We start from the raw sequence: 72,089 nt of genomic DNA, 5'->3' as shown, positions 1-72,089 counted from the left end.
GACTCTTGGAGAAAACTAATTTTTTTGCAATTGGATGTCAATTGGAGATAGCTTCTTGGTTCAGGACAGGAGATTGTGTCCACGTCCCCCTCTCAGCAGTGGGACCCTACCTGACTTGAACCTATGCTTGTCTCACGCATGCTGCCACAGTGCATACATGTGTCACATCTGAGTTCACATGTGTCAGCCCTGTTGTGTCTGGAAGACACTGTTTCCTTGATGTCCTCCATCCCCTTGCACTCTTGCAATCTTTCTGCCTCCTCTTCTGCACGGATTCCTTGAGGGGAGGGGTTTGATGAAGACATCCCATTTAGGACTGGGCGCCCCAAGGTCTCTCGCTCTCTGCATCCCATTTAGGACTGGGCGCCCCAAGGTCTCTCGCTCTCTGCACATCGTCCAGTTGTGAGTCTCTGTGTTAGTTTCCATCTGCTGCAGGAGGAGTTTTCTCTGAAGATGGCTGAGTGAGACAACAATCTATGGGTATAACAGAACGTTGTTAGAAATCATTTTATTGCTGTGTTACTTTAGCACAACAGCAGTATTCCTGTAACATCCAGGCATCCTGACTCCAAGTGTCTATGTGAGAGCAGGGCACTTGCCTGATTGCAAAGTTCCGAGATTAGTGCTGAGAGCCATCACCTATGAGGCCAGAGATGCTGATCTGGGGTCACGTGCATTCCAAGGCTAGGTCATTACTCACAGAGAATCGAATTGATGAAGTGGCCCAGGGTGACCCTGTTTTAATTGGACGGATAGATTAGTGTGCATCCCTGGGCACCCCACGAGTCATCCCTGTAGTCAGGCACAGCTTCTAAGCAGCGATACTGAGGACACCAGACTTCCTGAAACCATTTTAAGTGGAGAGTACATGGAGTTTCCTGTGAAGGGACTCCTTGCTGCTGCCCTTAGGGTTATTACAAGACTTGGAAAGAAAATGTCCCCATGGAGAAGTTAAATGTTTCATGAGCTCATGTTCTCTCTCTTTCCAAAGAGAGAGGGGGAAGGGTCAAATCTTGGAAATACTAAAATAGTTGTAGAGAGAGAAAGGCCAAATTAAGATAAATAGTGGAAAAATGAGTTCATAGGAGTTTCTTTCATTGAAGCTTTTGGAAGGAAACATCCAATAGTGTTGGGGGAGGGGAGTCTTCCTTCCCTGAACAAACGCTTAAGTTCCGCCATCTGCACCTCCACTGGGAGTGCATGTGCCCTTACCTGGAGATCTTTGTTCCCTGGACCATCTGAGAACACAAGGACATGATCCACGTGGCATTTAAATTCAGCCAGCAACTAACCCTGGGCTGTTCGGGTTCAGAACCTGCTGCATCTTCACTTAAGCCCACAGCGAACCATCTTTTCTTCTGTTGGCTCTGACCTGATTATCATGAATGCGGATGGCCTTGAAAATCCAAAGCAACAAATTTACAGAGCACTTTAACCAGAAGCGTTACAGTAATACGCCAAGGAGAACGTCCATGTTCTCCTGGGAGATGGTTCTGGTTTTATTATTACTGCTGAGTGAGTTTAGGACATTGTTCTGTTGTTCATTTACTGGAGACGGTTTTACAAGTAGATTAAATCCATGGTCTTAGGAGTTTGTTGGGCTGCCTGGATGACAATCCAGCCTTGTACTTACCAGCTACGTGAACCTGTGCCTCAGTTCTCCTATTTATATGTGGCAATATTAATGAATAAACCATGTCACAAATGGAAGGCATTATAAATGGGTAACACATCATGAGATTTATACAAGAATGGCCATAGAAGCATTCTTTCTTGTAATAGCACAATAGCTCAGAACGTACTTCAGGGATGTAGAGATGGATCAGCAGATAAGAGTGTTCACTGCTGTTGCAGAACCTGAATTGGGTCCCTAGCATCCATACTGGGTGGCTCATAACTAGCTACAATTTCAGATCCAGGGGGACCCAATTCCTCTGGCATCCATGGGTACCTGTACTCCCACACACCTACCTCCTCACACACGCATATGAATATATGTAATTAAAAATAAAGAAATTTTTAAATAATTTTAAAAAATGTATTTCAGCTTACTGTTATACTGTGGGATGGTCTGTATGTCAAATGTGTTGCTGATTGGTCAATAAATAAAACACTGATTGGCCAGTAGCCAGACAGGAAGTATAGGCGGGACTAACAGAGAGGAGAAAAGAAAGAACAGGAAGACAGAAGGAGTCACTGCCAGCCGCCTCCATGACAAGCCGCATGTGAAGATGACGGTAAGCCACAAGCCACATGGCAAGGTATAGATTTATGGAAATGGATCAATTTAAGCTATAAGAACAGTTAGCAAGAAGCCTGGCACAGCCATACAGTTTGTAAGCAATATAAGTCTCTATGTTTACTTGGTTGGGTCTGAGCGGCTGTGGGACTGGCAGGTGACAGAGATTTGTCCTGACTGTGGGCAAGGCAGGAAAACTCTAGCTCCACTGTTACACAGAACCTGCTAACACAAAGCCTATGTCATGAGAAAATGTTGAATATCCCACCCCATGTAATGTACTAGGTTCCAAAACTGCTGGCTACAGGGCTGGAGGGATGGCTCAGTGGTTAGGAACACTAGCTGCTCTTCCAGAGGACCTGGGTTCAATTCCCAGCATGGCAACTCATGCCTAACTATAACTCCAGTTCCAGGGCTTCTGATACCCTCACACAGACATACATGCAGACAAAACACCAACAAACATAAAGTAAAAATAAATTATGAAAAAAAGTTTTAATTAGACACTTTTTAAAAATAAACCGTTTTCTAAATGCTGGCTACATAGTGTGGAGTAGAGAACCAGCCATCTGTCCTCATCCTCACATGGCTGACTGGGGTGGTTCACTACCACTGTTCCAGATTGCCGAGGTATGCTGCTCTGTGTGTCCCTGTCACAGAAAAGGGTGGAGCACTGGCAACAGAGTTCTCCTGAACACACACCGCATCTCTCCATCACAAAGCCAAACCAAGGCTAGATAGCACCACTCCAGTAAGCCACATTGGCTTGGCCATCCCTGTCTCCTCCTCCTGGCTTCACTTTTGGCCAAGGCATTCACTCTGGTCTTCAAGGTTTATTTCCACACAGACAGAGTCTTTGTTGGTTTTCCCTGCTAACCTGCCTCTGATAGCGCTGGGTCACAATGCAGAAGCGCAGTAACTGGGTGTGATGCCATATGACTGACCGGACAGACCGTTGTTTGCAGTTAGGCTATCTCCTATCTACTCAAGTTTTAGCGTGGGATTTTGGACAAGGGGAGTTGTCTGCACCAGAGCTCAGCACAGGAAACAGCTCAGCTCCTGAGGGAGCTGTGTTTCCCAGACTCCTGTACCCCACACAGGGAATTTTTCTCAAGCTTTTCTCCACTTCTGTAAGCCCCTTGGCATTCCTTCTCTTCCTCTCAGGACAACATCTACCTTTCTCTGTCCCACACCCGGCAGACCCTTCCTTCCTCCCAGTGCCGACTCAACCAGAAACGTCTTTGTACAACTGGAAGCCGGCAGCTGCGCTTCTCCTGCTCGGAGCCTAAGTTTTGATTCATCACAATGCTTGCTCTACGGCACAACCCCATTTTTGGTTCGGCTATGCTTTTTTTTATCTTTTATCTAATAATTTTATGTCATTCTTTCAGCAGTGAGTACCCCACGCACATACCACGGAAGGCTGGCGGTTTCCAGCGTTTGCCTACAATGTCTCTGCTGTCTGTGCCCAGCTTCTGTCCACGGAAAGTAGCCACTCCCTCCCAGTGTGTTTTCTTCTTCTCTTTGCTTTTCAAAAAATACTGTTTTAGCATAGTACAACAATTTAAGAAAGTATATAGGGTAGTTTGAGTACCTATAGCTTTCTTCAAGAAGTATTGTAGTGTAATGTAATTTTGAGGATGTACCTTTTTACATGTGTATGTGTGTGTGGTATGCATGCATGTGAATGTGGTCACATGTGTGGGGGTGCATTTTTGTGCAGGTGCATGTGAAGGTCCAAGGTTGGCACCAGGTGTCTTCCTCTCTCTCTGTCTCTGTCTCTCTGTCTCTCTCTGCCTCTGTCTCTCTGTCTCTCTCTCTGCCTCTGTCTCTGTGTGTGTCTCTCTGTCTCTCTCTCTCTCTGTCTCTCTGTCTCTCTCTCTCTCCCCACCCCCTTATATTGAGTCAGAGTCTCCTGATGAACTGGAACTCACTGTTTGGGCTGGGCTGGTTTCTGGCTAGCATCGTGTTCTGATTTCTGGTATCACCTGTTGTACCTGGGGACAACCAATGGGCCACCACACCAACCTGGCATGTATGTGGGTTCTGGGGATCCAAACTCCAGTCCTCACATTTGCACAACATGTGCTTTATCCACTGAGCCATCTCCTCAACTCCCAGGGGCTTATTTTTCACAAAAAATTATACTCTTAATATTTAATTACGTTTGCTTATTATCCTTACAGTAAGACAATTCATTATATAACTCTACTGTAGTTTATTGGCTCTCTTGAAACTGGGCACTTGGATTTATTTTTTCAAAATTATTTCAAGTAAGAAAGAGTATCTTTATGAAAATTCATGTATATGACTCCTAACGTAAAGGTACATAAAGATCTAAAGATTGTAGTGGGTAGCCATTCCAGCTTGGATCTGGAAGTTCCAACCCCCATTGAGACTCTGGCAACTGTCACACCTATGAGGCGGGGCCAGGGGAGGCGCCTGGAGACCCGAGATCTGGATGGGCCAGCACTCTCTCTGTGCCGGGATGCTGAATGGTGGAGGTGGACTGTGCAAAGCTCCAGAGAACACCGCTGGACTGTGAAACACCTTTCCCAGACCCTGCGACCTACCTATCAGTTAATTTGTGAGTTACGCCATTAAATAAATATCCTTTTAACTACGTGGAGTGGCCAAAATAATTTCACCAATATCTGGCGCCCAATGAGAGAGCGCACAGAGAGAGCGCTGGCCCATCCAGATCTCGGGTCTCCAGGTGCCTCCCCTCGCCCCGCCTCGTAGGCGTGACAGTTGCCAGAGTCTCAATGGGGGTTGGAACTTCCAGATCCAAGCGGGAATGGCTACCCACTACAAAAGATTTTCTTTTTTCTTTCTGCCTTCTTTCTTTTTCCTCTCTCTCTCTCTCTCTCTCTCTCTCTCTCTCTCTCTCTCTCTCTCTCTCTCTCTCTCCCCTTCCTCTTCTCCCTCCCCTCCCCCCTCTCTCTCTATCATAGAATATACCTAAACATAGAATTATTTATCATAGAGTGAATCATTCAACTTCCAGCTTACAAGGCAATGCCAAATTGTTTTCAAAATGGTTGAATACTACCAGAAATATGTTAATCCATTAATATATAGCCTCTTTGATATTTTATGGTAATAGATGACTTTTTAATTTTTAGATGTATTTATTTTATGTGTATAAGTATTCTGCCTACATGTATGTCTGTGAACCATGTATGTGCATGGAGTCAATGGAGGTCAGAAGAGAGTGTTGGATCCCTTAGAACTGGAGTTATGGATGAATGTGAGCTGCCACGTGGGTGTTGAGAATTGAACCCCAGATCCACTGCAAGAGTGACAGGTGCTCTTAAGTGTTGAGCTGTCTCTCCAGCCACTGGACATTTGCAACTTGTAGTTGGGTTTGAAATAGGGTTCCACTGTGTCATCATTTCCCTATCCCTAGTGACATTAAATGTCTCTCTAAGTTTGCTGGCCATAGCTCTTCTGTGAAACAGCTATCCATGACTTTTGTCTGTGTCTTAATTTGTCTTTATAACCTTTTCTTATTAGTCTACAGCTGAACTTGCTCAATCTCACCTCCCTTCAGAAGCTAAGTCAGGCGGGGCCTGATTAGCACTTGGATGGGAGTGAGTTTTAGTTATAAATATAGAGTCACCTGCTGTCACACACGTTCGGAGGAACCTTAAAGCATAATTGCTGAGGGCAGTTCCTCAGGGTGGATGTCTGATATCCACTTCATGTGACAAAAGAAGGACCATGGCTGGAATATGAGCAGAGGTATGGACAGTAACAAACCCTTGACCAGCTGGGTAGAAACCACTTTCACTTCCAAGAGATGCCACATAGATGCTACTAGGTGTGTGGCCTGGATTTTACCAGTCTTATGTCCAAGAGCCTAGAAGTCGGAAACAAAGTAGGTGGCGGAGTTGGTTCTCACTGTAGCCTGAGGCAAATACATCTCAGGACTCGCCAGCACCTCTTGGGACTCCTGTCTTATGGGCTCATCTCTTTCTCTATCATCATGTCTCTTCTCAATGTATTTCTGGGTCCTCTCCTCTTCCCAGAGCACCAATCATTGAGTTTCAGTCCCTTCCTAAATGGATCTCTAGATACCGGACAATTGCATCTGCAAAGGTACTGTCTCCAAATATGACCACATTCTAAGGTTCTGGGACACAGTACCTGAGGTGAGAAAGAAACTGTTGGGGGTGGGGGGACAGCATATTGGAAATAAGTTAGTGGAGAATGAGCAGAGGCAGGAAGTTCTCCATCATATAGGTCAACACCAAACCCCAGGGGTGCCAAGCAACCAGCTAGACAAAGTGACCTGACAAGTGGACACCAGCCAGCCTCTGCCATCAGTGACTCACTGCTAGCATGTGGCCAAGGTGATAGAGTGGCCACTGGGGCAGGTAGAGGGGATGTATGCAACATGGGCTCCCACTCACCAAGGCCGAATTGATGATAACATGACCCTGTCAAATGCAACCTGTAGGTGAAAGGGATCAATATTGAATGCTCTGTACGTATATCACAGTGTCCTGTTCTTTTCCCCACTCGGCCTTAATCAAAAACCACTGGCAGTCACCTGGAGGGGCTCTCATCGATGTTTTTAGTGGGACAATTTTCCATCACCATAGCTCTTTTCACATTTCAACAAGCTTGTCATGGGAAGACGGGACGCAAGGACACGGGAGAGGACCCTGTCCCTACCTGCCCCTGTTTCCTCCTGCTCTGCTTCCACGTTACACATCAGAATTTAACACTCGGGGAAGAGCTGAATTAAGTTCAACTCTAGATATTGAGTGATAATTTTAGAAATCCATTCCTGGCTAGCAGCTAATAAGGCTACCTTTCTCTCCAATAAATTATAAAAGCAGAGACTCTCTCTGAAGAAGAAGTAGTTCGGAAGAGCTGAAGAAGCACTCCCAGGGTCGGGGGACAGTCAATAGCAGGAGTCCGACACCCGCATGAACAGGCTCAATCCAGTCAGGCCTCATCCCAGTGCATGCACGGGTCTCTCCTAGCCTTGAGCTTCTGTAGGACTTGTGGGGGCCAGTAGAAGCGCTAAGAGAGAACCTGTCTACCTTGCTCTCACCCCAGAACAGCAGCATCTGCTTCCGGATGTCCGTATTTGGCATCTGTTTCCTGTTGTCCCTCGAACAGTTAGCTGGAACACACTAGGGCAAGTGGTACTTGGCACTTCCTGAAAAAGACCACAGGCCAACACTGTAATTACTGAGAGGCCCTGCCTAGACACCACAGTGCCTCAAGCCTCAATCACCGGAAGAGGAGATGTCCTGTGCTCTGGTGAAGAGGCTGGATGTGAACAGTAAGGGGTTCATACTGATTATCTATGAATACAGATCCCATCAGAAAGGTGTTTGCAAAGGGAAACTGTCTACACAGGGTGATTGATGACCACCAAAAAATGTTCAGCAGTTCAGAATATCAGAAGAGGGTGAAGTTCTTGAGGAAGCAAGGAAGAGGTGCATTTGCCCACTGATCTGGAGCTGGGATGAACTAAGTAGTTTTATAGTTGACCTATTTTGTTTATCAGAGTCCTGGGTAAAATAATAATAATAATAATAATAATAATAATAATAATAATAATAAATACTTAGGCAGACATGTATGTAGCTCTATGTCCTGCATGGCCCAGCATGTACAAGGTCCTCAGCAGATAAAAGATTCCCTGATGCCTTAGTAAACTGCTCCTTCTCAATGACTAAAACAAACCAAAAAATTCCCTTCCACTGCTGTGGAACAAGCCATATGCTAGCATTTCATAACATAGCAATTTCATAACAAAGAAACTAATTTTTATATCACATATGTACTATGTGACTAAGCCAGTCATGGTCACAGACCACTGTAACCCCAGCACTCAGCAGGTGAGGCAAGAGGATCATGAATTTAAGGCCAACCTGGGCTACATACTAAGATTCTGCCTCTAAATAAGATAGATAGATAGATAGATAGATGATAAATTGAAAGACAGACAGATGTGATTTTTGAATTAAATAAGTAACTATCTATAATTACTTTCCTTGGAACTCTTCATCAAAATAAATAAGTCACTCACATTACATTGTGTAAATTTACCAGTGTCTTTATTCACCTTTTGAGAGAATTGCATTGTTATAGATAAAGCTACCAGAATATTTCTGTACAGTGTCTCTGTGAACACAAGTTTTCCTTTCTCCAGGACAAATGGTCCAAGTTTTCTTGCTGTGCTATCTGGCATTACACAGTTGACTTTTTTAGAAGACACTACCATACCCAGAAACACAGAACACACTTTTCCAGCATTTGTAATTCTCAGTATTTTCCTGCAATCATGAGCAGGATGACTCTCTTCCTTTATCTGTGTGCCCTGTGTAAGACTGAGCACTGTTTAAATATTCTAAAAGTGCTGACTAGGTCTACTCCTAGTTGAGTTGGGGAGGGGGCTTTGGTGCTGCCCCAGCTCCTTCCCCAGGAGACACAGAGTGCAGGAGCTTGGGTGGAGGCCGGGGGCTTGGGAGCATGCCTGGCCCCCACCTTCAGGTCCCCAGGGTGACAGATGCCACATTCCCCTTGCACTGCCTTCTGTGGTTTGAACTCAGGATTTGTTCCTAGTGCGCTACTTGATCATAACCTTATGAAGAATGATATTTACCAACAAATATTGTTAGAACAACGAAAGCTTTTTGATGACAAGCTTCAAAACCATGAAGATGATAAGAGAAAGGAAATTGAACCCCTCCAACAAATGGCATCTTAATTAAGTAGAATCAATTAAGTACTGCATTGCACAGCTGAAGATTGCTGAAGATGACAGTTAAGCAGAAAACATGCAAATGGAACTGCAAATTCTATTAATCCCATAGATGCAACTTTTCAGCTTGGTCCCTTGGAACCTGTGATCAGTGCAGTCTTCCCAGACTATCCTACCTCTAGAATACACTCAGCAGAGCAGGGACTGCCCTTCTCCACCCCACATTGACTACCTTGGGACATCACTAGACTCCAATATCAAACAGCTCAGACAGTAACACTCACCCCCGGTAGCATTCTCATTCTCTTAGCCATGTCTATGTGTCTCCAGGTACAGGCCAAGAATTCTCCTGTCTAGCAAGGGAGGCTTCTGTGATGCTGATGAATTCTATCCACATGTCTCAACCCCAAACTGCAAAATAAACTCTTCTGGATCTACCTAGTCTTGACAGACAGCAGCTTGGGAAGTAATCTAAGTCACTCACATATCACAGAATCATTGAATCATCTGTGTCCAATGAAGCAAGTGGGTCATGTGACAGCAGAGTCTGATGGAGAGGCGGGATTGGCGGAGGAAGACAAGCCCATCATCAGGCAAGTCTTGTCATGGGTTAGACATGAATTAACCCCACTAAGGTAGTTCTTCTAACACACATTCTTCACGGGCTCTGGTAGAAAGGTATGCAGACTTTTTTGCACACCTGGACTTGTTTCTGAGCATTGGTGACCAGAAACATCCTGGGAACCAAACAGTTTAGTTTGTAAAATGGTACCTCTCAGTCTGCCCTGCAGGAAGGAAAGGCTCAGTGGCCAAAAGACCATGAGCCCCATTTGGGGTGATACCCTTCAGTGTCACTGGACCTCACCAGATGATACAAAGAACACAGCAAGCCTCAGAAGGTTCAGGTCCCTGTGTTCCCACAAATACTAGCATTGTGGTTGAAAGGGTTTCCCACCGTCAGTCCTGTTTGCCGGGTGTTTTAACAAGATGCAATCCATGACTCCGATGTGGACTAAATCAAAATTCCTTGGGATGTCAACAGGGTGCATAGCATAGGATAGGGTTATGTCACAGTGACAAATACTGCATTCTTACATTCCCCAGTGGCTATGGAAAGTCCATCCTCATAGTGCCCTGGGTGGAATTAGGAGGAGAATACATTAATTGTTCAATACAGGCTACAGGGCAAACATTGTCTTCCACAATAAATCCTTCTATGAGTTCAAGATGCACAGAATTCCAGATGGGGCTTTTTTCTCCTCGTGAAGTATTTTCCTTGGCTAAAGGGAGACAGAATGGAGTGTTGCATGTATGCAAAATATGCAGCTGGGGGAAGGAGTCTTCGCAGACACCAAGAAGTTGCTCATATTCAAGAAGAAAGCTGCACATTGGGAGATCAGCAGAAGTACAGGACCTGCCACCCTTGGTAGGATGTAGCTTTTAAAGGCAGACACATTGGAGCAGCAACTGAGGCAAGATTTTAAGAGAGCTGAAGCCCCAGAAAGGAAGAAGGAAGTCCAGGGGGACACAAGGCTACTCTTGGATGATGGAGAACACTGGGTTTATGATGGACCATCATTGAAGCATCTTGATGCTGTGACTCCTTAGGCAGGGAAACTCAGGTGACCAACACGTGGTGACCAACAGGATAGGGACAACTAGGCAGTGACCAGTCTTCCTTCGGGAGAACCTATCTTTTCTTAGTAAGGAAATCCCTATCTGGGGACACTGACCTTCCAGGTGAAGGCACACAACCAAGGCAGGAAAATACCCTGTTTCCTCTATGACAGTTACATGTTGACTTCAATCCTGAGAAAACGTCAAACTTGGAAACAAAACGTCTTTTCTAAAATCCCATGCTTTAAATGGCATTTATAGGTCTAAGTCTCACACTCTGTTCTCTAGGTCTGGTGTTAGAAGACCTCTGTTTTTGAGTGGATACTGACTTGAGTTCTGCATACACAGATATGTGTACCCTTCCCCCTTTCTCTCTTTCTCTTTCACACATGCACACACACACACACACACACACACACACACACACAAACACATACACATACACACATAAACATACACATACACACAAACACACAAACACACACCATAGTAGATTTTTCATAAATACTCTATATTTATGGTCTCCTATAAATTATGGTCCCTTAGAACTTTAGAATTTAGTACAATATATTAATTGAGTTGAATGTTAGGAAATTACAAAAACTTATTTTTAAATTGAATTATTATCCTGTTGAAAATAAACTTGGATTACAATTATATGTTGGGTTCCTTTAAAAAGTCGTGCTAATTGGGCTGAGGGGCTGGCTCAGTCAGGGAAACACTTACCTTGCAAGTTTGAAGACCTAACCCCAAGCCCTAGAAGCCACACAAAAAGCCAGGTGTGGTGCCATGTGTTTGCAGTCCAAGTGCTGGGTGGGGAGGCAGAGACAGGAGAATTCTTGGGGCTCCCTGGCCAGCCCGCTAAGCCTAAATCATCAGTTCCAGGTCAACCAAAGATCCTATCTCAAAGTTCCTGAAGGTGTCATCCAAAGTTGTCCTTATGCCCATGTACATACACATGCTAACAGACTTGTACACACATGTGCTCCTAAACATATACATGAGCACATAAAGACATTAAAACCAGTACTTATAAAACATATCATTCTTTCGCAGAGAATTCACGTGAGTTCAGGGATAGTATATTTCAGACTGAATCTCCACCATGGATTATGCCGTGGTCAATGATCTGATCTCAGCTTTAGCAATTCAGAAACTATTTTATATATTGATCTAGAAACCAAAGGATGCATGGGCATTAGCCATGCCAAGCTCCCAAGAGACTGCTCTTTAAGCTAGAACATCGAGTATAACAATATGGGACAAAGCTGCCCACAGAAGGGGAACCCATTTCTTCTGGCTTCCTGGGTCTTCTCAGAAACCCAAACAGCAGGGTGAATGTTTACTGAAGAAAAGTGCAGGGTGTGTGGTTTTCTCGCTGGAATCTTTATGAAGCAAGCCTGGCCGGATGAGAACATCCCTTCTCTTTAGATAGCCCTTGGTGAGTCAAAGTCTTTGTCCAGAAGATTAAATTATTCTTGGGCTATGACTGTGCTGGGAAGAAAGACTCACCTTTAATTCCCTTCTTTTGGGACATAGAATTGCAACACAACTCTTCATCCATTACTTCTATTACCATCCTAACCCCCAAATGTGCTAGTATCCATTAACTGCGCTTTAAACCATCAAAGGGTGCTTTGGGCCCACTCTTATGGGGCTGGATATGATCTGATAACTTCTAAATAACTAACTACTACCATAGCCTCATAGCAAGCGGGAGGTGTGGGGGAGACAAAGACAGAGAGAGAGAGAGAGAGAGACCGGGAGAGAATTCCTGTTTAAAAAAAAAAAAAAAAAAGCAATACATGAGTTCCGAGCATGAAGCTTCTTGGTATAATTATATTACTAGCATTTAACACAGATATCTTTCACTCCAGATCTTTCAGAGTCTCTAATGCCTTGATGTCTACACCATCTCTCCATGAACTGAATATGTTTAAATTCTAAGGATTAGCTATGTAGATAATCACAGTGATACTTACTAGTGTTTCTAATCATGCAAGATGGTATCTAAGCACAAACCCAAAGGTGTTCTGGTAACTAATGTCATTACGTTATAGCTGCAAGTCACTTCTGACCGCTGGAGCCACCCTTCACTGTGGCAAAGAAGCAGAACCCTGGAAGGGCTCGGAATTCCTGGCTTGAAGTGGCTTCCTGATGCAAGAGATCTGCCGTGGAAAGTGGTGTTCCTCCCTGAAAATGCTTGTACTACACTCAGAACCTTTGAAGGTTTTTTTTTCCTTTTTTTTTTTGTGGCTGACTAAATTGACATTTTTTTAATTGAATTACTTTGCTCATGTATGTTATAGGTTAAGTGATTTCAAACTTCAGTGACTAATACAAAGTATAATTTTATTTTTCTCCTGAATAGGACATCCTGGGAACGATCATGCAAGGTTGACAGGGTGTCCCTGCCATCCATATCATGCCCCTTTCTTGTCTGGGGCTTAAATAGCGGTCCCAGCACCCTCCACCACATCCGTATCTCAGGCAGTGTGAAGTGAGGGAAAGAAGCGTGCATTTCCCACTTCTTTTAAGGATGTGGTGCGGACAGAGCTCATAAGGCTTCTGCTGACTATACAAGTGCAGCTTGCTGCAAGTAAGCCTGGAAAATAATCCCCAGGAGGAAAGCAGAGCCCAGCCACAAACCAGTAGGTTGATGGTTGAAGAAAGAAGAAGCAGGCATCACTGGCCATGATTTGGGTGGTTTTGATCTCCTCACACTGCCTAGTAGATGTATCCACAAGTAGCCATGGCTGCTGCATAGTAGCAACCGCAATTGGAGGTGAGTGTAACAGAACTTACCGTGTTACGTTCATTAATATGGCTATTGGGTTTTTTAAGCAGAAAATGCCAAGTTTTAAAGAGAATTTGAATTCTTGGGCATAGTCGGCGTGAGTGTGGAAAGGTACAGCCACAATGGGAAACACAATGGCAGCCACTCAAAAGGTTAAGATAGAATCACTGTATAGTGTATCTACTCCTTTTCTGGACAAATAACCAAAATAATGGGAGTGAGTTGTACATAGTGGCATTATTCCCAATAGTTAAAATTTGGTAACAATGCAAGTGTCGTCAACAGGTGAGCAGACAATTAAAACGTGGTGTACACATACAGTGGAATTGTTATTTAGCCTTAAAAGGGGAGGGAATTCTGAGAAGGGGAGGCCATGGCATGGATAAACCTTAGGGGCACTGTGCTGCGAGATAAGCCAACCCACACAGAAACAATCTGGCACTCTCAGCACGAGGTGTAGTCAGTGCCACAGGGGTTGGCATCGCCGCTGACTGCATCGCGGCTGACTGCATCGCCGCTGACTGCATCGCGGCTGACTGCGTGGAGAACTTCCGCTTCCAGAGTCCTGAGGATGGCTGTGAAGGGTTGTGCACTTGAATCTGTCCACTACCACCGACTGCACACTTAAAATTGTCCAGGTGGCACATTTTGTGCTATGGCTACTTTACCAGCATGAAAAGAAGAATGGGGCTGCCTTCTGTTGCTCACGGCTGGCACCCAGTCTCTCCTAAGCTTTAAGTCTAAACTCTTCCGCTGGAGACTCCTGATAATCCTAGGAGACAAGGCACTTGCCTCTTTCCAAACTAAGGAAGCTGAGCTATGAAAGCCTGCCTCAAAAAATAAGGAAAGTGAAGCGAAATGAAATTTCCTGCCCCAAGTGGTCCAGCAAGTAAGTCATAGGGTCAGACTTTGAGTGTACGCAGTCTCCCTGTGCCCACTGAAGAGGAAGCATCCTTACAACTCCTTCCCTTGCCATGTGTGCGAGTTTACTTTAGTCTACTCATAATAATCTCCTGGTACATTTACAGGTGGGAAAATGGATTTTCAACATTCAATAACTTTTCTGAAGTCACATGGCCAGTAGATGATAGAGAGCAGCTTTTCTCCCAGGCAGTCTTGGGCCTTGTCCCCAGCCCAAAGCAGAGCCAAGGCCCAGACCTACACACACACAGCACTGTGTACAGGGACAAAGAGTACAAGCCAGCCCGATTCTGTTTCATCTTCTAACAGTCTTCCTATTCTGCCTTCTAATTCAGCAAGAGTGCCTCACAATATAAAATTAAAACAGCTCAACCACCAGGAGCCGGGGGATGGAAGTGGATTTGTTTTGTAAGATGAGTCATCTTCGTCCTCTGTCTGGTAGAAACGTTGTTTTGTCTCCCCGAGGCCCTCGGTGGTATTTAAGGTTATATCTAGAGATACCTTGAGTTTGTCATCTTTGACTATAAAAATAAAGCCACATGGCATGCTGCAGGTCCTGCACTCGGGCTGAATGCATGCAGGTGGGAGGAACGAGAAGTCACATGAGTGGCAGGAAGTTTCCCAGCCAAACGACTGTGAAGCCTTCCAGTCTTCCTGCTGTGTCGGTGACATGTGCACCCTCCATCCCACTCGGAAAGAGCTCCCTGTGTCCAGCCATGCGTCCACACTCTGGACACTTGTCAGCAAGGCAAATCTTAGGAAAAATTGTAAACTCCATTCTGTCCTGAACACCACCACTGTGTCCCTTCAGAACCAGCTTGGTGGCATCTTCAAGCTTTCCTCTTCATAGTCTCAGCCTCGTGTCTCTGTCCCTGCTTAGGCTCATGCAGTATTAGTTTTTTGAGACATGAGTAACAAAACAGACAAAATCCCTCATCTTGAGAAGTATGCATTCTAGTGGGATCTGGCAGGAAGTAAACACAACACAGCATAAATGATCATGTCGTTTAATTTGTTAGAAGCTCATTAGTGCTGTATAGAGAGATGGGGTGGAGTTGGGCCCTGAATATAGAATGAAGGAGAAGAAGGGACAGGTGTGTCTTGCAGCATTAATAGCGTGATGATCAGAGGGAGTGGCATTGAGAAAATGTTGGGAAAGACTTGAGGCTAAGGAGAGCATAAGCCACGTGGATAAGAGGGAAGAGCATTTGAAACAGAGGGAAAAGATGGTAGAAAGGCCTTAGGTGAGGGGGTGTGAAGGGTTAGAAGATCCGAAAGGAAGGAGAATAATGGATCGAGAGAGTGAGTGGTGGAGAAGGGGGAAAATAGCAGAAGATGGAATCAGCAAGATCCTAGATCCTAGTGTTTTGTAGGCCAGTAGAAAGGGTGTGTGTGTGTGTGTGTGTGTGTGTGTGTGTGTGTGTGTGTGTATGCGCACGCAAAGCAAATACAGTTTAATCAATAACTTTATAGTGAGGGACAATGTTTACAACTTAATCTTCTTCATCTTACATGCTTTCACCACACAGAGTGCAAGAGTCTCCCCTAAAATGGCCTCCCTAGAGCTGAAGAGTCTATCCTAACTGCTCACCTCCCCTTATCGACTAGACATCTGTGTAGAAGTGCGTATAACCCCACCAAGAGATATAGCCAGAGTGAGACGTCGTCTGCCACACATGCTAATGAGAGTCCAGCCCTTTGGGCTCACCAACTGTATCTTCCATTTAGGTAGAAGCCATGTGTACACATGTGCCCATGCACACACAAACATGAGCACATGCATGTATCATACTCCTACACAAGTAAGTATATTGCCAAATATACCAAAAGGTAGCTGATAGGACATCAAATGCAATTAATTTTGGGGTAAAACAGGGGTTCCTTAAGAAGAAGAAAAGAATGCCGGGTGATCACTGGGAGCAAGACAGAGAGAAACACTGGCACACTCTGATAAAATGGCCAAGAGGAGAGCGAGGGCAGCGAGCACGCCACAGCAGATGCCTGCAGTCGTGTGTGTTTTCTATGACCCTCTCCGAGCTTGCTGAAGGACAGCTGATACACAGGTGCTCTGTCTGCCCCCAAACTGTCCGAGGGGAACTCAGCCTGGATGATGGTCTCTATCCACAGAGATGCTAGGAGAATCTCCCCAATCAAAACCACCAAAAACATCTCCAGACTTTGATCAATACCAAAGCATCCCTCTGAGACCCAGCAGGCACGGAATGACCCTGGTGTGTCATTCTTTACATAGTTCATTCTCAATCTCAAAATCTATCTTCTGGGCTGGAAAGCTGGCTCGATGGTTAAGAGCCCTCACTGCCCAAGAATGAGGACCTGCGTGGAGATGGCAGCACCCACAAAGCTGGCTCTGGCCCTGCATGCCTATAACTTCAGCACCGATGGGAGACAAAGACAGAAAGAGCGATGCGGCCTTCTGCCTGCCAGTCCAGCCAAAACCAGCAAGCTTCATGTTCAGCAAGATTCTGCCTCACAGTCATCAGCAGTGGGTGATGGGGGAGGACACTGGACACCTTCCTCTGGCCTCCCCATTCATGTACAGCCCTGTGCACCCACCCATGTATGTGTGTGTGTATGTGTGTGTGTATGTGTTTGTGTGTACATATACTACACACATACACCACAGTTATACATTCAGAGACACGAAATTAAATAAACGATCATTAATTTTTAAATACTAACTCTGCGGAGGATGATAAACCTGAGCCTTTGAAACTATAACTGGAGTGGAAATAGAATATAATAGAGAGAGATAAAAACTCGGTGTCAGAGTTCTGGTTAGGCACTCTCCTTCTTCAATGCTTTTGCCATGACTCTGGATGTTTTACGGAGGTGAGGAACCACTTAGTCGGGGCTTGTTAATGTGGTTAAGAGTTCTAATCCCTATGACACAATTTAATCAATGTGAGAAAGGACCTGGCAGCCTCCGCCGCCCTTGGACGAAAGGTTAGCTTATTCCTTCCTGTCTTGCGTGAAATAGAGACACAGTGTGGAAACACACCTGCCTCCTTGGCTCAATAATTAAGTCCTGTCTAGATGTAGTGTAAAAATAGGTATTCCTCTGTCTGAACATGAAAATAGCCCTTCCCCAACAAAAGCCAAAAGTTTCAGGGCTGGAAAGATGTTTACTTTTGTGAAAAAGTCCTTTCCTCTGGGGATAATTTTGGGACTATGTAGGAGTCCGGCAGGGGTAAGCAGGTATATAAGGCTCAGAGACCAAGCTGTGTGAGTGTGCTTCCTGCCGAGAGCGGGGTGAAGGCAGTCACACGTGAGGGCAGGCACACATGCTGCTGTCATGCACATCCTTCCCCTTTGAAAGCAGGGGCTGTGCTGAAATGACAGTGACCACAGTTCATGGAGCTCTTGATTCTCACTGGGTTTTTCCGTCCATCAGATACAGCCCGGCACTGCTGCTCCCTGTGATATCCCAATGAATAAACAAAAATCCCTGGCCTTGCAGAAATTTTTAATAAATTGAAATTAATCAGACATTTCAGTATGCTCCTGTCATCCCAACAACTAGGACATGGAGGCAGGAGGATCTGGAGTTCAAGGCCAGCCTCAGCTATGTAGTAAGCTTGAGGCCAGACTGGACTATATAAAACCCTGTCTCAAAAAATAAATAAAATATATAGATAAGAAGATGGATATTACTACAATTATACAAATATCTATAGTGTACAGTGTCATAAGTGAATAGATAATGGAATGGATAGTATTACAATTATACAAATATCTATAGTGTACAGTCTCATAAGTGAAAAAAACAAGCAAACAAACGAACAAAAAACCCAACAGAAAGACACTGAGAATTTACTATAAATGGAGAATGGGAAAATATTTTAGGCTTTTTGGACCAAATTGTCTTTCAACTCTACAGTCATACTCAAGCTCTGAAAATAGACGTGTGCCTTTGTTCCAGGAAACCTTTAATTGCAGGTACAGGTGGCTCTAAGTCATGATTTGCTAAACCCTGAGATAAGGTTTTAAAAAAGTGGGGGGAAAGATCCTGGTCTCAAGGAAATCTCAGATTTAAATGAGGTTATTGGGGTCTCATTGAAAAAAAGAATATTCTCCCCAAAACCAGAAAAAAGATGAAAAAAATTAGGTCTGTGTTCATACAGAGTCAGTGTTCAAGGGGAAGTCCTGCTGGAGACATGGCTGGTGTGTTTTCCACATTAGGGCAGACTCTGGCTGAGCCGGAATGAATGAGCAGCCCTGCCCATCACCATTCCCACCAGGTGTCTCCAATTCATCTCTGACTTTCTTCCTGTTTTCCCTTTTTTAGTAAAAAGAAACTGTGTTGCTCTAATGAGGAAGGGCTCCGAGACAGGCTCTTTCCTGCCCTAGGGAAGGTAAGAAGCATCAGTTCATTGTGATCTGTTTCCATTGTGGTCTGGGTTCAACTCAGGACCAAGAACAGAGATGGCAGATGAGGGTGAGACCACCGGACCCCAGGTACACCTTCCCACAGCCCCTTACCAACACAGACAACTCACAGCCAAAACCTTCATGACCCAGCGAGCAGATACAAAGTACTGCCTCGCTGGCCGCGTCCTGCTCGTTCCCGATGTGTTTTTTAAAGAAGCCGATGCCTTGAACCATTCTCAGGAGCAGAAAGCAGAGCTGTTTTTCTAAACACCAGTAGACCTGTGTGCTCAGACGTTCTCTGGATGCTGATGCTCTGAGGGAAGGATGACTGGAGGCCTCCATCAGAGCAAAGCCAGGCCACCTCAGGGGTCCATGGGCTCCCCAGAGCAGAACAATACACCTGCAACCATGAGTGAACCCATGGACCTGAGGGAGCCTTGGTGGTATGTGAAACGTGATTTCATTTAATTTCAGATGCAGTCTGCATGTGATGCAACTTGGAATTTAAAAAAAAAAAAAAAAAAAAAAAAAAGCTTCATTTATACCCTGCCTTGTTCCATGGGGGGCGGTGGGAGGGGGGGAGTTTCTGAATTGAAAAATGCCAAGTCATAGTTCAGAATGAAGAATTCTAAAGGTTCCAAAGACAGAAGATTTTCTTCAGGATTCTGACTTAATGTAATTGGAAAAATAACAGAGAAACTGTGGCAGGAACTACATGTCCTTCAAACTCTTTGTAAATAAATTTTCCAGTCAGGATTAGGCTTGGCTGTACGGTGAAGAAGTGAGGTCATATTCTCCGTGAGCACAGGGACCAGGCCCTGCTCATCCTTAGCTGGAGAGGGTGTGATTAGTCCAATGAATGACCTTTCTCCCTCCACTCAGGTGAAGGAATGACTCAGTAGTCCAGTTGTTTCTTAGGCAAGACAGAGGTTCATACTCCCCTCTTGTGGCCACTTGGAGACATACTGGCCCGTACATGGGAGGACGTGAGAAAGCAAGTATGTTTACAGAAGTCAGGAGGCAGGGGAATTACCCAGCCTTGGTCCTTGTATGATTTCAGACGCTTTTAAAAAATCTGCTGGTGTTGAACACATGAAAGCAAGGGCTATGACTTGTATTACATCTTCATTGGCCGACGTTTTAACTTATTTTAAAAGCTTATAATTGGGCCAAAATAGGTGGAAGTATTGAAACACATACACTACACAAGGAGCCTGGTTGATCTGAACGTAGCACTTGACTCTGTTACCCGCCCCCCATCCTGGTCCACTGCAGGTGACATGGCTGGACATTGGAGAGGAGTCAAATCCTGTAAGAGATGACCCCTGCTTGAAAACACTTAGTATGGAAGAGAGGCCGCCTGTACAGATGACTGTGTCACAGGTCAGGAAGTGGGGGCTCCCAGGGGAAAGAGCAATGACATCCTGCTGTGACACCTGACATGGCCTGGGTGGAGAGTGAAGATGAACAGCTTCTTCTGAGCCAACACACCAAGTGCAGGACAAATACCGATGCCATTTGTGTCCTACCCTGCACTGGGTATCCCACGCACTTTATCAGAAATAGCGTCTTGGCAGGACTGACGAGCTGTAGAGCCCTTACCTAAGACAGGGATTTGAACTCCCTCAGGACTGCTTTCAACCTGAGGGAATTCCATATGACCCAGTACATGAGTGGATAGAACAGGCGTGCGGAAGTGGGAGGTGGATCCGTCAGGAAGTACTAGCCAATTAAGCGTTAAGACCTGAATTTAACCCCCCCCCCAAAAAAGCCAGCCATGGCAGTGTGTGATTGCAGAGACAGGAAGACCCCAGGGGCTTGGTGGCCAGCCGACCTAGCCTCATTGGTGAGCCTAGGATTCTGTGAGAGGCCTTGTCTCAAAACACATAGTAGCTCACTCCTGAGGTTGACTACTGGGACTCTGCACACAGCTGCACACTCATACACTTACAAACACACACACACATACACACACACACACACAAAATAAGCAAAAAATGAAATAGCTATAGTAGTCAAACATTTAATAATAATTAAATTAAAATAATTAAATCATAAATTTAAAATAATTTTGATATACATATTTTACCATGTATTAAAGATGAGAGAATTGATACAGTAATGAAATGGTTGTGCTTGTTTATTTTACGTATTAAGAATTAAATCTCAGCTGAATATTTGATACTGCAGGATACAGAGTACCTTCAAAGTTTTTCAGAGATTATTCTCATTTTGATTTCACAATCACCTATACTAAGAATACTACTTCACATGAATACATACTACAAAATGGCAAAAGTATGTTTAGGACCTCTTTAGAAATTGTTGGAATACAGGCAACTAAGGATGGCTGAGAGAAGAAAAATTAGTCTTCCCCAAGGATGAGCCCTCTAATTATTTATTCCAAAACCAGCAGGTTGATTTGTATATTTATGCAAAGAAAAAAGACCATGAGCCTAAGAGGGAAGGCAGGGATGGGGTAGGGAGAACTGGGAAGGGTTTGAGGAAAAAGAGAAAGAGAAGATGATGTGATTATGTTTTACTTTCTAAAAAATAAAAATTAATTTTTTTAAAACGGGAAAATTTTGGAAGTTCTGCCTTAATTCCAACCCAAAATTCATTTAAGGATTTTTTTTTTTTTTTATGAAACTCAAGTCAACAGCTCCAACAGTAATGATACCCTAAGACACAGCACTTACATGCTAAGGAACACAGTAGGAAAAACTTTGTTTTCTGTATCTAAGCCCGAGCAGGAAGCCTTGCACCAAAGCAGAAGCGCTGCCATTGGTAACACTCCTCAGCCTCGGGTCTGCGCTGAAGCGCTTCGTTCACGGCTGCTGCCTGGTGTGAGGGCGTGTGGAGCGAATTCACTGTCTGTGTCTCCCAGAACCAGGGCTACGATGGAGCTAGCTGCGTGCTGGAACTCCTCAGCTTCATTACATGTTTCATTCTAAACTAATGTTTCAGTCCTTCTTGCACATTCAAAAACTTTTTATTGCTGCAAAAATTTTTAAAGACCCTCCTGTTGTTCAAATCTTTGATGGTCTTTTTTTTTTTTTTTTTTTTTATTTATTATGTGTACAGCATGTTTGTCTGCAGGCCAGAAGGTGCCAGAGGGCACCAGATCTCATTACAGATGGTTGTGAGCCACCATGTGGTTGCTGGGAATTGAACTCAGGACCTCTGGAAGAGCAGTCAGTGCTCTTAACCTCTGAGCCATCTCTCCAGCCCCTGATGGTCTTTTAATAAAAAACCCAGAGCCAGATATCAGGATGAAAGCTGAAAGATATAGAAGCTGAACAGCCAGCCACTAGTTCTTACCTCTAAGAAATTCTCATCCTAAAGAGAATGAGTTCCTGTTTCCTCATGTTTTATATACCTTTCTTTGTCCAAAGATCACTTCCTGGGATTAAAGGTATATATGCTTCCCAATACTGGCTCTGTTTCCAGGGTGGCCTTGAACTCACAGAGATCCAAATGGATCTCTGCCTCCAGAGTGATAGGATTAAGGGTGTGTGCCACCACTGCCTGACCTCTATGCCTAATCTTGCGGCTGGCTCTGTCCTCTGATTCTCAGGCAAGTTTATTAGGGTACATAATATATCAACACACACACACACACACACACACACACACACATTCAATTTAAAGAGCTGTGCCTTAGCATGTGTGAGGCACAGGGTTCGATTCCTAACCCTGCCTCACACTCCCTCTGGCATGGCCTCCCCACCATGACAGTCTGCATCCAATCATTAGCCAAAATAAACCCTCCTTTCCCTTCTTCTTCAAGTTGTCACACAAATGAGGACAGTAGATTATACAGACAGGTTAGATCTGGAGTGGGGAAGAGCACCTGGAACTGTGGCCAAAATGAGTATTCAGTGGCCCTCCTCAGCTCTTAACCTGTCTTCTCTGGCTGGAAGAGGACCCGTCAATAACTGAACAGCTGAACATCTTAGTTAGGGTTTTCATTGCTGTGAAGAGACACCATGACCACGGCAACTCTTATAAAGGAAACATTTAACTGGGGCTCGCTCACAGTTTCAGAGGTTCAGACCATTATCGTGATGGTGGAGCATGGCGGCATGCAGGCAGATATGGTGCTGCAGCTGCGAAGCTACATCTTACAGGAAGTCGACTGTCTGACTTCGCGGTGTCCTGAGCATAGGAAACCTCAAAGCCTGCCCCCAGAGTGACACACTTCCTCCAACAAGGCCACACCTCCTAATAGTGCCACTCCCTTTGGGGACCATTTTCTTCCAAACCCCCACACTGAATTTTCAGATTCTGACTTCTCTTTAAAACAGTAAAATCACCTGACAGCCTCAGACTGTGATTTCTCCATGATGATATGACTGCAAGAGTTGATGGCAGCGGTTGACTTCGGATAGACATCTCCCTAGTTCCCTAGTCCTGTGAGCTCCTTCGTGTCCTCCTGACACAAACGCCAGTGCGTGTGTGTGTGTGTGTGTGTGTGTGTGTGTGTGTGTGTGTGTGTGGTGTGTGTGTGTGTGTGTATGTGTGTGTGTGTGGTATGTATGTGTGTATGCATGTGTGTTTGATATGTGTATGTGTGTGTCTGTGTGTGTTCTCACTTCTGACCCTCTTCCTGAGTTCACAGGACTTCCCAGTCCCTCTAGAGCAACTGCATTTGTGAATGTGAACCCAGAGCAGAGTGGGATGGGAGATGCTGGCAGCTCTCATCAGGGACTCGGTAGCAGTGACAGAGCATGTGCCAGACACATTTGTCCTTCATAATTTCTATAACACAACCCAGACCTTAGCATAACTGACACCATAATGGAGGTACCATCCAGGCCTTAGAACCCGGCACGTAGGCTGCCACAACTCCCAAAATGAGAACAAAAACCTGATCCATCCAAGTCCACAGTTCTGGGAATGTCCCCGGATGCACTCACCTTGCTTTTTGGCTTCTTCAGTTCTTCTTCTGCCTAGCTGTTCTTACTAACTGAAGTGTGTCAACCCAAGATGCGGTTTTGTGCTTAAAAGCTCACCCTGAGAAAGGCTCGGGACTGTCCTCAGGTCCCGAACACACAGTGTAGTCGCTGGCCAGGTATTCAAGACTTTCTATTGGCTTAAACTCATGTCCCGGTAGTCTTCTTGGTGGCTACCTCACAACATCTCCAAGTCTCAGCCAAGACAGGAAAAGATTGTAGTTACAGAAAGGTGATTTTATTTCCTCAGGGAAACCAATTGTAAATGGTTTAAAAAATAATAATAAAAGTAAAAAAAAAAACAACTTTCTCTGTATTGTTCCTTCATTGGAGTTTGTAGAGCTGTGAATGACATTAAAATAATAGAGTTCCACAGGAACACACACGTGACTCAGTTTCTCCCATTATAAGTTGTACTTGTCAACTGACGATACCACAGCAAACTGTGTTTTCAAAGGAGTTTTCAACATTGAATTTTTACTTATTATTACTGTGTGTGTGTTCACATGGTTGTGTGTGTGCGCGCGCGTGCGTGCGTGTGTGCGTGCGTGCGTGTGTGTGTGTGTGTGTGTGTGTGTGTGCGCGCGCGTGCGTGCGCGCATTGGTGTGAGGGGAGACCTTGGAGGACAATTCTGCGGCAACTGTCCCCTCCGTCCACCCCAGCCTGAGCCGAGTTCCAGGGAGTTCTCGGGCTGCTTGGCTTGTGAAGGACGTGCCTTCGGCAGCTGGACCATGGTGCCGACCTAAACTGTGTGCTTTTAAAGCATGAGACGTATTTCATTTCACTGCTGAGGCATCTTAGCCAAAGAGCAGAAGTGGGCGGGAGGAGAGCAGGCATTTTAAAATAGAAGTGAGATGGATGGGGTCCTCAAATGTCATTGGGCAGGAGCTGGAGGACACTTGGGGAAAATGTTCAAAAAGCCCCTTAGGGAACGAAAATGCACATTAACACTAGGCTAGTGTTCTGGAAAACACTAGACACCCAGTACGGGTGTTACATAAGCCATTCATGTGGTCTCCTTTCTAGCAGCCATCTAATGCCAGAATAGATGCCACCGAGTCCTTAGCTGGCTTCCCTAACATTTGCAGGAGACCCAGCTCAGCGACGGCAGCTATGAGCGCTGGAGCAGCAAAATCTCTCTACGCACCCTCGCTCTCTCAGAACTAAAAACCCAAGCTGTCCCACCTGAGCCAGTTTCTGCTACAAGCAGCCTTCCACTGTCTAAAAGAGTGTGCCGTGGGAACCAACACTGCAGCTGAGAAAACACCAGACGGACTTGGAGGAGGGAAGCATTTGGCGGATAGCAGCAAAATGACCTCACCCATGAGAAGGCTCGGCTGTAAACTGCTGTCTCCATGTGTCTAACCCATCCTGCTGATCAAATTCACAGAGACACAATGAAATCCAGCTGCATCTCCTTTGAACGAAAGGTTAAAACACTGGGTGAGCAGATACATGGAGCTAGATAGTAAGTCTATCCCATAAAGTCAGAGGGGAGCTGTGTAGCTCATCTTGCCAGCACGCAGCCAATACCAAACCCCCTCCAAAGGCGATGAGGTTCTGTCTCAGAAGAGACCGCGTGGCTCTCCAGGGATTGTGTGAGCAGCTGCAACTGCAGAGTTTGGCTGAAAGGATGCATTTCATTCCTTCTGCCTGAAAGAAGTGTTCCTTGCAGAACGCTCCGGGTCATTCATGTGAAAAGAGGAGGCGTTCTGTATCCTATTACATCTGTGACAGTGTCCAGCGATGTTTGGCCTCCTAATTGGTGGCCATCGTCATTCTCATTGCTTATTATTATAACATATCAGGCAAAGCACTGTGGGAATACCATCCTTTCCCCCTCTCAATTGCCCTAGGAGATGGAAATCATCATCATCCACATTTGCCAGATGGAGGCACCTAGGCACAGAGAAGCTGAGTAAGCAGCCTAAGGTCACAGAGCTCAGGAGCATCAGAAGTAGGATGTGAAGTCAGCTGTGATTCATCATTTTCTGCTAAACATCTTCCAGATAAAACACTGGCTAGGACATGACCTTGGGGAAGCTGAGTGTGTAATTCAGCTAGGGAGCTGGCATGCCTTCCTCCTGGTCATAGTCGATTGCCTCTCTGATGAGGGCAGCCATCAAGACTAAAGGACAAGCAAATGGCAGACATGGCACTTCAACTCCAGATATCCTTAAATGCAGAATTAACCAGGTTCCAAATCAAGGCGCTAGGATGCATGCCTTTGTGTATGTCCCCGGGCTGGACTGATGCACGCTGGCACTGGATTTGACAGAGAATGTTTTGGGCCAAATGTCATCAAAACTTTCAGACAGAAAAGGTTTCTTACTGCTGTAATAGAAGAGTCCTGGGAAAACAAAAGGAAACAGAACACTCAGTAAAAATCCATTCACACACAAGTGCAAAGCATCATCATGAAAGCAGCTTGTGGAGTTTGATGCAACTGAGAATGACCTTACGTCATTCCCCGAGGGGAAATCTGTGTAAATCGTGTGTCTTCCTCAGCCATTAGCCCTCTGCCTCAAATTACACTCAACCATGTTTCTTGAACACCCTCAGGGGTGTCTTGTGTGCCCCGACATGGCATCTCCTGTCTTGCGATTTCTTGCCGCATCCCCTCTGGGGATCATCTGCCTACATGAGTTTGGGACCACTCAGGCCACCTACCACCAGCCATCACCCCCACCTGACAAGCTCCACTGCTTTCCAGACACCATCAGCCCCTATGGGCACCATTTTCCCAGCTGCCCTTTGGCAGGCTCCTCAGGAACTCTGCCTCCACCACATTCTGCCACTTCCAGCCAAGACTTCCACCACCAGCATTAACGTCATGTCCTCTTACCCACAGACGGACCTTGCCAAAGCTCAGAACACAGCTTCAGTGCCAAGGTGGCTCCAAGTGCCTTGGAATCATCCATATGCAGAAGCTTGCTATGTCTCTGTCACACTCAGTCATATGTGTACTGACAATGGGTCCCACAAGTCCCAAAGTCCTCAGGAGATTCAGTGAAAATGGCTTGCCCTGTTTAAGCAACGGATCCTTCTTTCAAGGAGGAAGTGATCCAGTCCTCTGAGAGTTGGGGGTGGGGTCACAGCTAGGAGAATTGAACAAGCTGATTGCTCTAGCAATGACCTTACAGAGCTAATCGTGTCTGCTTAGCTTCCTGCTCACTTAGAATGAGCCTTTCCAAGGAGTCCTTGCCTCCCCCTCACTGGCCATCCCAGTCAACTTTCAGACCAGTCCAAATGTATTCAGTAATGTGCAAAACAAGGCTCAAACTGGCCCAAAAGTGAAGATCCAACCCTAATTGCAAATACAAATAACATTTGGAATTTTGCTAAATGCTAGACTAAAAAAGAGAGAGAGAGAGTGAGAGAACCATAACTGATAATTCTTTCACAGCTTTGGACTTTAGCCTTGTTGCCCACCCTCCTGGGAATATTGTAGGAAACAACAAAAAGGACTTCATAGTCTAAAGACCTGCTGCTTTCCACAGTAGTATGTGTTTATATATGATGGGTGACCTTCCTTGTCAGTCTGGCTAGATTTAGAATCACCATGGAAACACGCTTCTGAGTAGGGCGATGGGAGTGTTTCCAGAAAAGTCTAATGAGAAAGGAAGATCCACCGTGAATGTGTGCAGCACCATCTCAGGGACTAAGAGCTAAGAGCCGGCCCCTCCCCCACTTCCACAGACACATGTGACCATTCACCTCATGCTCCTGTCACATGGCTTCCCCACCAGAATGGACTGCACCCTTCCAGCATGAGCCAACATCACCTCTTCCTCCCTTCTCTAGCTTCTTGCCAGGAACTTGGTGACTAATGCAAGGACATTATGAATCATTTGCTTCGTTCTTTTGAGTAACCAAGTTTAGAGTTAGATTTGCAGCCCATGGTGTAGCAGGTTAAGTTGTGTCCTCAAAATACGTGTTCAGGCCTCAGTTCCTGGGGCTTGTGGATGTGACCTGATATGGACATAGAATTTGGTAGATATTGTCAAGCTAAGATCGGACTAGATTAGAGTAAACCCTAAATTCAGTGGCTGGCATCCTTAATTTAAAAAAAAAAAAAAAAGTGAGGAGGACAGGGGCTTGAGAGATGGCTCAAGAGTTCAAAGTATGTCCTGCTCTTCCAGAGGTTCAAGGCTTGGGTCCCAGCCCCCACCTCAGGCAGCTGACAGTGACCTGTAACTTCAGCTTCAGGGGACCAAACACCCTCTTCTGGTTTCCATGGACACTGGGCAAATGTGGCATACACTCACATAGACATATGCTCATAGACATAAATAAAAAGAAATATGTTTTAATCAAAAAGACACAGATTTAGAGGAGACCCAAAGGGAAAGGCCATGTGAAGACAGAATTGTCACAGGTGCAGAAGACCACCGGGAGCCCCCAGAGACACACCTCCTCCACCAAGGCCACACCTCTTAATCCTTCCCAAACAGTTTCATCCAATACCAGGGTCCAAGTATTCAAACATGTGACCATTCAAACCACCACAGGAGCTACAAAAATAAAACCCAAAAGATATTAAAGTGGCTTTGGGTAATGGCAGTGGTGAAACATAAAGGAAGCTTAGAAGACCTTGAAGGATTATTGAAAGAAATATGGACAATTGAAGATGAGGACATGATCCCTCCTAGGTAGGGTTGAGAAGACTTTTATTGTAGATAAGAGACAGAGAACAGCCAGAGGCATCTGCAAGAGTCCAGACTAAACATAGGCAGCAGAATAGACTGGGCCATGAGAGGAGAACAAGAGAGGTAGAGAAGAGAGAAGGGGAAAGAGAGAGGACAAGAGAGGGGACCAGGAGCCAAGAGCATCAAGAGAACCAAAGGAGCTATAGCCAAAATGGTTGGAGTTATACAGGTAGAGAAGCTGGGGGAAGCGAAGCCCGGGGGCTGGAGAGGTTTAGGGTAGGGGTGGGGTAAGAAGTGCTGAGAGAAGCCAGGACTTTAACAGGGTGTGATGCTAAGAGCCCAGTGGCCAGGGTCTGCTTTGATATGATATGTAGGCACCTCAGCCATTTGTCCTGAGTTCCTATGAGACTGAACAATGGACGCTAAAGAGAGTCTACCAAAGTCCCAAAGCAGAAAAAATTAGAGCCGAAGATAAATCTTCTGTCCTCCTGGTCATCTCAGTTACATTTTATTATGACCCAAATGTTCACAGAAATATCAGTGTGCTTCTGGGGAGGGCTAAGAAAGAAATGCAGAGTATTACTGAACCCTGGAGGAAAAGCCAGGCTTGCTAGAAGGCATCAGAAACCCGAATTATGTTCAACTGCTGGGTAGAAAGCAGGACTTGTAAGTGATGAATTTCACTATTTAACTGAAGATATTTCCAAACAAGGCGTGGGAAGTGTGGCCTGATTTTCATTTGCTGTTTATAGTGAGAAGTGAGAGGAAAGATATAAACAGAGCAAGAAACCGTTAAGCAACTTGGTGATTTTGAAAATTCTCAGCAAAAGATGAGGTTGAGAGAACACCACAGATGCAATTCAACAGCATGTCCCAGTGGAGACCGAGTGTTGACACTGGCCAGGGGACCTGGGCAGCCTCTCCAGTAGAAACCAGAAGCGACACAGCTTGTCCTTGTCGGGAGCTTGGGCCCCATGAATCACATGAGAAATCAGCAAGATCCTAAGACTGTGACATCAGCTGAAACACTGGCCTGGAGTGAAAGAGGCAAACAGAACAAAAGGAGGGCTATGGAGTTCCCAAGGTTCCTTTTGTCGGTGGAGAGTGGCTCCTGCTGAGATTAGTTTGTCCCCTCTCAAAATCTGTGTGTTCCAACACCTCGGAATTCAACTCTATTTGGAGTAAGGTAAAATCCCTGACCCAATGTGGCTGCTGTTCCCAGAGGAAGATTAGAACACAGGACACACAGAACAAAGACCATGTGAGGACATCAAAACAGGGCAGACCTCCACAAACCAAGAGGCCCTACCTAGACCAATACCCTGATCTCAAGAGTTCTAGACCTAAGACAAAGGCAGTTTCTGTTGTTCTAGGCTAGCTAGGCAGCCATGTTTGTTCCGATAGTCCTGGCAATGTCAAAGCGGACACAGGGGCTGCTGGGACCTCTGGAGGCCCAGAGGACATAAGATGCCTTTGTGGGCCGGAGGCCAGAGCACAGAGCCTTTGAAGATCATCTGGCCTGAAGGGCAGTAGCACTTGATCCTGCTGAGTTTTGAGCTGGTTTGGGCCAAATGATCCTTTAATTCCTCCCATTTTCCCTCTCAGAACAAGAATGTCTCCTTTATTTCACCACATTTTGGAAAGCAGGTAATATCTTCTGTTCAGGAATAAACCTTCCATACCCCTAATCTAAATGTCTCAGCTGGTGAGGGCTGGAGGTTTTTTAATTGATGATATTTCTGTGAGACGGGAGACTTGGAATTGATATGGATTGGACTAAGCGTTTAGAACACATGAAGGAGGCTGGAGAGATGGCACAGAGTTTCCAAGCTCTTGTTCAGTGCCCAGCATTCATGTGGCGGCTCCAAACCATCTTCAACTCCAGTTCCAGGGGATCCAATACCCTCTTCTGACCTCTGTGGACACCAGGCATACATGTGGTCCACATACATACATGCAAGCAAAACACTCATACCCATAAAATAAAATTAAAGGCTCTTAAAATTGAAAATAAAAAGAAACACATTAAGGATATTGAAGTGGCAGGAATGTGCCATGGCACATGGGGAGGAGGTGAATTTGGGGGACCAGAGGGCAGAGTTGAATTGTAATCCCCAAATGTGTGCTCTAACCTCTGACTCTGGAACCTGTGGATGAGACCTTATTTGAAAGTGGGTCTTCACAAATGTAGTCAGGTAAAATCAGTCATTACTAAATTATGACAAACTCACTCCGATGACCTGTGTCCATATAGGAGAAAGAAACCCACAGAGATTGAGGAAAGATTTAAAAGGGCAGAGGCCATGTGAACACAGAAGCGAGGATGGGCGTGGTACAGCTATAAGCCAAAGACTATCAGGCAGTCCTGAGACCCAGCTAGGTGAGGATCACATAGAAAGGATTCTCCAAAAGCATGTGGGAGGAGCATGTGGGAGGAGCATTGGGAGGGGCATGTGGGGGGGCATGTGGGAGGAGCATTGGGAGGAGCATGTGGGAGGGGCATGTGGGGGGCATGTGGGAGGAGCATTGGGAGGAGCACGCGCCTGCCAGCAGCATCACAACTGCTGCCTTTGAGTTCCCAGCACTCAAAAGAAAGTAACTTCTGTCACTTTAGGCTCTCTGTTTTGGAAAAAAAAAAAGGGGGGGGGACAGCCCTAGGAAACTGGTGTATAGTTCTTAAAATGACATAGAATCATGTGACACAGCCTTTTCTCTAAGCTAGAATATGATAACCCTGCGGGTTTGTTCCACTGCCTGGGGGGCCAACCTCCAGCAGTGCAGGTCTTAAAGGGAAACCCATGGGGTTGGCATGTACTATTACTGTTTTATCTGAGGGGCGTTGGGAAGAAGACACTCCCACACTCTCTCTTGATGGTTTCCTTCAAACCTCTTCTTTATACTTCTTTTGCGTTCTCCATTCTCTGTTCTTACCTCTGTCCAGAAATGTCCCTTCTGTCTCTCTCGATGTTTTCCTTCCATCTTTTTTCTTCCTTATTCTCTCATTCTGGATATTTTCTTCTAACTCTCTCTAACTCTGTCTTTATTTTTTCCCTTACAATTTATAGACCCCAGAAAAATCTTTCAGGCAATATAAAAATTACAATGTAGTTACATTCTGTTTTTCAAGAGGGTGCTGTCTTCCTCTTCCCTGATGATGGCAGCCCGAGACTACGGAGCCCTCCTGCCAGGTTTAACTCAACCTGCTTACTTGTTCAGCTCCTTACCTTGATCGAGGTTGATCGGGGCTCCTTGTGCAATGAACCTGTCTCCTCGACTCAAGGGTGTGCTTATGTGTGAAGCGTTTCCAGGATGCTGCTGCAGCTGGTGCCCTCTGTCAGAGCAAGCACAGCACACTTGATCCCACTCTTCTGTGCACATGTCTGTGTGTCTGTCCATTCTCCATTCCGTTGTCACCCTAGTCTGGTTTCCAGGACCAGGCTGTGCAGGGCATGGAGCTGGCACATTATTCTAACTAGAGGGAGGCGATATTTCATTGTGGTTTTATTGGCATTTTCTGATGATCAGAAGTTGATCTTTTTTCACACACACATCCATTTGTCGGTCTCCATTTGTGTGTCTCCTACAGAAAAATGTCTTTTGCCCATTTTTACCTGCGTTTTGCAGTTTTGCCTTTGTTTTTGCTGTTGAGTTCTTAGTGTACTTTGTATATTAAAACTTTATATTTCTGTTGTCCAAGCTTTCTCAACTATTTTTTATGTCTCATAGATTTGGTGTATATGTTTCTCCCCGCCCCTCTCTCTCTCTCTCTCTCTCTCGTGTGTGTGTGTGTGTGTGTGTGTGTGTGTGTGTGTGTTGATCGTCAAGCCTCACACATGCTAGGCCTGCACCCCCAGCTCATAAAATTGGCTCTCATCCCTCCATCCTTTCTTTTATCTGGTTTGTAAAATGTCCCTCCTGCCTCACCCATGTTATTTTCCTCCCATTTCTTGATACTTTTTCAAGAGAGTCTTCTATACGTCTGTGTTAGTTATCTTTGTGTGTCCTTGACCTAAATCCCTAGCAGAAACAACTGAATGGAATAAAGATTGATTTGGCTCCTGGATTCAGTGACTCACAGTGGGGAAGGTTTGGTGGGGCCGTGATGTCTATGGCAGTGGAAGCGAGAGGAGATGCTATTCACACAGCAGTGGACAGGAAGTAGAGCAGCTGGATGCAGGATATGACACCCAAAGGCCCATCCCACGTGACCTCCTTCTTCCATCCAGATGCTACCTCCTGAAGTTTTCATAGCCTCCAAAAATTGCACAACAAGCCAAGCAGTGGGTATTCAAAACCCGGCCCTGTGGGAACCATTTCAGACTAAGGCAAAGGAGCTTCCACTCCTGGTGACAGTCTGTTTCCTGGCTTTCTTCCCTAGGGCTCCTCTTCAGTGAAACAACCCACAACCATCCCACTGAAGTCAGGTACGTGTGCTCCTATGACTCATTCGTCAATTTGTTGCAGGTGGAAGGGATGTGCATCATACCCAGGCGGATGCTCTAAGAACGACGTACAGTTTGCCATGTGGGGACCCATCCCATCCGCCCAGATGCCAGAGTGAGGATGAGAAACTATTCCAGGAAGCACAAGTAAAACAAAACTGTGGTTGATACATTGTGCACCCCAATATAGTGTGCACCCCAATATAGTGTGCACCCCAATATAGTGTGCACCCCAATATAGTGTGTACCCTGATATAGTGTGCACCCCGATATAGTGTGCACCCCGATGTAGTGTGCACCCCGATAAACTTATCTGGGGTCAGAGAACAGAACAGCCACTGGACATAGAGGCCAGAAAACGGTGGCACACAGACCTTTAATCCTATCATTTGGGAGGTAGAGATCTATCTGGATCTCTGTGAGTTCAAAGCCACACTGGAAACAGCCAGGCATGGTGACATGCCTTTAATCCCAGGAAGTGATGGCAGGAAGCAGAAAGGTATATAAGGCATGAGGACTAGGAACTAGGCTGGTTAAGCTTTTAGCTTTTCGCAGCAGTTTAGCTGAGATCCATTTGGATTAGGATTCAGAGCCTTTCAGTCTGAGGAAACAAGATCAGCTAAGGAGTTGGCAAGGTGAGGTTGGATGTTCTGTTTCTCTGATCTTTCTGCGTTCACCCCAATACCTGGCTCCAGGTTTGTTTTTATTAATAAGACATTTTAAGATTCATGCTACAGAAAACAGCACTAAAATCCCGCGTCACTGTAAGTACCTCACATTGGAAAGCTGTTTCTCACTCTAAGTACCTCCTTTACTTCCAAACCTTCTAGAGCTCTCTTGGCCTGATTAACAAAGGCCAGACCATTTAGTCTGACATCTAAAAAGTTTCTAGTCCTAACCAGCCTTTCTCTTTTATTTTTACTTACTATTTATTTATTTATATGTTACTTTTGAAGATGAGTTTTAGAAAAACAGCAGCTAATTGCAAGAGCCAATCATACTCAGCAGAATACTGCATAAATCCTGCCATTCCTTTACTTGTTAATTGCCCCTCTGTGCCAAGGCTTTGTATAAGACCTGACAGAGAGTATGACCCCATGGAAGAGGCCGGCCAAGAGAGGATGGCCTTAATAAACTCCCACAGAGCACAAAGTCAGAAACTAACTCAGGTGCTGTAGTGTAGTAGAACAGGCCCATAGGGTCAAGGAAATTGGCTCAAACCAGTTGCCATGGAATGCACATAACGTACTTCCTTATGAGCCAACCTGGAGTCTGTCTGAGGGCCTAGCAACAGGTGCTGTCAGAGTTCCTGATCATGCCCAGCCAATGAGGGACGGCCACACAATGTCACCAGATTGGGACACAACCTGGGGGCTGAGAGGAGGCCTTCCTCATTATTTAATAAATGCATCTGCTGTTTGCCTTTCACCTGACTCCTGGCGTCTGTGTCACTGACTCTGTGCCTTCTCACCCCCTCCCCCAAGGGAGCCATTAGGACCCAGCATCACTGTGGACTAATCCTTCTGTACAGTGTGAATATGCATTACCCTCATTGGTTCCTAAAGAACTGACAGGTAGGACAACAAAACTAAGGATGCTGGGATGAAGAAGGGCAGAGTCACAGGAATCGCTGGGCAGAGGCAGAAACAGTCAGACACACAAAATGGGGTAGAGGTAAAAGCCACATGGCAGAATGTAGACTAACAGAAATGGGGTAATTTAAGTTCTAAGAGCTAGTTAGTAATAAGCTTGAGCTATTGGCCGAGTATTTATAATTAATATTAAGACTCTGAGTAGTTATTCAAGAGTGCCTGCTCTTGGTTAATTTTGATCAGCTAGTGACTAGCTCTGCCCTCTGACTCCAAGCAACCTTTATTATCAGAACATGATCAAAATATCACAGAACACCCAGGAGACTGACGACCAAGATTGAGCAGAGAGAAACGAAATGCTTCAGTGCCGGATCTTACAGTGGAGGATGTAGGCACAGGTCAGTAGCTGAGCTGGAATCAAGACCTAAGTGCAGTCTCGGAAGGAAGACCCATAGAGAATACATACCAAGGGAAGTGTCAACGTCACAGTGCAGAATTATGGGAAAAAAAATCATTTCTCACTCTGTTTCCATGCTGACATTTTAATCTCTAAAGTTACTGTGTTTAGAGACAGGAGCATTGAAGCAGTGATAAGCAATGAGATTATAAAGTTATGGTCCTGAAAGCCAAAGAAGGAGTCCTCAGGAGAAACGACAACACCTTGAATCTCAACTTCCAGCCTCCAGGTTTCTGTTTAAACCACACAGGTTGTGGAATTTTACTACACAAGTCCTAGCAAAGTAGTATGTTGGGTTAGCACATGAGAATGTCCTAGAGGGCAAGACTTAGTCAAGGTTGTTGCAGACATTCTGATTCCCTGCCTCATTCCTTCACCCCTACTCACTTCCTAACAAATACATGTTACTCCTTTAAGGGAACAGTGCCACACGCCAACAATGACTGTGCCCCTTACCTCACAGGCTCCTAATAGGCAAGGTCTTGATATCCTTTCGGATCACTCAGATACTTAAACTAAAGAACAAAGAGGCCCACTGTAAGCTTAAAGAATGATTGCAGCCATCCCTCTGCATCCATGGGCACTCTTTGCAGCGCCCACAGATACCAAGTGGTGGGTGAACCAATCCTTTATACAGTGGGGAGTGTCTGCACGTAACCCATGCACATCTTCTTGTACACTTTAAATCAACGTTAGTTTATTTATAATATCCAATTCAATGTCAATGCCGAGAAGTAGCCCTTATACTGAACTGTGTAGAAACAATGAGACAAATGTCTATGCACGTTTAATAATGACAAAGTTTGTGAATTTGTTTTTTATTTGTAGTTGGTGGAATGTACAGATCCAGTAACCATGGTTATGGAATGAAAACCTTGACTGAAAAGTGTTCTCTAATCTTTCCCCTAAAATTGGGTTCTTAACCTTCCTGGAAGTCCAAAGTGGGTCAAAAAGCTAGAGGTGATCCACAGACAGCTTCACACTGATGGTTGAACAGAACACTAAATGGTGGCGTGTGTCAGATCTCCTGACCAGCGTTGACATCCTGGTGGCATCTCCTATGCGGTCATAAAGTCTACTGTTTGTCACAGTCCTGCTACTTCACATAGAGAGCGTGCAAACTTCCCAGCTCCATCTGTTAGGTGGGTATTGTTGTAGGTTCATTGTCCTCAGCTGGGAAAGCTGTAAACTGTTTTAGAAATGACAGTGTCGTAAACAATAAGAGCTTGGATATCTGCCAGCGAACATTCCCAAAATAAAGCCATACTCTAAAGACATCATGGACTCAAAGCCCTCTTTACTCATTTTTAGTCATTTTTTTCTTCTGCCTCATTTGTAAGAGTTTGTATATGTTACAGTGTTCTGAATTTCTTTCTAGTCACAAAACTGAGTCAAATTCCTCAAGCTTTGTAAGCTAAATTTGCTCTCTTCATACATAAAATTGCACTTAAATCATGATTCCAGTTTGCCTTAAACAATCTGTCTATAAGGAACCTCATTTTTTTTATCATTTCACCAAAATATGTCAAATTTAGTATTAGAAAAAAAATTTAGTTGGTCAAGAGTATTTTTTTTAATGCTCTCCAGCTGAAATTTTCTCTTTATTCTCATTGGATTAATCTCATTGCCTGTAATCAACCTCATAAAGCCACCTTAAACAAACGGGGGAATGCTAATTAAAATAAGTTAATATTTGAGGTCTTTGAGAAATTTCTCTAACCAACAGAGTCAAATCCTCAGGAATGCTTTTCTATACAACCTAAATGGTCTCTCCTCTCCCAGGTCCCCAGGGGAAACTATTGCGGAAACAACGGTGCCAAGGTCCTCTACTCTGCTAAGACCAGAGCGATTTGTCCAGAGGTCCCTTCTTCCTCTGAGGAGCTGCTCACACTCCAGGCCTGAGCTGAGGAAAAACATCCCATTGCCTGAGGCCCCGGGACGTCATATCCTCAGTCCTTCCATTAGGAGCAATAATCCTGATCCTGGACACGTGCGCCCCTTCCCAGCTGTGAGGGCTCTCGCTCTCTCTCGGGCAAAGTGCCCGGCTTCCTCTGCTCCCAGACTTCCCCACTGCAAAACAGAGATAAGTTTTGTTACCTTTCTCCTTCGGTGTTCTGAAAATAAATAAGGCAAATGTTTCTGGGGTCCTTGGAGGGAGCTGGCTGAGGCATGCCTTCTTACGTTGTAGCTAGGAGCTCTGTTTGTTTGCTTTGCTTTGGTTTTTATGAGTCTGCTTTCCTGGTGACTTTGTCAGACATTCAGAAAACCTAAATTAAATTACAGCTTCTCGTCTAATTTTCATGAAGACGGCATAGTAGCCAAAGTATCAGTGCTAAACACCTGGGGAGTAGAGGGGTGTCATTCCCACCGGCAGGGAACTTCACAGTTGCTTACCCAGAGCTGGGAGAATCCCGCTTGACTGGTTACAGTCGGAGGCCCTGGAGAAAGCACCCGGCCTTCCCAAGCTTTGTGGTTGTCTGACGGACACCAGAACAGTTAACATTTTTTGAGTGTCTGCTATATGGTAGTGAGTTTATGCAGTTTATTTTCATTAAATCGTTTAAATTCAGAACAATTACCTGGGATGGATCCTATGATCATTTCCACATCTGTAGCCTCCATCTTATAGATAAGAAAGCTGAAGCTTAGAGACATCATGACCCAGTTCCTGGGTCTACAGTTAGGGTGTGAGGAAGCTGAGCGGCAAATCCAAGCTCCCTGGTCTTAAAGCCTGTAGATTTAACCATTAATTGCACTGAAATACCTTTCAGAAGGGAACATAGTAAAACCTCCAAAGACTTGTCAGAATCAACTGATACAATGCACAGAAAGCTGTTAGCCCAGGGTCTGACGCACAACAAATGTGCAATAAATATAGACATAACCGCTGAAATGATTAGACACATATACATAAAGCACCAGGATGCAGGGCCAGACATACTGGTGTCTTCCTTTAATCCCAGGAGGCAGAGGCAGATGGATCTCTGGGGGTTCCAGATTAACCAGGGCTACATGGTGGGACCCTGTCTCAATAAATAAATGCCACAATGCAAAGTCAGAAAGAAGCACAGCTACAGTCTACTTCCCAGGAAGACCTCTTCTCGTACACTAAGCTTCACCGTCCTGGGCTTACAGAAGGGGACGGCTGGGAAAGAGCAGGCTGTGAACTGCAGCCTCCTTAAATCAGCACACTTGTGCTCTGTAAGCAGCAACCTCAATTTCCAGAGCTGCTTATGCAGAGGAGTGTTAAGTAGCTGGAACGATTGGCTATTAACATTCAGGCTGCATTTATGAGGACAGTTTCCAATCGAGCATATAAAAATGCATGGGCAGCAAGGATCCTCCTCTCCGTTAACCCCGACTTTCCAATTGCCTCAGGAATAAACAGCAGTGTGGAGTCTCTTTTCAGCATCTTAAAATCACACCCCTCCCCAACCCCAAGGGATCCCAATCATAAGATCTCAGAACTGTTTGAAAAAAGAAAAAAAAAAAAAAAACACGCACGGAGAGCCAAGAGCTTACATTCTGGCCAAGTTAGGAGCCTATGAGAACAAGAGCTTAGGGGAGGGCTGTTCGCTCCACACACGCAGCAGAATAGCTCGCTCCCTCTGGGTCTGGGCTGCCTGCAAAGCTCGGCAGCACCGAGGGAAGAGATCCAGGAATCTGCAACAGAAACGATGACAGTCTGAAAGACCCTCTGGTGCCAGCCTCCAGATTCTCATCTGTCACTTCAGACCCTGCCTGGCTGACAGGGCAGCAGAATTTCAACTCCAATAAACTTGAATGTGCTTCTAGGCAAAGACGCCAAGCTAAGGAGGAAGGGGGTTGAAAGAGTTCCTCTTGGGCGTCTGTCAGACTTTTACTTCCTGTTGTGTGCAAAGAGGGGATTCAACATCAGCTGCAAGCTACCAAGGCCCTGGATCCAGCCACCTCTCGGCAGGTAAATGTTAATGAATTCGCTACATTGGCCAATTGCATGTGTTAAACTGACTTCTATTATCTGAAAGGCCTGGTTAATGATTTTGATTAAAAATTCAGAGCCATTTATTTATTTTAAAAATCCATTTTGAGTAGTTTATAGGGGAAGAAAGACAATTTTACTTTTTGTAGTCATATTTCTTTCCCTCCTACAAAATTAAATACCAAGCACTAATAAACCATAGTTTTAGTCATGACCAAACCAGAAGGATAGATTTCAAAATCAAACAATCTGCATGTTTCCCATGTTTAAACTATCTAAAGTTATCCATCATCGCCGTGTACCTAACAGCAACGTAGGGGTGGAATGTTCTGTTTTTCTAAGAGTTAGGAACTCTCTCTAATAGTATATTCTGCTTCTGTTATTTTCAACTTATCCCTTCCCTGGTTCCTTTCTCTAACAGTTTAGCAGGTTTTTCTCGCCTCCTGCCAACATTTGTTAAGATGTACACAAGGGGACAAGGAATTTGTCCAATTCCTGGTCATGTCTTCTTTAGACAAACAAAATGCAGAAAGAGAATTAGAAGCTAAGAGCAACCGTGCTATCTCTCAGAAGGTTCTCGCGTCTGGCTCTTCTCAAACGCAGCATTTTCCTGTAAACCCTGCTGGATCATTCCTCCAGGCACAGATCACCCTGCAGGAGAAAGCTGTACCCTGCTTTCAGCTGCAGAGCTGCAGAGTTGAAAAGGTACCCCGAGAAGTCCTGCTACAGTCTCATTTGCACTGCCTTTTTGTCTGCAAAGGGGTTAACTATGTCACCTTGACATTGTATCTGCCACTCCTCTGGGGCAGGCCCTGACCACACTGAATAGAAATGTGCCCACAGTCAAAAAAATAAAATTATTCTCTCCTTTCTCTTGGATACCAGGCTTTTGTTTTGGAGTCCATAGCTTGCTCAGCTAAATCTTCATGGTTCCGAATGGTTTTCTTTGTTTTTCTTCAAGACCCCCTTCTAAGAAAATATTTAAATTTTGGATTATCTAGTGAAGTCTAACAAGGTAGGGCGGTCTGTTTGTCTATCTGCTTGTCATTCAATCAACTGATGCTCCTTCCCACATCTGGGGGAAGATGTTGTGTGTTGCTGCAAGATCAGACCCCCTCCCCTTTACTCAAAGAGTTTTTGGACAGCTGTGGAGCAGTTAGAATGTTAGGGCTGTTTGCCTTCCCTCAGCTTCATCTCCAGTAGGCTGTCATGGCCACAGGAAACCGAGAACCAGCAACAGCAGAGAGAGGTGTGCCATGAAGCATCTGAACGACACCAAATGCTGTTTGTCTCAGTCCCTCCTGACTCTTACTCTTTCCGAGCTGACTTAAGGCTGCGCATGAACATGTCTGCTTTGTTAAGTTTAGCATGGTGTCCAGAAACATGTTGGGAATGTTTTCTTCTTATCAAAGATGGTAGAAAAACTTGTCACAAGGCTTGAGGCATGTTGGACTTCCTTATTATCCTGGAACCGTCGTCAGTGGGTGAAAAGGGACCCCTGTAAATCCAGGAGCCCCTCTTACTGGTCTCCCAGGATGCCTTCTGCCATGGCTGCACTTGTATTTGTGTTACCACCTAGCCACAGCCTGTTTCTTTGTTGGGGACATCAAAGGACCTGCAGAGCCCTGGAGGAGACTGGCTGCTCCAAAGACAGCCAATAACATTAGCATGGGGAAGACACTGGCCTCTGGTTCATACATGCTGATCATGTAACTCTGACTTACATAAGACCACATAGGTGTGGATTATATGCATATTGTCACACCAAATAGCTCAGGGACCCTGGACAGATGACTTTCCTACCTTCTTGTGCCATAGAACCCTTTCTGATGTTATCAGAATCATAAAAATGATAGATACTGCTGATAGGTGATGTGAGGATTAAGTGGGAAAGTGTCTACTCCTGGTATATATTAAATAATCATAGCAAACATGAGAGTATTGGTCTAGCTCTTTTTCACCGTGTAAACTCTGGAAAGCGATGGACTCTAGGCTTTCCCTGTCCTTATGCTCTCTGCTCCTGCAGTTCCTCGGAATCAAGCTAAAGTCTCCAGTTCAGCCTAGCGGAGCGGGCAAGCGCGGGCTGCAGAGATGGATGCACCTGAGCTGCAGCCCCAAAGCCCCCTCACAAGCTGCGTGAGCCTGGCCACCACTTCACACCTCCAGGCCTCAGCTAACCATCTCTTAGGCAAATGATTCCTGGAGGTGGGGTTATTGTAAGGATCAAATGAGATATTTATTAAACACAAGTGCGTATGGCACCAGCTAGAACACCAGACTCACCAGTAGAGTTACCAATTACCGTGGTTTGGAAATCTCGTGCCCTAAGCTGTCTACTGTGAAGTTGGAAGGAGGTGTCCAGTAGCAAAGTTAGAAACACATGAGGAAATATCTTTGAGTTATCTTTTCTTTATTCAAAGACATGTAAAAGAAACCGTTTTCAGGACGCCAGCCCAGGTGCTTGTTCCTGAGTCTCCATGCTTTGTGAGTTCGGCTCTGAAATGGCCCAGTCATCTGGGAGGGGGTGTTTTCCAGCGCCAGCCCTTCCGGAGGGAGGCAGAGTGGAGCCGTGCCGCTCTGCAGCCAGCTCTGCTTGAGGGGTCTCCTTGGACAAGGCGGGAGGGCCCCAACACTTTCCCTTTCAGACCTTTCTTGGAGGCAAGAATAGAGGTTTTGACTTTGCTCTGGGGGTGTTTTTTTCCTCTGTTGACGTTCAGACAAAGAGGCTTTCGGGGGGCTGGTTGTTGTGGGGTTTTTTTCTGTAAATGTCTCCCCCGTGTTCTGAGCACTGAGATGTCAGCGGCTCTTTCTGGCTATGTAAAGTAGGAGCTGCCTGTTGTCATAGTGATGGAAGGGGATAGAGAGAGTCCCGAGTCACGGCCAGCTCTGTGAAACAGCTCTTGTTGGTCTGAAAATCCTCTGTGGAGATGAAGTGCCCAGTCCTGGCCCATTTCTTGCCTATTATGCAACCAACTTATGTGCGGCCGTAGCTAAATGTTTCCTTTAAAGATTCGGTGAATAGGAGGTATTAAGCAAGCAGCTGAAGCAGAAGCCATCTCCTGTGGGGTGCAAGGGGGAAAAAACCCTGGACGGGAAGGAGAAATAGAAGTCACCCCCCTCCCTCACAGTGCACACACACACTGCAGTTGTTACTCAGCATCTAACCCGTGCTAAAGCTAGCTGCTGGACTCAAAAGCCTTAGCTCCCCTGTTTTTAAAGGGGGAAACCGATCACTGTAAGATTAACTGAGGTGATGGGTGAAGGCTTAGCAAGGATTAGTTTCGTCATCTTTTTCAAGATGAGGTCTAACGCTGGCTGAGGCAGCCCTTTTGAACTTGGAGTCTCCCAGAGAGTAAACTGTAATAATAGCCTCAGGAAAAATCATTGCTAAATTGTGGACCAGGGAATTTGTAAAGAAAAAAGAAAGTGAATAATTACCGGTTTGGGGGTTGGTTGGCGTTTATTTATTTATTACATTTTAACAAATATAAGAGTCTTGTCTTAGTACTAAAACAGATGGGATAAGGCATTCCACCATAGCTTTCATAACATGTCAGGCTATTTAGACAATTACTTAAATAATGCTATTTTTAACTGATGCCCCCAAACGACTGAAGCACGCAGTGTTCCTTATCCTGGGAAATGCCAGGCGGGGAGCCCAGAGCAGAACTGGAGCAGGGCTGTGTTCCTCAGGGCCTGTGTGTAGGGGCACCGTCATTGATCACCCTATCACAGGGACGGACATTGCATATGCAAGCATAAGGTGACCTTGAGGGCAAAGCCATCTTCATTTTTCTAATGGTTTTAGCCAATCCAAATGTGCAATGGGCAAGGCAGGACACTCAATGTATACTTAAGGTTTCCAGCCTATTATTTCACATACAAATTTTAAATATCATTTCATTTTCATCATTTTATGTCTTTTGTTATCTCACATCTCCTGACTTCTGTGGAGAGTCTTCATAAGTGTCTTTGACAGCCGGTCTGTGTGGACCGGCTCCACGCTATCACTGCCTGACAGTACGCATGCTCAGCCTTCTGCAGACCGTGATTCACCTTTCAAAACCTGCTGACGCTGGGAATGCAGCTCCAGGCACAAGCTCTCCTCCCGCTGTGGCGATGCGGTCCGCATTTTAATTACTTGCTGTTTGCCTCTTCCAGTGCTCTTTAGAAGGTTTATGTAAAACCACTCAGATCTGTAAGTGAGGCTCTAGGATTGTGTGATTTCAACACTTGCAACAGTGAAGTCATGCTTTAGGAATAGTGATTCAGTCTGCTTTGTTTCTTTTCTCACCCATTTTGTCAAGGCCGGCTTCCTAGGAATGCGAACAGGCAATGCTGGAGGCCACTTCAGATTGGTCTCCCCAATAGCACTTTTTTGTTCAAAGTGAAGTCATTCAGACTGTGCACTCTAACGAGAGAGACCGCAGAGGCATGGAATTTACAACGAATCCACCTTCTTATACACCATGATTTTTGAGGGTGAAAAGAATTCATGCTGTTTCTGAACACATAGTATACGCAATTGTATGCTGAGATGTAGGTTGCATAGTTAAAGCATGTTTGTTCTAAGAACTTGACCTCTACTCAAGGTCAAAAGCGGCTTCTGCCTGCTCCCATCCTTCCCTCCTCCCCCATCTGAAGGCTAAAAATAGAGGTTATGTGTGGCAGGGTTGTGGGGAGGGGTGATAAATGTGAGCAGGAAGGATCACAGCCTATGTGACAATTTGATGGGCAAGCAATCAACTCATCTGAGAAAGAAGAGAGAAGATTTGAATCTCTAATTCCCCATGAAGCACATCAGCACTAAATCTGGGGACTCTGCTTGATTCAGGTTGCCTGTCAACAGCTCGGAGGATTTCTGGTTAGATTCAAAGCCCCAGTGGCCACGAGCCTCGCCTACCCCAAAGGAAGATCCACATGATAGTAGTTTGGTTAGGAAAGACATGGGTGTCTGTGGTCTAGGAAAGTCTGAGACTATCACACTCCCAGGACAGGCACACCTTGATGTCAGAGAGTGACTCAGTAGAAAACTCAAAATAGAAGGGCTTTGTGTGCATCCTTCAGATGACTTTAATGCCAAGCTGTAGACCTCTCCCTGGAGACTCATTAATACTTTAAAAGCCCCAAAGCATCAGTGTTAACTCAAGATCAGGTAGCAGCATGCATTTGGCAGGTGAAATATGACTAAAGGATTTGCTCTCAGATAGCCAAGCCTGTGACTCTCACGAAAGACTAGGAGAGCACTATTTGAGTCTGGCTATAAAGTACCTACAACAGTTAATTCTGTATGCTACCTTCTCAGAAAGGAAATCTTCCATAGTTACAACAACTACTAAAAATAGTGGCCGACAGGCTTCCTCTAATACAAAGAACCTCCATAGAGGATACCTGGCCTTATTTGGAAGTGTAGATGTCCATGTTCCAGGGAAGAAAACGTTAGCAAGAAGGAGAAAAGGAGAACACAGAGGGACTCGTCAAGGCAGGAGTCTCCCTCTTTTAGGGTCTCTGGGAAGTCCTTCTTGGGTACCTTAACTTGAAACAAAGATGAACAGATCAAACGGTTGTCAGCCTTCAAGACCAGCCCCTGAAGCCAGTCTCCTTGGTTAGGAAGGAATAGGGCTTAGCTGCTTGATGACGCAAGGCAAAAGGAAGTCAATTCAGGAAGGAGGTAAAACTGCCAGCGCTTAAATTTCCACATAGCACAATGTGATCAGTGGAAAAGAGGAATCTTTCAGAGGTGTGGGTGACTGTATGGTGCCCTGGCTTTTAAAGTGTAGAAGAGAGGGGAGGACAATAAGGTAAGGGTGCTGGCAGGGGACACAAGGGATATGCGAAGCAGGTTTAAGTGGTGAGGCAGTCTAGAACTTATGAAATAAAATTTAACGTGATTTAAATTTATATACATTCTAAATTAATGCAATGATTTAATTAACGTTCTAAAAAACTATCCGAACTAGAAAGAAATCAATATAAAAGTCTACCCTGCCCTACCCTTACTATAAATCTCTACAAAACGTTACAGTAACTGAAATGGAAGCAATTGTAACCAAAAAAAGAACACACAATGAATTCATTATTTAATTTAAATAGAGAGTGATGTTCTAGTGTGTGCCAAATTTTAGATACCTCATTCTCTAAGAGACAGACACTTCCAAACAAAGAGATAGAGATGAATCAAATGGATTTCATTAAGAGAAATGTCCCATTTTCCTGCTAAATGCAATGAACTAGGGCTATGTAGCTGTTGGAGGCCCAGCATTCTATCTTTAGTCAGGAGAACCCTCCTCATGTTCTCATAGGCCAAAGCTAGAATTGCTCCCTCAGAGACCAAGAGTGGCTGACGCATGCATAGACACTCCACTGTGTCCTGCAGCCCCATGTCTCCAGGCTCGTCTGAACTCTTTTTACAGCTGAAGAATAGGACATTCCAGCTCTATGGCTTGCTTTTCCAAGCATGGGGCCTGAGGAGCTGCTGAGAAATCTAATTAGTCCTTCCTTTCATGGAGAAATCCAATTACAACCTCTCCCATGGGGAAAGCCAATCCTTTTAAAACAAAAAGAAGCCAAACAGAGAGAATGTCTGTGCTCTTCTCTGTGAGGAGATTGTGCAGGCAGGCTGCACGGACCTTGCAGGATAATCATCATAACCTATGCCTATCCCTTTGCCCCTGAAAAGGAAAATAATTTTATATGTGATACCAGAAACTTGAGGGAATTTACTAAAGATCTATTAGCTATGACAAAGCAAATTTTGAGCCAGCATCTAGTCCCTCCACACACTTTTTTCAATCAGCAAGATGACTTTCCAGAGCTGAAGAGATTCTCAGCAGATAAGAGTACTTGCTGCTCTTCCAGCAACCCTGAGTTCAGATCCTAACACTCACAACCAACTGTAATGCCACCTCCAGGGGATCCAATACTCTCTTCTGGCCTCAACTGGCACTTACAGACAAACAGAAACACACCTAAATAAAAATACATAAATTGGACTATTTTTAAAAGATAACTTTCCCTGTTGAACTTGGAATAAATAGAATAAGCTATTTAGGCCAGTATCTGTTTCTGACATCCTTAACGCTATGAGCCACAGTCCCAGCCCACCTGCTCACTAGCAGATAGTGTGAAAGAGCAGTGTTGTCTGGAGAAGGGTCTCCCTGACTTCCTAAAGCCCAGCTGAAATAAGTGGAGACAAGCTTATTTATAGAAATGTATATTTTATACTCACATCGGTGGCACATATGCTAGAAATGTGTATTTTATAAGTACTGGACATAAATATTTATAAGATGGCTAAAATAATGACATTGTACATTCCATTCAAATCTCTGTCACCACAACCTAATCATTGGAGTGGGTCTAGTATCCAGATTTGTAACTTACAACAAAAAGAGTAGGCAAATTTTTGGAACAAGCCTCCAGCCCACTACTGGGTTTTAAGCAAAGACAAATAGAATGCAGGATGAGAAGTGGTTGCTTTTCACAATAACATAAACTTTACCCTGAGTGCTGACAGAATCTGCTCTACACACACACACACACACACACACACACACACACACACACAAACACACACACCATAGCTCTAAAATCAAAGCTGTGTTTCTGTATTGATCCAGTTTCAGCTGCCAACCTACTGATGTGATATGCTGGCAATTCACTGGGAGGTGACCCAAGATTCAGGAGCAGAAAAAACAATCACAAGAATTTACTTTATTTATGGCAGTGGAAGGCCTGTAATTGGTTTCATACCACCACACTGGCCAAGTAGTCATACTATGCCCTCACACTGGGGCTATTGGTAATTCTGGAGCAAGTCGTGGTGCAGTACATGCCACCAACCTTTTATTGGCCACCAAACAACACTGAGTCAACTCTTGAATCAATGCAACATTCTGTTGCGTTCAGAAGGAACAAAACCCCAAAGGTCTCCCATTCTTTTCCTTCCTGCCCCTAGCTCTAGTGCTCATCAATGTGTTTGAAGACCTTACACTGGAATGCAGCTTAATCTCTCCGTAAAAACTTCCCAGCAATTTCCTAAAACCTGGGGAGAACAAAACACTAGGAACTTGTTTAAAGCAAAGCAAACTTTAGTTTAGACCTCAGCGCCACCAGCCATCTTTGTACTCAGTAGCTCAGTCGTGGGAGGTTTCATCAATGCCTACTGTGATCTGAAGAAACGTGGAGTGACTGATTTTTCTCTAAGTGTGTTGTTACCATTTGAAGTTTTTTCTGGGCAAGAATGTCTATCCAGGGCCTGAAATCCAGATGTTGTCGTTTTTTGTCTCCACAAGGGACACAGAGAACCGGCCTATACGTACACTGTATTTGGTTCTTTGTCATTGGTTTTTTTTCTCAAACCCTATGCATTTCAAGAGTGACTGTAGTAAGGTCTGAGAGTGGGTCATGTTGAAGATGTCTAATTTACCCCACTGCTTCCAGCATCTTGAGAACAAGGCTCAGGGGTCCAGGAATTCAAAGTCTAGTCCTTGAAGGTGGCAGGTGCATTTTTTGTGTTATGAAGCCAGAAATAAGTGTTATCCAAAGAAAAAAAAAGATTCCCATGTCCACTATTATTCATCCAAAATGCAAATTATATTTGCATTCAGCTAATTGGACTGCTCCTGATTAGATAAAATTGTATGGGTCCTAGGTCTAAGCCTAGTGTGAAAAGAGACTGGAGTGGAAGAAAAATAGGACAATACAAACTGAAATTGAATGAGCTAAGTAGCATCAAGAAGGCCTAAGACGTGGCGTCCCTTGCTATATGACGAGATCTGAAGATACGGAAACCCAAGACTCTTGCATTTTTACTCGAAGTTGTTAACAATCAAAAACACAGAAAGGAAATGATGGTTCCCAGCAAGAAACTCAAATCTGAGAACTTGGGGAGACTATCATTAGAAGTTATTTACCAACGTGTGTTCAGCCTGTGAAGATGATACAGGGTGTTTAGGAACAGGGCAGTAAAAACGAAGTTTGTTTAAAAAAAAAAAAAAAAGTTCTCTGAACCCGAGTTTAAAATGTTGTGTGAGACGGCCATCATGAAGGGCTATGACACTCAAGAAGGAGCGCAGTCACCTGAAGGGAGCTGAAAACCACAAGCCTTGTTCACCTCTGACTCCTCCGTTCAGGGCTCCCTGTCGGCTGAACCCAACAGAAACTGGGTAAGAAAGCCTGTTGATCCCACCCCTGGGGGCTCCACAAGGCTGAAAACGGGAAAGGAGAGAATGGGTGTGGGGAACACAAATGGACAAAGACTGTGTCAGATACGTGGGGAACATCTCTCCCCAGAGTGGGAAGGAAGCGGTGAACAGCCACAGTCCAGCTGTGAGCCAGCTGTGAAGCAGCTGTGCTTTTCCTAGGGCTCTCTCAAAAGGCACAAGTAAAGCTCAGCCGCTCCCTTTTCCCAAGGAACTCCTCTCACCAGCTCCAACCATGAAGCTCCTTGGGATTAGCTGCATCTGCAGCTATGAGTGATGAGCTATGTTACATCACTGGGCAAGCAATGCAGTCCTCATAAAAACCGTTGGCCCTGACAAGGCTGCAGGAGAGGCTTCCCCCATGTGCTAAGTCCTGGAGGGACTCCTTGGAATGAGTGTTTTCATCCATAGCTTACACAAGAGCCAAAACCTCCTCAAAGCACACCACTATTCCCCGGAGGGGCCCAGGACCATGAGAATCAGGCTACTTGGAACGGCATTTAGGTATTATTTGCTGTTTTTCTTAATCCTGAAAGAGAACTCTCTCAGTGAATAATTCTTGGTCCATTCACACGGTTGAAGAAAACACTTGAAATCCTTCTCAACTAGAACTGAACAACTGACTTCGTAACGAAAGGGACAATTTCCACCGAAGCCAGCAGCATTACTGTGTACTCACAGATTTTAGCCAATAAGAGAAAGTCAAAGAAAAGCCGTCGGATGAGAAAGCCAGGACCAGGCATTCAAGGGAGAAAAGCTGGGTGGTGGTGTGGTGGCGGTGTAGGGAGGAACTAAAGGGAAAACAGGATAGGATATCTGATCGTGGCAGGAGCCAGCCCTCAGGCAGAAACTCCCATGTTTTTAGTGATATGGAGCATTTTACCTGTATTATTAAGCCCCCATAGTATCACAAGTGTGAGGGGCCTTCAGAGGAGGCATGCTGAGAAGCAGATGTGAGATTCATGAAGCCAAGAGTTTGTGCAATGTATGGAACCTTCTTTGGTAACATAAAGGAGTCACCATGGTCAGGCTCTGAACCTCATGTGGCCCTGTGCAAATGAGGGCTCTGAAATTTGAGCTTCTTAGTTTTGTAATCTGTCCCTCAGCTATCTAACTAGCTAGATGTAGATAGATAGATAGATAGATAAATAGATAGATAGATAGATAGATAGAGATAGATAGATAGATAGATAGATAGATAGATAGAGATAGGTAGGTAGATAGATACACAGATAGATACAGAGATACATAGATGATGGATAGATAGATACATAGATACATAGATAGAGATAGATAGATAGAGGATACATAGATACATACACAGATAGATACAGAGATACATAGATGATGGATAGATAGATGGATAGATAGATAGATAGATAAATAGATAGATAGATAGATAGAGATAGATACACAGATACATAGATGATGGATAGATGATAGATAGATAGATAGATAGATAGATAGATAGATAGATACATAGATAGATACATAGATAGATACATAGATAGATACATAGATAGATACATAGATACATAGATACATAGATAGATACGAGATAGATAGATAGAGGATACATAGATACATACACAGATAGATACAGAGATACATAGATGATGGATAGATAGATAGATAGATAGATAGATAGATAGATAGATAGATAGACAGATAGATAGATAGATATAGGTAGGTAGGTAGATAGATAGATAGATAGATAGATAGATAGATAGATAGATAGATAGATAGATAGAGATAGAGGATACATAGATACATACACAGATAGATACAGAGATACATAGATGATGGATAGATTGATGGATGGATGGATAGATAGATACATAGGTAATGATAGATAGATAGGTAGATAGATAGATAAATGAGAGATAGATAGTTTCAGATATTTATAGCTTGAAGAATATGCAAAGCTATTGCTGAGCAGTAAATAATGTAAAAATGAAGAAACCTCGCATTCACAGAGAAAGGGGAAATAGGACAGATGCCATAACCGGAATTGAAAAAGGGTAAATATGACCAAAATTGCTTCCCTAATTACACTATGAGGTAGGGCAAGATGGAGCATTCTAAAGGCAAATTCTTGAGGGAAAAACCACCGAGAACGGCTTTGTGACTGTGCCTCGTGGAGGATGGGAATGAGACACGTGGAGATTAGTCTGTGGTATAAGATGAGGGGCCCTGAGAGAGATGATGAAGCCATGTGCAAAGGTGCTCATTGTCGTCTTACCCTGAAAAGCCTGTGGGATCCTCTAAACATAATTAAAGTAATCCTTCAATAACAGGCCCTAGAAGAGAGGGACTGTCCTCATCTGAGGGAGAGAGAGGGAGCGTTGAGCGTGTCCCCGGAAGCACCCGTTGGCATGGCTGGAATGGCAACAGCAGCGAAACTGCCCATTTGCAAAGCGGGGTGCTGGGGAAGTTCTCCCTGGTGGGCAGTGCTGAGGAATGGAGGTAAGGTCACGGGTGGAGGACCTGAGTGGCACACAGAGAAAGAGCTTACCACATTGCCTGGCATTAAAGTCGGGGAAAAGAAGGTACACTTTTAACAAAATTATACTTTGGGCAACACAATGAATACTAAGAGACTCAACTTCCGTTTCAGCCATCCATTGCTGAATACCAATATATTGACCCAAAACAGAAGCCCGTATATAACGTGGAAAGATTTTTGTGGGTCAGGGATCTAGTCTCATCAGGAGTCCTGACCTGATGAAGGAGCATCACCCACACATGAGTGTGCTTTGTCAAGGACACGTGGAAAGCTGAGATCATGAGGACTGGTAAGCAGTGTCTTCGATGGCAGGACAGCCTAGGACAAGTGAGTGACTCGAGGCTCCTGAAACAAATGTTCCGAGGGGAAAGCATTAAAATTCTGTGACCTGGATCCAGAAGTCTGGAACGTCACTTCTACCTTACTCACATGACGCTCAAGCAAGTCACTGAGGATGGCCCGAATTCGAGGAAAGAAATAAGGCTACATTCAGTGAGAAGAGCAGCAAAGACCTCACAGCCTGCGGTGAGGAGTCTAAGGCATGGTCTCCAGACAGCTCAGCAGCATCACTTGGAACACAGCTGGTGTCTGTGGAGCTTTGGCTCTTAGTAGGATATTTCTTTCTGCCGCCAAATGTTTCATCTGGGTGTTTGCCTTCACGGCTTGGACTGTCTGGCCAATAGGAGAATTCTAGACATTTTGGGTTCTAAATACTGGTTTCCTCAGAAAGGCCCTAAGCATAGCATGAGTCTAGCTGGCATCATTGAAAGTTTCAGCTGAAGTCCTCCATCTGGTAGGAGCCATCCTGTTCCTAACAGAAGGAAAAGGTTTCTTTTCCTCCTTTCCCACCGCTCATCTCAGCCTCTCGAGCTGGAGAGCATAAAGTGACAAGGTGATTCCAAATCTGTGCATTACTAATGGCCAGAATCATTAAGCCATTTTCTGCCTTGGAGTGCTTCAAGAAATTGATAGTTTCTTCATTGTCACAGGTGTTGGGAGTCCCCGATAGCTAGGTGCTCCCATTTGAGTCTCATGGGAAAACTGTCCCTTCCCTGTTTTGTAAATGAAGAAACAACTTGACCAAGGTTGTTGGTCTCTGGGCTGTCTGAAGACAGTTCCGGTCTGGAGCTCAGATTCCAGTTCCCTACCAATGGTTCTTTCAAACCGTGCTGCTTTGAGCAAGCTTGTAGATTTGAAGAAGAACCTTTATCATCTCCCGTCAGTGCGCAAAACCGAGTCATCAACTATAATACCACACATGTGAAATTTTGTCTCTCTCAGCATCTTTCATCTAGATTCAACTGGTCTTTCTGAAAACAAAGTCTGCGTTTGTAGAAACAGCACACCAAGTCTGACTGTCTCAAAATAAATGGTTTTTTTCACTTATCCCAGAATAAATAGTATTCATCATACTGAGCGAGGACATCATGGTTTTCATTTTCAAAGTACATTCATTGCAAGCATCAGCAAATGAAGCCTACTGAGTCTTCAGTATGGTACTCGTTTTCACAGCATCTCTCACTTCCTAGTACAGCCCTCCACTTCATACAAATCAGCACATTCAAATAAGAACCTACAGACCATGAAGTTGTTCCCGTCAATGTGGGACAAATACAGTGACCTTGACATGGCAGCATGCCCAGTGATTTATCTAAAGGACAAAGAACACACTAGCACCATCTCCTGCCTTTTAATATAGGACAAGCAAGTATTTACCAATGGCTTACTAGCAGTATGTCATCTCAGGCAGTTTTTACATAGTATTAAACATAAAATTTTGAAATAAAGAAAAAGGAAAATGCATTTTTCAATGATTCTTTACAATTAGCACTCACTGAGAGAATAAAGTATTTTTGGACTATCATCAATCATAGATATATCTTCTGAATTCCCTCTAAATTTATTGTTTATTTACTTGAAATTTTTGTTATTTTTGCTCTTAATTCCAGATATGAAACATTTTTATTTAAATTTTTAGCCTTTGGGAATTTCACATATGAGTACTATATTTACATCATTTCCACCTCTTCCTCTTCCTCCTCTGTTTCCCCTTCCCCTAGTAAAATACTTATTTTTGATATTTGAGTCAAAATGTATTTTGGAGAAAAAGCCTCTGGGAGTTGTGAAACGTATAGGGTTACCTTTGGTTTCATGATAAAAACACTACAGTTGGAGCAGAGCTGGAGGCTCCCGGCAGCTTGTGTCTTTCCTCATTGTAAATGGAAACAAATGAAGGATCTGTTTTTATAGGAATAAGACGAGGTAAGGACTGAAATAAGTCTGTCCATTCAGATGTGGGAGACTGGTAAAATGATAGTCACTTCTAGAGTGGGTAATAGCCAACTAGCGTTTGTGAAATTACGTGGTAATCTTCCTGCAGGAAGCCCTCATGATCACTGACACTGTCTCCTTGATTCACAGGTCCAGACAAAATGGTAGCTGCTCTTTTCTTCCTGTACCTCTTGGGGACTGCAGCTGCAATCCCGGTAAATTCTGTATTATGTCTCTTCTGTGTTACATCTCTCCCTCTTGACTCTGTATTTAGATAAAAATGTTCTTGACCTGAGGTCAAGAAGCAGGAAGATCCATGTCAAGTTCCAGCTGAGCCTTAAAAAAAAAATCCCAAACAAAGACACTCCCACCAAAAATAATTCTTTTAGAATGACTTTGGATCTTTTTTTAATTCCAATTACATTCCTTATTGTCCAAGAAATAAATGAGTAAGTAAAAGGAAGAAAACCAATATAATATGCTTTAAATATATTTTTCCAAACAATAAGGTAAAATAAGTATGTAGCAGAAAATGTTGACTATCATCTTATTAGACAGAGTGTACCCAAAGAAATGGCCATGGAGAAATAAATTAGCTTACAGATCTGTGAAAAAAATAAAGAATTTAACATGTACTGCATAACCATTCTCCTCCATTATTTTCTTCAAGACCAAACGCATGCTATCTGATTTCTCAGATTGAGACTCTCTCCAAATACTCTACAATAATAAAAACAGGAATTAGTGTAGCAGGACCATAAACGGCTATGGTATTCAATGGCTGCTACCTCATCTCTAGGCTGTCCAAGAAAGTATGCTCCAAGTAGGCTTGACAAGGGCTTCCTCTACTTCATAGTCAGGCACGCTCACCCCACCGCCATCTACAGTAATAAAACCACTGTGTGCAAGTCCTTTTCCAGGAGGCCATGTCAGAAGCCTCAGCACTACTGGAAGATTTCCTTTTAAAATAGATACATAGCCTTGTGATCACTTCTGATGTTCCACAGATGACCTGTGTCATCTTCCACTAAACCATTGTGCCAACTGTTTTTCTTCAGCCAATGGAAGAACCAGCCTCCTTTAAATAGGCCACATTGCCACCTCTCCTCTAGCCCCAGGTTCTGTGATTCGTTTTAGGTGAAGGGGGGGTAGTTCCAGACAGCTTCATCGGCGAAGACCAACTCCATGCCACCCCGATCCAGCAGTTCATAAAAAGAAAGAATTTATGACAAACACTAAGAATCACGCTGTAAATTAACTCATGTGGAGTAGTGCAGTTGACGTTACACATTGTGCTCTGAAATTAGAAAAGTGGGACAAATTAGCATAGAACCGAGTTCCCACAAAATCATTGCTTTTTCCTGAAAATATGTTTTCCCTTTGGAATGGTCATGGTTTCAGCTTTGTAAACAGACATCCAGAGTCTTTGAACCAAATGTCTGGTGACACTCCCACGTATAGACATAAGCCAGATGTGTCCTTTCTGAGGCAAGTTATTATAAGCAGACCCAGCCAGATGCTGAAAAACTAAGTATCTTCTCAACGGACTGGCCACTATAAAATCCTGCAGCATTTTCCAATCCTGGTGGACTTCTTTAGCAGCTAATAGTTTCTATGTGGCCGAGAGATTCCAAGCAGATTCTCAAGACAGCACAAGAAATAAACATAGATAGACATGGGAATGATGACGAGATAGATTTCAATGACCAGATACTTCTGAAAGAAAGTGAGCTGCCGTACCAGTGTGCACTCCTTGGAGATAGGGGGAGCAAGAAGGCGCAGGAGAGAGCCAGGGAAAGAGAGCAAGCATTCAGCAACAAGCCCACCGCCCCCTCCAGCGCCTCTCCATGATGCCCTGTGGAAGAAGGGACTTACCAACGCAGGCTCCATTTCTCCTTTTCCTCTTCCCTTCAGTTTCTTTCAAATCATTTTCAGCGTTAATCCTCTTAGTGAGAAGGAGGTGAGATGCACAATAGCAAGCAGAACATAACAGATCCCATAGCCACCTGGCTTACTTTACAGACACTGTCAGCACTACAGGACCTGAATGAGAAGACACTGTCCAGTCAGAGCCTGGCTCTACTCTTACATCCACTGCATACCCACAGGATCTCCATCTGTGATCATGGCAAACCCCTGCTTCAGACACTGACAGTTCATGGGTTATCATCATAGAACATGACTGTCAGAAAGAGGAGTTTTAACTTGGGAACTCACTGAAATTTACAAAAAGTTTATGTCCATCACTCGGGGTTTCTCTGTGTTTCTGCTCACTTTGCCAGGGGAGGTGGCAGGATAGAAGACAGCAGCAGCTTGTCAAGGCCCCAGTAGAGATCAAAGAGCCCTCGAGGCTTTGAGGGAGATTCCCCTCCATGTCTAGCCACTCAGCTTCCCTTTTGTGCATCACTGCCCTGCTTTCCACTGATGTCTCCAGCCTTGTATGAAGCCGTTGCTCTGGCTGGAATCAGACTCATCAGCGGCTGCTCCCAGCCAGCCTCCATGCCTTGTCTCACACAATCTTTGAATTAGTTCTAAATTAAATTGCTTATTTAGACAAAGATGTCCTGATGTATGTTGAAGCCGATGAGACCAAGAAAATAAATAAGTATTTAGCAAAGATCTTATAATCTTTTCTACCAATTATCAGTGAGAACTTCAAAGCAGCCAAGGTGCTGTACATTGCTACATCCCAGGACTAATTTTGTTTTTCTTCAACTTTGTGTTAAATGACACTTTTCAAGATTATAAATTATGAATGCTTCTGTCAAGGTTTGAGAATTCCAAAAGTCAAGGATAATCTTTATTGAAATGTCTTCTGTTTTATTTTCAGCCAGTCTTTGTATATATACATAAATGTGACTATAATTCTTTCAAGTAACAGTATATCACAGGCATTTGCTTGTAGCCTAGAAAATTCTAGAGACTATCGTTCATTAATGTTATCACTAAAGACTGCAGTAGTGGTGATAATGACAAAAATAATTCGTATTTTTTAAGCTGGCACCTGTATATTAGTAACACAAAGTCTTCATTTTTCAGACAAATGCAAGGTTTCTCTCTGATCATTCCAACCCAACTACTGCAACCCTGGTGACGCCTGACGATGCTGCAACCCCCAGAGTCGGGGTGGAAGCTGCGGCAGATACAGGAAACCATGCCAACGATGAGGTAAAAGTAATCATTATATGAGGGTCATCTTTTTCTTTCTCCAGAGAATTCAGTATCAAGGCATGCTTAAAGCTTAATATATTCATTTCTCAGTTTAATTTTGTAAGTACAATAATCACATGAACTGTCTCTAAATACTAGACATCATCTGACTAATGAGTGTACTCCCTGTCGTGAATTGCTATATAAAACATTTCATTTTACAAAATTCAAATTCAGAATAAACCTGTGCTTTAGAATGTGAAGAACAACATGAATATATTTACATGATAATGTATGGAAAAAAAGAAAGAAAAATGTTCAATGCTAGCTTTGTAGTGGTAAATAGGAATACCATGTCATTTATTTCAAGAATAAACTTTTGTTCTTTTAAGGCTGAAAAACCTTCAGCACTGAAGTCGGAAGAGGAAACCCACGAGCAGTCAACAGAACAGGACGAAACCTACAGCCATGAGATGGACCTGAAGGGTGAGGAGGACGGTGATGGTGATTTAAGCGTGAATCTGGAATATTCACCCACGGAAGGAACGATGGAGGTACAAGAAGGGACAAGTGAGCCTGGCCAGAAAAAGCTCCTAGAGAACACCGATTCCCCTGCTATTGCCTCGACTTCCTCTGTAGATTCCAACCAACGTGAAGACATCACAAAGGGGGAGGAAAGCCAAGAGCAGCCTGTAGGGGACACGAGCCAACCGCTGAACAGGAGCAGCGAGCATAACGGAGACTTGGCGGATGACGAAAGCCAGGAGCAAGAAGCTCCCGATGGAGAAGAGGAAGAAGAGCCAGGAGACATTGGTGCTCCCAGCGAGAACCAGGAAAGGGAAAAAGAACTTCCTGAGGAGCAGCCTACCAGCAAGCAGGAGCAGAACAGTGACCAGACTGACGGCACCTTAGAAGAGTCCAGTGAACCAACTCAGATAAGCAAGATGCAGAAGAATGGGTCTGAGCAAGGCAACCCAGGGCAGGAGGGCGACTCCAACGCAGAAGGGGAGGCTGACAGGGCAGCAGGCAACAGGAAGCATATTCAGCACACAGAGCAGCAGGGCGAGGAAGGAAAGGCTGGCCTTGAAGCTATTGGCAACCAAAAGGACATGGATGAAAAGACAGTTTCCACAGAACCTACCGATGACGGTGTCATCACGACCAGGGACAATGGAGGCAGTGATGACTCTAAGCACGGTACAAGTGACGACTATTTCATCCCCAGCCAGGAGTTCCTAGAGGCTGGAGACACAGCTTCCCTTGACTATCACGTCAAACATGTTGAGAAAGCAACAGATGAGGATGAGAACGTAGATAAGAGTGAGGCTGGAGACGACCAAGGGGTGAGAGTATTTACATTGATGCTTGTCCAATCAGTCAGCCAAGAAACAGTCACACTCTGCTGTGTGTGCTTCTGGCAGTACGTCCTTAAAATACAGGGCAGGCTGAGCTTCCCTCATTTGAAGTGACGGACCAAAAGCAATGCAATTTTGTTTCAGACTCTGTGCTTATACATAATGAGACATCTTGAAAATAGAATCCATGTTTAAGCACAAAATTCATTAATTTCACAAACACTCTCTATGTGTGTTTACAGCTTAAGCATAATTTTATACAATATTTTTAATGTGTCTGTATTTTAACTGTGACCTGTCACATGAGTTCATGTGTTAAATCTCTACTTTTGGGGCTGGGTCAGTACTTAAACAGTATTTGGATTTTGGAGAATTTCGTATTTCAAATGTTCAGATTATGGATGCTCACCTTGCTCAGTTATGTATTTGTCTGCCTGTCTCCATCATTAGACTGAGAACATGTTTTATTTGAGCTCCTAATAGAAGCAGACCTTTGATTTGAGGGACAGTTATTATAGGAGTACAAGAAACAATTTAAAAAATTAAAATTACATAGGGAAGGAAAAGAAGCTAAAAAAATAAATTCATTAAAATTAAATTCATTAGGAAAAAAAACTCCCAAGGATTATTCCATTTGGGAGTAAGGGAGCTGGGACATTTATTTTGCCTGGGACTTGATAGAGAGGTAACAATTCCCCCAACACATCCAGTCTGTCCTTTGAATAAGCCAAGTAGATTTCTATGGCTTAGGGGGCTTAGAAATGCAGAGAGGGGAGTTGAAGTTCCCTGCAGCTGGCTGGAAAATTCTGACAGACCTGAAGAATGGGAGACAGAGGCAGCTGCAATATTGCTGTCTTCAAAACTGGCGTTCTGTTGGTCCAGCCGAACCACTGTGTCTGTCAGAATGCCTCCAACATGGTCAGGGCCAGCATGTGCGTTGAATTAACCATAAAAATTAAAGTACTCCTTTAAAATGCAAACACATGCCCATATGAAAATATGGAAATTGCAGTTGGGAGAAAGAGGGAATTCTGTTTTGATCTGGCTGCTTAATCACCTGGGACTTTCAGGCAAATTCCCAGCACACTGCCTGCCCCCGCCCCAGGAGGAATTGACCCCATCTGCCCCCCAAACAAGAGGAACTGACCCCGTTTGGGGTGGCAGGTAATCTCAAGTCCCAAGACTTCTGCCATTCTGAGGTAGGAAGTTTCTTACACCTCAAACCCTGCTAAGAAAGTTTTACCAACACCTCCACAGAGGTCACTGATGGACTTCCATCCTCATGACAGAATCTCAAGACAATGTATGGGGACAGTGCTTTGGACCCAACTCCAAAGGGGTGATCCTCCTCACATGGAACGATTCTTACTCTCCAAGAGTTACTGTCTCCCTCTGCAGTTGCAGGGATTTCCCTGTTGAGATCTTAGTATGCACAGCTCAGTGGCAGTATGCACAGCTCAGTGGCAGCATGCACAGCTCAGTGGCAGCATGCACAGCTCAGTGGCAGCATGCACAGCTCAGTGGCAGCATGCACAGCTCAGTGGCAGCATGCACAGCACAGTAAGACAGAAAGCAAATCACTGATCTCTTTATCTCATTGAAATTCTGCTCTTGTTTTCAAAGGCCAAGAAAGCCGAGAGCTCACCAAATGTTGAACTTTCAGAGGAAGGCAATTTGAGGGGGCACAGTGCTGGTGAGTGGATGCTATGCAAGCCCCAACAGGTCCAGGGAGGGATGAACTCTGACATCTGGGCTAGCACCCCCTTCCATTCTGATCCAGAAAGCCACGTCCCCGGCCTCCCTGAGGAAATATTCCATAAGGTGTTGGTATTTCTTGTGTGTGTTTGATAGGCTGTGGGTTAATGTGCTTACACACTGAAAGTCCTGTTGAGATGTTACACAAAGCTATCTTTATCCTGCCCAGAGCCCCAACACTGCTTTCAGTTCTGAGAAGGGCTGACTCTGTTGCTTACTCTCAAATCCATCCTACCCCAACCACAAACATCTTTAATTTCAACAAAATGAAATTCCCCTGGCTTAGCTTCCAGCTTCTTTGCACATCATTTTGTGCACTTCAGATTCTGTCTCAGCCAGGTCGGAGGACCGCTGGCCTCCTCCAGCATCCAGTCTGCTGTAAGGAGACAGCTGAAGTCCTAGGCACACGTCTGAGGCCAGAGTCCATCTGCAGATGAGCACATCGTTAAGGTGTTTTCCACCATCTCCCTGCTTTCACGGTTTCAGAATCTGGTTTTCCTGTCTGATGCGTGAAAGAGAAGCGAACCGTCTGGATGACGTCATGTTAGTGCACAGCTTCTCTGTGTCTGTGTTCCCTTTTCACTCTCTCCTATTAGGTTCCTGCATGAACTTCCCGTGTAAGAGGGGGCACACTTGCGAAGCAGATCAGCAGGGGAAACCCCACTGCGTTTGCCAAGATCCAGAGACTTGTCCCCCTGCAAAAATCCTTGACCAAGTAAGCATCCTGCACAATAGTCCTCAACATACACCAAAACTCTAGTTTCCTGAGTGGAAACAGTTTGCAATTTAATCTATTCTTTTAAGTGAGTACATCTTTTATTATCTAATATTTGAAGGATTATCGAGTGGGAGCAGATACCAGAGAGATCAAAGTGTTTCGGTTAGGGCATAACAAATTAATAATGGGGCTGAGGAGATGGCTCAGCGGGTCTCTGGAGGTCTAAGGATGGGAATTTAGATCCAGCACCCACATAAATGGTAGGTGAGAGTGGCAGTGTAACCCAGGACACTCAGAAGGCAGAGGTGAGGACTGCCGGAACAGCTGACTAGCAAGACCAGTGGTGTAGATGAGCTCTGGGTTCAACTGGGAGACACCACCTCAACAATGAGGTGGGGAGAGGTCAGAGATGACCTGGCATCAGTGCCCTACATACACACACACACACACACACACACACACACACACACACACGCACGCACGCACGCACGCACGCACATAACGGGTGCACACACACAAAACACAGACTATAGTGTTGTGTACACTACACCCATAACACATAAAATATTTACACTGAAAATTTAAAAGATAGCAGACAAACCTTTAATTCATTCTCTCCTGGGGACATTCACAATTACAGTTCTATGGAGATCTATCTGGAGCTAAATTATCGACACGGGTTTAACTTAGTAGATTTCTCTTTCTTGGCGCCAGATCAGAAAATCGTTGTTTTAATAGGCTCTACCGAAGCACATCTTTGGCCCAGCGCGTTTACCAGACACCAGGGAAGTGTCCTCCGGGGGTGCTGGGTTCCATCACTTCTTGTTTCCCTTCCCTAGGTTTGTGGCACTGACAACCAGACCTACCCCAGCGCCTGTCACCTCTTTGCCACCAAGTGCAGGCTGGAAGGGACCAAAAAGGGACACCAACTGCAGCTGGATTATTTTGGAGCTTGCAAATGTAAGACACAGACCGCTACCGCCAGACATCATTTCCGGGTGATCTTTGTGCCTCTCTAGATACTGCCTATACAAACAAAAGAGTTGATATAGTTATGAAATCAGTCTGAAACTAGCACCAACTCAGGAGTTCCCAGGCCTTCATCATGGGAGGTTCTGAATCCATGGGGGTGTGTCGGAACTAGACTTTTGTTTTTCAAGAAACCTAGACAATTCCAATTCTCCCCCACTGGGTTCAGAGGCACCATTGTGAAGTGCACTTAATAAAGGCTTGAAAGACTGGGGTTTTCTGAATTTCTTACCTGCCCTCCAATTTCACTTAAGTCTTTGTCAGGAATTTTTTTGCAGTAGATTCTTCCAGAGGTTGTTTAGTACCGTCTTCCTGCTCCAGGATATCCTCAGTTGTGTTTGGCACATCAGTAGTCCCACACTAGTACAGCCCAGGCGTGTTTCTGCTTCTCCTCAGTTTCTACACGCACAAGATATTAAGTGTTATTGTTTGACTTGCTCTGTCCACTGAGGTGGACAAAATCATCCCTGTGCGTTCTGGGCAGAAGACTGGGATGTTACTGTGTTCTCTCAGCTTGTCCCCACGAAGGCTGGGACGTTACTCTGATCCCTCGATTTGTCCCCACACTCTGAAGCTTTGCACTGAGGCAGTAGCCACAGCCTTGAGATCCAGGGAGACGGTGATGAACTGAGCCCTCTTGGCAGCCGGTGTCCGATGTGGGGCCGCCTGGAAACAAGTGTGGGCTTCTCTACGTGCAGAGATGCATGATTTGCTGCTGCAGAGAGAGCTCCTCTCGGCTTTTTCCTCTGCTGCTAACCAACAACCCGAATGCCCTCCACTTCCAGATACCTGGTCCCTGGTTCTATAGCACTAGTTCTCAGCCCTTTACTGCATGTCAGAATTATTTGGGGGTCTCCTAAGGCATCCTGGTGCCCAGGTCCCACCACAAAATTATCAAGATCTTCTTTCCATAGTAACTGTTACCTACTAGGCACAGTAAAGGCACCTGGGAGACTGAGGCAGGAGGATCACAAAAAAATACCCAACAACTCCGGCATTTGATTGGGATGTTTTTAAGACATCCCAGGAGGCTGTGCTGTGCCACCGGTCAGGAGAAAGCAGGTGTGGAGCTTCGGGTGATGAGGACTTGTTGTTTGAAGTATGGTCATCTCCTATTGTCTGCTTCTCCCAGCTATTCCTGCTTGTACCGACTTTGAAGTGGCTCAGTTTCCCCTGCGGATGAGAGACTGGCTCAAAAATATCCTGATGCAGCTTTACGAACCGAATCCCAAACACGATGGTTATTTAAATGAAAAGCAGAGAAGCAAAGTAAGCTCCATGCTCTGATACATGAGTGTCTGTCTGCAGGACCCGAGGGGGTGTGGTGAGCGCTCACTGCCTGGCATGTCTGCAGGACCCGAGGGGTGGGGTGGTGAGCGCTCACTGCCTGGCATGTCTGCAGGACCCGAGGGGTGGGGTGGTGAGCGCTCACTGCCTGGCATGTCTGCAGGACCCGAGGGGGCGGGGGTGTGGTATGGTGTGGTATGGTGTGGTAAGAGCTCACTGCCTGGCATGTCTGCAGGACCCGAGGGGTGGGGGTGTGGTGAGCGCTCACTGCCTGGCATGTCTGCAGGACCTGAGGGGGGTGTGGTGAGCGCTCATTGCCTGGCATGTCTGCAGGAGCCGAGGGGTGGGGTGAGTGCTCACTGCCTTACACAGCAGCAGAGTCTGCCCCCTTTTCTGCATCTGCTTAGCCTGCGTGCATTAACATTCTATCGTGGTCACCATCCATGCCACAACTTCCGTAACACAGCCAAACTGCCCACCTTCTGTTCACGGGGCTGTAGCCTGGAAAGTGTTCCTTAAGTTTCTATGACCAAGCAAAGTTAACAAATTCAGCTTTCTGATCAGCTTTCCCTGACTGTAAGAAATACCTCAGACAACACGACTTAAAGGTTTGGCTCACAGTTTTGAAGGTTCTGGTCTGCGACCAATGTCAACTGTGGCCTTTGGGCCTGTGTTGAGGTAGCACATTATGGCAGGGAATATTCACTTCACAGTGGACCAAGGAACAAAGTGCAAAAGAGGAGGTGCGGGGCTCCTGGAATCCCCTTCAAGGGCATGCTCAAGGACATGCCCTGTATGACAGGAAACTTCCAACTAAGCCCTACCTCTGGACAGTTGTATCGTTTCCCATCAGTGCCGTGGGCTAGGGACCAAGCCTCCAACTCATGGGCCTTTAGAGGATGCTGCATCTGTGATAAAGCAGGCCCAACACGCTTAAATCTAATATTTTTGGCCTCATAGGCCAGGCACAGGTTCTTCTCTAAGGGAACTTGCTCTTATGCCAGCACACATTAAGATGTGCAGAACATTGACCCCAGAAGTTTTAAGAGAAGATTCTTTCATCAGGTAGTTATTGAATGTATCCCAGGTGCCATAATTGACCTACATTCTAGAGATACAGCAGCGGACACGTAAAACTTCCACCTTAAAAAGTTTACATTCAGGGCAAGGAGACAGATTACTATACAGAAGTAGATTCATGTGTGTGAAATGCCTGGCGATAAACTGAAATTTTACTTTGATGAGTTGTTTTAAAACAAAAAGAATGAGAAAGGGGGGCAGGGAGGGAGGGAGGGGAAGGGAAGGGAAAGGAAAGGAAAGCAGAGGCTGGCTGTATTGATTAGAATCCATCTCACCTGGGTCAGGCTCACATCCTGGGCAGGTTTTCATCTGTCACACTGTTACCCTTTCATTAAGGTTTAACAATTCTGAGACACGTTCCTGGTCCTCTGACAGCCTTCTATCTTCTTAATCTCAGGTCAAGAAAATCTACCTGGATGAGAAGAGACTCCTGGCTGGAGACCACTCCATTGAACTTCTCCTGAGGGACTTCAAGAAAAACTACCACATGTATGTGTATCCTGTGCACTGGCAGTTTAATGAACTGGACCAACATCCTGCGGACAGGTAGAGACTACCCCCACCCGGGACACCCCCTGGTAATGATATCTAGGTGAAATAGAACTCCAGACGCCACTGGGAATACTTCATTTTCAAACACTGATTCAAACCATCGTGGTTAGGAATCTAATTAAAAATCAGTGAGGAAATAACTGAAGATATCAACAGCACAACTTCTGAATTACCGTACCCAGTTTACTTATTAAATCTCTGTGTTTCCTACGGAGATGCCTTTTATTCTCATTCTTGAACTAAATCCACAAGGTGATCCAACTGGCTCAGCTCGGGTCACCTCTGGGACAATCCCAGCCTGGCCAGTGAGTGAGAGCCAGCTCACATAGCCCGACTTGGGGTGCACATCTAGAGACTGGGATTTGTGGAAGCACAATTCTCAGCAGGAGGCAAGCTTTGGGCACCACGACCTGTTCTTGCCTGCAGCTTTTCACTGTGTACAATTCACTTGGCATGCACAGTGACCTTGTGGAAGGAAATGCTCTTGGTGATGGAGTCTTAAGTCCTTATGCACAAGCCATGCCGTTAACAGGTGGTCATTGTCTTCTTGCAGAATCTTGACACATTCCGAACTTGCTCCTCTGAGAGCTTCCCTGGTGCCCATGGAGCACTGCATAACACGATTCTTCGAGGAGTGTGACCCCAACAAGGACAAGCACATCACCTTGAAGGAATGGGGCCACTGCTTTGGGATTAAAGAAGGTAAATTCGTTATCAAAGAACAATGCCTAATTCTTCAGATAAATACTGAGTCCTATGGCCTAATAGCAAGATTGCTATTAGGAGTGTGTGTGTGTGTGTGTGTGTGTGTGTGTGTGTGTGTGTGTGTGTATACCCATGCATGCACACAGTCCTTTAATCTCAGAACTCAGGAGGCATAGGCAGGTAGATCTCTATGTGTTTCAGGCCAGCCTGATATACATAGTGAGTTCCAGGACAGCCAGGGCTACATAGAAAAACCTTCTCTCAAAACAACGACAACAAAAACAACAATAATAATAACAACAATGTAGGAGAAACCTGAGTAACAATGCTTAACTCCAGGCACACTATGCAGGCACACACACACACACACACACACACACACACACACACCGGATGCTTTATGGTTATATCTAAAAATATATACACATGAACATACAGTCAAGCAGCAAGAAAAGACGGGCCATCAAAAGTCGGAATTTCCCTCAGAGGTTATATGTGTGACCTTCTCCTTAAAGTTCTTCATGCCAATGTACAATGGCTTGGAATTAGCGAGACCTGAGAGTGTCGGAACTGAGGTTGTTCAGCAGAAGACCAACCCTGCCGCTCTCCATGGTCCTCTGGAATAAACACCAGTGAGAGCCTGTTCTGTGAACACCTCCTCTTCTGCGTTAGTTGCTATACCACATAACAAATCACCCCCAGATTGTTTGCCAGGGTCAGGAGTCTGGGAGTCACTTTCCTGGGCGGGTCTGGCTTAGTGTCATGTGACCCATCTGTTATCGAGTGCAGAGGTTACCTGCAGGATCTGCCTCTAGTCACCTCGTTGTTTGCAGGTGGCTTCAGGACCCCACCGTGTGGTAGCCACCTACCTACCCTTAGTAACCTAAAGTTGAAGTCCACATCACTCTGCCATGTTCTGGTGGTCACACAGAACAACCCTGCTCTCAGGTGGGGAACATGGGCCAAGGGGGATCATTGGAAACCATTTTGGAAACTGGACTTCATTAGTACTAAAAGAAATGAGCAAGCCGTTAGACCCAGGCTGATACAAAAGGATCAATTTCCTTTCTAACACCTATTCTCCAAGCAGAGTATTTATACAAGTTCACATATATCCCCACAAATGGTTAAACCTGTCTTTTCAACTCCCTGCTGAAAAGAGAGAGCACCCCCAAGTGCAGCCGAAGCCCCACTATTATCAATATGAGGGGCTCAGCTGGGCCAGAACATTTTCATTTACGTCCTCTTTCAGGACGTGGTTGGGATTTTAAAGACCTGATAAAAAGGCAAATTTGAATAAAGGCATTTACTTAAGGAAAAAGAGTTTTTCTTCTGTTTCCTTTACAAAATATCTGGCAGTTCTTCCACAGTCAGCCTGTCCAGGCTCTGACTGGAAGAGCAAGAAAAGTCCAAGCCCAGTGATTTGCAAAGCTACTAATGGTCTTGTTTGTCACTGTGGTCTGGCTGGCCTTGTGCTATTTTGAGGTTGGGAAAGATTTATCACATACTAAGCCAATTAAGGCCGTCATTAAATGTTCAGTTAGAATAAGCAAACAAGTTATCACTTTGGGAAACAGCAGGGCAAGGCAAAGACAGAATGACATCTCTTTATAAACGTACTTTCTTCCCTGAGAACACTAATAAGAGCAGAAGAGAAGATAAACTTCAGGCAGCATTTTCCTGAATTTCAGCTGCCGTGATCTGAACTAGCGATGTTCAAATGGCACCGCGCCGCCATCGGCCAGCTCTGGGCATGCCACTCATCTCAACCTCATCTTTAGCTGTAACAACGAGGCTCAGAAAAGCGGTGGGAGGGTCTTCGTGATGATGACACACCGTCTGTCTGTCTCAGTCAGGGTTTCTATTAATATGATCAACACCACGACTAAAAGCAACCTGGAGAGAAAAGGGTTTATTTCACCTTACAACTCTCAGGTCGCAGTCACCACTGAGGGAAGTCAGGACAGGAATCTGGAGGCAGAAACTGAAGCTGAAGTCATGGGGGAATGCTGCTCACTGCTTGCTCCCCATGGTTTTCTCGACCGACTTTCTTATAGAACTCAGGACCACCTGCCCTGGGGACCATCACTCACAGTGGGCATGGTCCTTTTACATCAATTATCAATCCAGAAAATGCCCCACAGGTTTGTCTTCAGGCTAATCTGATGGGAGCATTTTCTCAACTGAGGTTCCTTCTTCTCAGATAACTCCAGCCTGTGTTGAGCTGATAAAAACCCAACCAACACACCACCTCTTGCATCTACTCACATGACTCTTAGATAAAAAACCTTCCAAGTGAAACTACTGGAATAAGTCAGACCACACAGGGTCTCCTGAGCTCTTTAAAGACTTTAGGAGTGTCGGGGTGTCATCCAACAAGAGTCCTGTGGTTACACTGTAGAGTGAGTTACAAATGGTTGAGGATGCTGTGGTAAGTCCAAGAGTTGATAAGAACCTGACTCAGAAGTGACTGGGGAGATAGTGATGCCATCAAGACATCTTAAAATAGAAGCACACCCACACGGTGCAGGTCTGGGGTATAAGGAGGTAATGGCTGGGAGGAAATACTAGGCAGGGAGCAGACAACTGAGGGAATCTAGAGAAAGCATGTTGTGTCCCCATTCCTGCTTTGGGCCAGGCAAGATAGTTAGGGACAACTTTTCCTCTGAGGTAGGAAACACAATGACAGGAGCGGATTTGGGGCAATGACAAATTCCATTGGGACAAGTTGAATTTTTAATTACTTACAAAACAAATATGATCCACGGCTCAATATAGGAGTCATAATTTCAAGAGAATTTGGAAATTGAAATATACATTTGGAGAGTTATGGATATAATTCAGTGGTAGAATTCTTCCCTCCAATATGCATGGACGTGAGTTTATCCACAGCAAGGGAAGGAGAGAGATTGGACATATGGGGAATACTCAACACTAAGGAAGGGAATTATTCTGCCAAAGAAACTTCATCAAGTTATAGGGCAAAGGTCTAGGATTAAACACCATGGAATCACACATGTAGACAACATATACTGGATAAGGAGTGTAGAGAGGAGAATGAGCAGTGTCCCTAAAGGGAAAGGACGAAGGAAAGTTCCGTGTCAAAGAAGGTGTCCCAAAGGGAAGGGACTATGCTGACTGCAAGGATGATTGAAGGCAGAAAAGGTTCACAGGTCCACTGATGTGGAAATAGGGATGTCCAGGCAGTGCTGGCAAGGCTACCCTGGTCCAGAGTGGTCTATGTCCACCAGAGGAGGCCGTATTGTCCGCCATCCCAGCAGCAACAGGCATGTCTGCAGATGACTCGGTTCAAAGCTGAATGAGCTGTGCCTAGACGTTTGCCCTTCCTATGGCACTTCAGCCTTCCTTCATACTTGGCACTTCTTGCCCTGGTCCTCCTTTAGTGTTTCTCAAACTGTACGAAGAATTCCAGAACTGCCTAGGTGTCCATGTGATAACTGTCCCCCACCAGGGATTCTGATTCCAGAAGCCAGAGGTGAAGCCTAAAGACATTTTCAAAAGTTCAAACTATGTCGAGAATCAATTCCATGCTGCCTTTTTAGATGGTTTTTGCACATCCACAGCTCTAACCTTCCTTGGCTTTGTGGCTTTCCAGGTGACTTTCTAAGAGTGTATCTATTTATGTATTCATTCATTCATTCATTCATTCATTCATTCATTCATTTATTTTTACAGAAGACATAGATGAAAACCTCCTGTTTTGAATTAAGATGTGAAAGAATCGAGACTTCCCCATCGGCTCCTTCTACGTTAACCACTTCTGAATACATGCAGCCATGACACTGTAGATTCATATTTAGCAAAATGTTTGTTTGCATGTAAGAGAAGACAATGATAGTAACTGCTTGATGGTGATATACATATGTGCTAGGCTTTAACATTCCCTTAGGAAATAAACCTTTAAAATTAAGTAGACTCGATGTCTACAAAAGACTGTACTGTCTGGGAACACTTTAACTCATAATAATGCATCTAATTTTATAATTGATAATTATAAAACATGAAAAAATGTCTTTGTATTGTGACTAACACCTTATGCATGTTAAGGAAGTGAGATATTGCATTTTGTGGTTAATGTGCCTCATTTTTATTATCTTAATGTCTAATAAACAGCCAATAAAGTATTAAATGCCTGCTCAAGTTTATTTCCAGTTATTTATTTAAAAAAATAAATGTAAAAGACCAACCCAGGGCTTACATTAGAGATCAAAATGGAATTGTGCTTGCTTACTGCTCAAAATAAAAAGTGCACTTAAAGAAAAGATTGAGATGTGTTCTATAGTAAACAAATTGTAACAAGCTAATCTCCAGCATCCTTCATCATTATGTAAGTTTCAATGGAAGTGGGGAGGTTGAATTCAATTACTTTTTAGCCAAGTGCAGTTTAAAATGTGGGTGATTCCACATTGCTTTATCCAACCTATTCCAGCTTCTGTACAGCAGCCCTTGTGTATCAGGGAGAAAGAGGTCTGAAAGATCTCTGTGTGTTTCATTTGTCAACATAAAGTGAAAGGGGCAGACGGTGAGTCATGGAGTGAGTGCCATGATGGCCAATGCTGTGAGAAATCAGCACTACTCCTGTGGCCTGATTGTGTCCCAGAAAATTTGTGTTTTCAGTTGGGCTTTTCTGCGATGCTAAAAATGGGGACATAAAAGTATAAAGGACACCACACAGTTTTCCAATGTCTGAAGTGAGGCACAAAAAGTTTCTGGCATCCATTTTATTCCAATTTTATAGTATTTGAAAAAATGGGAGGTTATGTAATTTCCTGTTGAAATAGAAGCTATTGACATAATTATCTTCAATTGTTTTTTATCTTTTTTTTTTTTTTTTTTTTTTTTTTGGTTTTTTGAGACAGGGTTTCTCTGCATAGCTTTGCACCTTTCCTGGAACTGGCTTTGTAGACCAGGCTAGCCTCAAACTCACAGAGACTCGCCTACCTCTGCCTCCAGAGTGCTGGGATTAAAGGCGTGCACCACCACCACCACCACCACCACCACCACCACCACCACCACCACCACCGCCTGGCTGTTTTTAATCTTTTATGAGATAAGTAAGTCCCTTTTTCTTTAATTAAAATCACATTAAATCATATCCTCTCTAGATAATTAGGTTAAATTTGACCAAACAAAATCTAATTATTTATTTTTATCAAATAGGAAATTAATTTTAGAAATTATTCTAAACTTCAGAATATGATAATGTACACCACAACTGCCTTAATTAGAAACCAGTTTTTAGAAGTTAGGTTTTAGAAACCATGTTTTATAATTATACTAGCAGGTATCAATTAGGCCTAAAATTTTATTTTACTCTCAGGGAACTCCATAAAAATGCTTTAAATAAGGAAAACTGATTTTAATATTAAGGATGCCATCTAAACATTTACTAAAAACTTTTATTTGAAAATCACTTTCGTTTTGAAACGAAAATACTAAGAATGGAGGCGTTCAAATCTTACTGCAGGTCGAAGGCCCTGGGAAAGAGACCACAGAAGCACTCTCATGTTCTCGATGGTTAGTGCTTAATGACCAGTGGGTTGTGATACAGATCACTCTAATCCCAGTCAAGGCAATGAAGTTGTCTTTTCAGAATCAGTCTTTAAGCCGATCTCAGTAATTGTGATCTCCTAAAAATGGGAGTTCCTAGTCTCAAGCCAATTGCTTAGTGTAGCCATGAATTTGTGAGTCATATTGCCCATGACCATGTAGACATTAGTAACACAGCTTAAATACTAGCCAGGTGTAGGATGTCCGTCCACACTGCTTCCTGAAGCTGTCGCTCCGAGGACCGTTTGAAGCACAGGTAATTAACACAATATAATTTATACTTCTCAAAGGATGTGGAACATTCTTGGGTTGGGTGGTTCAATGATTTCTACTATGTCCACTTATCAAAATAAGAATTTTTAGAGTTTGAATCCAGAAAATATAGAAAGGAAAACTATGAAAAGAAGTCTCTGTTCAAGCAAAGTGATACAAACTCAAGCAGAGTTGAGTTTAAGTATAAAGTAGCTGGCAGATGATTCACAGACAGAATCTGGCTCAAATGTTGGGGGCAAGTATTCATGAAAATATGGTGAGGCTGTTCTCTCACAGCCAGACTCCATAGTACAATGGTGTAGTCTAAAATGCAGAGGGTAAGTTAGTTCTAAGTGCATGTGATTTTACAAATGAAGGTTTACTTACTTCAGAACCAACAGGGCAGAGCAGACCTTGTTCAGTTGCTTTCCTGAATTTATTCACATTGTGCTTATTCTTATCAACCCATGATGTCTTGAAATTTTTTCTCACGTAATGTCCTTTCTAAGGAACTGTAATTCTCAACAGCTGCATCCAGGGCATATGGACTGGTCAGTCTCATGTAGCACAAAGCTTTATCTGTACATTCTGTAAAAGCTTTTCTCTGCTGTTAGCTGGCGATGGTCACTCCCTCATTGTAACACTGCAGACAAGAGATCTATGCAGGGAGATCACAATCTCAAGTCACTAAGGAAGAGTGGGGGTGGCAGGCAACATACCAAGTCAGAGAATGACTGGTCTAGGGGCATTTAAAGCTTTTTAAAGGTTTTCCAAGCTTAAAAAGAAAATGTGAATCTAGAGGCAAGATTTAGCCTGTCAGCATGTCTGCTTCAACCGTCTGTTCACCATGGAAACAGGATGTGGAGATCGATCACCTCATCCTTCACTCCAGACTCTCCCTGCAGAATGAAGGTTTTCCTCCTGGCCGCCCTGCTGAGCACCACCACCGCTCTGCCCATCCCTGTGAGTACTTCCTCAGCTGCTCTGTCAGTCACCACTGTGAGTCTTCATGTTTCAGGGCTAGAAAGCATCTCACATCTTCACAGAAGAGGAAAGCAGAGTCCAGGAGTGCAACGGGATCAGGACTCTTCCTGGGTCTCAGGCTCTGTGTGTCACAAAGCGGCTTCTGGAGACCTTAGCTAGAGGGTGACCTTGGGCAAAGAACTAACTCATGCTCTCCCTGTCAACCAAGTAAGAACAACTGCAGTGTAAAAATGACTAGAAATGGTTCTAAAACACTTAATGTCCTAATTGCAACAGAGAGCTCTTGGTAAACTTAGCAATATAAACCAAGGACTCTACAGAGACCCAGGTCAAAAGTGAGCAGTTGACTTGAGCTTCGTTTATAACAGTGCCCTATATCACCTGGAGTTTTCTTAAAAGGCTCCTCTCAAAGATGCTCTGACGCCAAGACTGATGCCTGATAAACTTGGTTTTACAGGGAGGAAGATTTAAGACTACCCACACTAGTTCTAAGATTAATATTAAAAACTTATGTCTGAAATATGCAGTTCGGGAGTGTGACAGATCATTGAAGTATTATACATGGATGTCTTTATTTTGGAAAACAAGATTTGGATATCAACCTATGCCCATGTACAGCATGCCTGAATAACAAGCCAGTCTGTTGTATTGGGTCACAGTCTCTTCGTGCAACATTAGCAAGAACTGTTGTTGTGATGTATTCTTGGTAGCGCTGGGGCTCTGGGTAGGGTGTTGCCCATGCAAGGCAAATGCTCTTCCGTCCAGTTACATGCCCAGCTCAGACACACACGGCTGTCTAAAGTTCCAAACGAGATGGACCGCCCACCTCTATAGGAACACCGTGCTGAAGAAGCTGCTGCAGCACACACATCTCCCTAATTTTAGTTAGCATCTCTGAAACGAGTATGTGTTTCAGCCGTGGGG

The 72,089-nt window shown here is 44.5% G+C and overlaps 1 protein-coding gene and 1 pseudogene across 1 annotated transcript; both read left to right on the top strand.

Annotated features, from left to right (window-relative positions):
- Positions 1–9,482: 9,482 nt before the first annotated feature.
- Positions 9,483–10,232, top strand: LOC114691869 (annotated as a pseudogene).
- Positions 10,233–38,335: 28,103 nt separating this feature from the next.
- On the top strand, positions 38,336–68,519 carry Sparcl1 (SPARC like 1). Its single transcript, XM_028867314.2, has 11 exons — positions 38,336–38,726; positions 52,878–52,942; positions 55,767–55,895; positions 56,270–57,220; positions 58,856–58,925; positions 59,584–59,702; positions 60,545–60,665; positions 61,867–62,003; positions 63,499–63,647; positions 64,207–64,355; positions 68,055–68,519. The coding sequence occupies exons 2-11, from the start codon at positions 52,889–52,891 to the stop codon at positions 68,081–68,083; spliced, it is 1,908 nt and encodes a 635-aa protein (XP_028723147.1). The 5' UTR covers positions 38,336–38,726; positions 52,878–52,888; the 3' UTR covers positions 68,084–68,519.
- The last annotated feature ends 3,570 nt before the right edge of the window (positions 68,520–72,089 follow it).

The sequence above is a fragment of the Peromyscus leucopus genome, chromosome 10, assembly GCF_004664715.2.
Source record: "Peromyscus leucopus breed LL Stock chromosome 10, UCI_PerLeu_2.1, whole genome shotgun sequence".
Lineage (NCBI taxonomy): Eukaryota > Metazoa > Chordata > Mammalia > Rodentia > Cricetidae > Peromyscus > Peromyscus leucopus.
The sequence above is the reverse complement of the archived record's forward strand: the minus strand, read 5'-3'. Positions and strand labels throughout refer to the sequence as shown.

Coding starts and splice junctions, on each gene's coding strand:
- Sparcl1 (XM_028867314.2), top strand. CDS start 52,889: ATGGTAGCTGCTCTTTTCTTCCTGTACCTCTTGGGGACTGCAGCTGCA. Junction 60,666..61,866: donor TTATTTTGGAGCTTGCAAAT/GTAAGACACAGA, acceptor TGCTTCTCCCAG/CTATTCCTGCTTGTACCGAC. Junction 63,648..64,206: donor GACCAACATCCTGCGGACAG/GTAGAGACTACC, acceptor GTCTTCTTGCAG/AATCTTGACACATTCCGAAC.